The sequence below is a fragment of the Cupressus sempervirens genome, chromosome 3 (genome assembly GCF_028749045.1).
Source record: "Cupressus sempervirens isolate cs-2001-9-10 chromosome 3, ASM2874904v1, whole genome shotgun sequence".
Lineage (NCBI taxonomy): Eukaryota > Viridiplantae > Streptophyta > Pinopsida > Cupressales > Cupressaceae > Cupressus > Cupressus sempervirens.
Genome location: NC_143120.1, coordinates 45057421 through 45129509, shown reverse-complemented (window position 1 = coordinate 45129509; position 72089 = coordinate 45057421). Strand labels below are relative to the sequence as shown.

Below are 72089 nucleotides of genomic sequence, written 5' to 3'. Positions count from 1 at the left end.
AAGATCATCCTGCTGAATAGTAGAACTCATGTCTAAAGAAGTAGGAGGTGAAGGAGTAGGAAGTTCAACACTTGTCTCAAGAACAAAATAATTGTAGTGTCCAATATTCTCCTCACATACATAATTCAAGTTTGATAAAGGGTTAGGCACATCATAAATATCATCACCGTCAACTATAAAATGTGAAAAGGAATACAAGAATAATGCATGATCAACAACTCTCATAGCTATGACATTTCTAGTCTCCATGTCCCTAATGTAGACTTAATTAGGAGTGAACTCAACAATCTTATAGGTAGCACATGTGGTGGTACCTAAGGAGATGTTATAATGGTAGATATCATAAATCTATTGTGGAGGATAGTGCATATGATGGTATTGAAGGACATAATGGTAGATATTCTACCATTTTAAAACCCTTTAAAGTGGATAACACGTGTGGCAATATCCAAGTTGTGCCCTAAAGGTAATTATGTTAAAACCTTTAAGATGGATAACACATACAATGATATTTGTGCACTAAACGTAAATATGTTAAATCCTTTAAGTTGGATAGCGCATAGACAATATCATAGTTGTGTCCTAAAAGTAAAAATGTTAAATCCTTGAAGATAGCACATACAGTGATATTCAAGTTATGCCCCTAAGGTAAATATGTTAAATCCTTTAAGGTGGATAGCGCATATAGCAATATCCAAGTTGTACCCTAAAGGTAAAAATGTTAAATCCTTTTAGGTGGATAGTGTATAAATGGTATCCAAGTTGTGCCCTAAAGGTAAATATTTTAACTTAATTATGGAGGATAGCGCATCTCATAGTTTTAAAGGACATAATGGAAGGCATCTTAAAACCCCGACGATGAATACCACATATGGTGGTATTCAAGAAAATACCCTAAAGGTAACCTTTCCAATCAACAATGATGGATATTACAAGGAAATGTCTAAGGATGTGTCATGGAAAATATATCCAAAATGATTATATCACATGAGATGAGATTCAAAGATATGTCCTATGGAGATATCTAAAACTCATTGTGACATTTATAATTAAATCTTAATATAAACTTACCTAATATGGAAGCCTCTCACACTAAGAGGAAGCATTGAAGGTAGCTTCAAGAGGCTTAAACAATACAAAGTATAATTTGAGACATTAATAAAGTAACTAATAAATCTATAATTTTATGATTCATTCAATATCTCTCCACTATTAAAGAATCTATTTAATGTGTCTATTCAAGGATAGTCATTGTGACATAACCTAGATGGATTCCTCCCTATATTATATTAATTGAAAATATATTATTATATTAATAATTGTATTATACTATACTATACTATTATAATTATTATGCTATATTATATTACAATATATAGTTACTTAATTATATAATAATAAAAATAATATGATTATGAAAAAGTGTTGTCCCTGAGAAAAAGTGGTGTCCTAAGGGCACGGGGATATGTATTAAGGAAGAATAAGTCTTCCTCTTAAAAATGAATTTTTGAATAGAAATATACACGCTGAAAATTAACACAGCATTACGACAAAATGAAATATGGCTTTTACAGAAGATATGCATAACACCTATTACAAAAGTTTCAACTTATATTTCCGATTTCAAACTGATTTTGTCTAGACTAAATGGCATGAATTAAATGCTCTGTATTCCAACTATAAACCTCTTTCGTCGGAGCTCCTTGAAAAACAATTCAAAATCCATTTTTTTCCACATGTACAACAAGCTTTTACCTTAATATAATATGCCTCCCAGGCAAGTAAAAAATAAGTGTGACAATTTACAACCTGTAATTTCCTTCTTAGACACATGCAGCAGCATGAAATAACCCTATGACTGCTTCTCTATCTATGCTACAAAACCTGCTGCCTCTTAATATGTTAGCCAAACGAAAAAGGAACTTTTATTTGGACCATAACAGTGTCTCCAAACGACAGAAATTGTCCAAACAAATTAAGAAAGATCTCTATTTCAGGCCATAATGACTATATCAAATCAACATAACAAACATATTTCTGAAAATTTACTTCAATCTTAACTTACAAAAGAAACTGGACAGCACCAGATGATAGCAACCAAACACCATTCATAAGCCAAAAGAGAAGAAACGCACATTAGGAAAATACTGCTTAATACAATTGATGCTGTTTAAATGTAAGTCCTTAAAAATTATAACTGTAGAATTAGTATCACTTTAAACTGTTAGTTTCAACATCAATTGTGTTAAATGATCTTAGATAGGAGTCATCTTCTAGAAAAAAATGCAGATACCTAGGTTGCAATAGAGAGAACTGTTATAAAATCTAATGTGGCATTTGTGTGAGCAATAAATATTTGACCAAATTGGCTCTCACCTCGGAAAATTTAAAAGAACAACCGGCTAGAGTGACCGGTTAACTTATGCAGCAGAGAGTTATTATGCTCAAATTGCAAAGAAAAAGAAACAATGAAAATAATATTAAACACCAGTACGTGTACTTTTTCTCCACAGATAACGCCTGTTTCTGCAATACCATGGCTGATGGACATGTAATAGTGGTCAAAGTATACAATTACTAATTTTGGTGTTTATTCTTTCATATTTTTGAGCTACTTTGAGTATTTCAGACAATTGTTAGAAAATGATGGTCCACATGCCCAAAAACCATTCGTAGACATTATCTGTAATGACACTGTGATGGACAAGGACATACTTTCCATCTTTAATCCACACACAAATTTTTGCCAAAATGAAATCAACAAAAAGTGAAGTGGTGAAGGTACGTCACCAACACTCCATGTGGCAATGAAAAATAATTTTATTACACAATGTGAAAGTTTCAAGTCTGCCAAGTGCATCCAGACCAGAGTGCAGATTTAATAGTTTCAAAAAAAAATTCTGGGCACAGGAGAAGGGGAAGACAAGAGACTCATGAACTCCCTCAAAATATAAACTGTCCCCTTTCTGAATTGGTAGTGTAAATAGTAGCATCAAGCGAGTGGAATGGCAGCTTTGGAATGGCTCTGCTCAGTTCAGTCTTGGAAAAAGACGGATAAGTCAAATAAGGAAATAAGGTGGTTGAATCAGTAACAGTCGGTTAAATAGGATTATTTTGTTAGTTAATAACTTAATTCTTATAAATCAGTTTCTGGATTAGATTGTGTGGAGATTTTTACCATCAACATTTCAAATCACACTACGTGATCCATCATCAAGATGAGAGAGCAAGAGATGTCAAACAAAGTAAGTGATGGATCACGTAGTGTGATTTGAAACGTTGATGGTAAAAATCTCCACACGATCTAATCCAGAAACTGATTTACATAACTATGATGGATTGTGGAAATCTGATCGCATTAACTTAATTCTTATCAATTGAGGAAGGAACTTGTTTGTCAGACTGTCGCTGATTGAGGAACGGATTGCAAATGACTGAAAAAACATATAGCTCTAGGAGGAAAAGAAAAATGACTTCTAAAGATTGTAAACAAACAAAAAAATATTCTCAAGCTTGTTACTAACATGGTGGTTGATGGCCTTTGAAGACAGAACCCCTCAAGCATGCCAACGTGATTGCTTAGCAATAGAATCCCTCACGAAGCAGTGCATGGTCCTAACTGTTAGAAAAAGGAAACCCTTATGAAGCAATCATAGTCCAATTTCTTGGGGAGGGAAACCCTCAGGAAACAATTACATGATCCTGATTTCTTGGTGATGGAAACCCTTGGGAAGCAGTTCATGGTTCTGACTTCTTGGCAATGGAAACCCTAAGGAAGCAGTTCATGGTCCAGAATTTGAGGTATGGGAACCATTGAGAAGAGGTTTATGGTAGAGAGTATCCAGGATCATTAAGGCATCCAGATTTGAATACAAGTGTGCCCAATGAGGTGTATTGGTCTAATGTAGATCAATCATTCGTGTGTATTTGAATTAAATAAAGAAAAATAAAAAGTTTATCTTGTATACATTAGTTTGGGTGTATCAAAGCTCAGATCTGCCCAGCCCGTGGGAGCTTCTAGAAAGAAATACAACTATCAATACAGTATCACTATAAAAGACGGAGAAAACATATATCCATTTACAGAACAAAGGAAGTAAAAAATGCCAAACACAAGGATGGAGAGCAAGACCCTTGGGACCTGTTGTGTGGTTTACACACCATCACCCCATTGCAAAAGGGGACCCCTCTTTTTGCTCTGCCAACAGGGGTAGTCACTCTTAGTGGTCTTAGGGAGTCTTGATAGCAGCCGTTCAAGCCTTTGGCTCTTTGGCAGTGAGATTGATAGAGTCTAGGTGAGAAAACTGATCAGTCAATGAATGCCTTGAATCCAAGTTTTGTGCTTGAGCAATAAAATGGCTAGGTGTGGGAGTTAAAGGGGGTGCATGAAGGAATACCCTGGTCAGGGCAGAATCTGCCCTTCCCAGAGGATAAAATCCTCTCCTGTGCATGATTTCTGCCCCATGGGATTTTGGCCTTTCAACCTTTTCTGATTAAATGTTGTGAAGGTAGATCATGGTTAGCAGATTATTGAGTAGATAGGAAGTTGGTGAGGTCTGATTGAAATTAAACTTGTGGATTCCTCTGTGGAGAGTCGAATCCGCGCTCTCAGACAATTTAATCCTCCCCTTACTACGAATTCTGCCCCATCAGATAGAGGCAGCTTGCTGACTCTTTGAACGACTTAGTGAAGATTTAGTAATTGGGCAGAATCTCGGGGGGTTGGTTATGAATTGAAGAGCAAAATGAACTGAGTATGAAAAGTTCAAAATCCCATGAGTGGTTTGGATTTCTCTACCTGATGAGGATTTGTCCTCTAATCCCTACAATTTCTGCCTTACTAATATGGTTTGGAGGGTTCCATAATGTTTAAGTTAAACATAGCTGAAAGCACAAGTATGAGGAGGCATGAGTGAGAAATAAGACACAGGAAAAACTGACATGGAGAGGGCAATTGCTATAAAAGTTTAGCACGAAATTATCCCGTGGAGGGCAGATTCCACTGTCCGAGATTCCAACAATTAATTTTATTCTGAAATGGTATTAGTTCCACCCAAATGATGAAATGGCAAGGCGAATTGATGGTTTGAGGTGGTAAACGATGTTCTTAAGGCAATATGCAATGGAGAATGTAGTCAAGCGAGGATTTTACCCTCATAAGTTATAACATCCTAATCACCGCCCAGCTGAGGATGGAGTTAAGTAAAAGAGAAATATAGAATCACAAATCAGTTTTAGTGAAAACATAGTAGGGAGATGAGGCGAGTTTTAATGAAAGAGATGATTCCTCAAGAAAGGGTGGAATCCAGCCTCTCAAGAGGATAAAATCCTCCCAATATGTAGAGGCCTTAAAACATTTTAAAAAAATCATTTTCATCGGTCAAAGGCAGCCAAAGTTGGCCAGCATTGGATAAGCACCTCTTCAATACCCCAAATCACCTGTAAAAGAAGACTTCAGGTCCTCATTTTAATGTAATTTTACATCGAATGTGGCTCTGCAATCAAGACATGTTTATACTTGCAAGGCAGCACTTTGTCTTCATTAGAATGCTGGGATAAAATAGGAAACAGTGAATCGTCAACTGAAATAGAATATTGCCTTTGAAGATAACAATTCTGGAGGGACTTCTCTTAGAAATTCTGATTTGGAGGAGAGTACGAGGTTAAGATTTGAATATAGTCTAGCACAAAACACCTAACGTTCCCAGATCTGATTTCATTCAAATTCATAATGCAGATCTGAATTATGCTTCTACTCCATTCAAACTAATTTTGATCTCAAATTTGAAAGATTCATGATTGCAACTAAAGAAAAGTGGAATCTAGAAGAAATTTAATTTCATAAGAATTCTACGTTTTTCTTCATTTTGTTTTCTCTCATCATTTCACAATCTTAATGTATTTTCTTTCTTGGTTTTGCAAGAAAAATTGTTGAGGAGCCATGGAAGGCAAAACGACTATGGTGAGATGAAGCTCAAGGACTTCAAACTCATTCTTGAGGACTTCAAGTGAGAAGAAGGATTCAAGACAAGCTATCAACATGCAAAATTCAGATGAAAATCAAGATGAAATCCCAGAAAGCAAGAAAGATTCAACCTCATGAAGACATCATCGAGAAGCTCAAGTCGGATCGAGTCTAGAAGTAAGGTGCCAATTCAAGTCAAGGCCGTGAGATCTAAAAGAAGAAGCAATTAGGAAATATGAGCCATCACATACATTCTCAAGAGATTGATAGTTTTGGAAGAGTTAATCAAAGTTAGAAGGCTAGACAATGTTGAGTATCAAGAGATATTTTCTCTTTATCAAAAGATTAAATAGATCTTTGGGATAAGAATGATGAGGTGGCACCTAGTCCCCTCCAATCAAAAAATACCAATTTCAGCACGAGCAGTCACAACAGAATGATGAGGTAGCACCTAGTCCCCTCCAATCAAAAAATACCAATTTCAGCACAAGCAGTCACAACATGCTAAGTGTCCTATTTTCTCATTGGTTGAAAAAATCACTGAAATTTTCTCATTGGCCCATGATTTGGTGCCCTCATGTCATTGGATGTAAATTTTCCAACCCTATTTAGGGTTTGTGGGGATGAATCTTGGCCCTTGATCTCCAATCAATCTTGGTCCTTCATTGTAATGGAACTACTATAGAAGACCAAAGCCTTCTCATTTGTAAGGAATTAGATTCATTTGATAGGAAGTAGAAAGTTAGAGCTAGTAGAAGGCTAGAAGTAGACTAGACTAGGCTAGCTAAGGGAAAGACTTGATCACATTGTTACTTTGATGCTTATCAAAGTAATTGATAATTAATTGTTAGTTCTTCATAGTGGATTATTAAAATTTGCTTTAAAGTGTTGCATGGTTTATCAATCTTTCACTTGTAGTAGATTTATTTTCATGTTGAAGCAGTTAGGTTAAATAAAAGTGATTGTGGATGTTTGTTTGCTTGACTCCAACAATTCCATACCACAAGCATCTTGTTGATGGTAAGAGTGTCGTGTGTGGTAAGCTAAAAGACTTGATCAAATTGTTGCTATGATGCTTAACAAAGTAATTGATAATTTATTGTTAGTTCTCCATAGTGGATTACTAAATTTTGCTTTTAAGTGTTGCATGGTTTCCTCAATCCTTCACTTGGAGTAGATTTCTTTTCATGTTGAAGTAGTTAGTAAAATAAAAGTAATTGTGGATGTTTGTTTGCTTGACTCCAACAAATCCATACCACAAGCATCTTGTTGATGGTAAGCGTGTCATGTGTGGTAAGCCAATGATTGAAAGCACTTCACTGCAATTGATATCCAATCTTTAGTTTGCATCATTTGATTGGATTGCAGAGGAGGTATCGATTTTAAAACTGTTTTGAGTGTTCCTTAGAAGCTTGCACTAGGTGAGTGGAATCACTGATTAAGCTACATCTAGTAGAGTACAAGTCAGCCATGATTCCTTGCATTCATAGTTGAAGTAAAAGTAGGAGTTCAGTTGAAGTTGAAGTGGAGGTTGGAAAATCAAACTACATTTTCATTGCACATTGTGAAGCCAAAACTTTAGAAGTACAAACAGTTGATATCCATTGAATGAATAACGTAAGTCCCCTACGCGATTACCAGCAAATCACGTTATTTCAGTAAGTATCCACATATAGAAGGATCCTTTAAGTCATTTCATGATCTTACTTTGCAAGCTTAGCATGAGATATGACCTTATATCAAAAGAAGATTGAATAATTGGTGTTTCACTTTGAAACATTGAGTATTTGATTCTGCCTGTTGTACTGGAACAAAACCCACATCAATATGATCCAACATCAGTGCTTGGGAAAGGGCATGAACATCTAATTAAGGTATCCTCTGAAGGCAAGGAAAATGCCTAAGCCATGCACAAAAGTACGAAGTGTGATGAGGTATTACAACAGGTCTTCCATCACTAGAGAGAGTCAGCTAAAAGCTTATAGCTCAACCAACTTTGAGGACAAACAAATTCAGAAAGGGAGGATTTGAAATGTCCCTTTTCAAACTAGCAACATGGCAGAAGTATTACTATTCACTCAATGGACTGGCAGTGTAGGAATTATTAGGGTCAATTAAATCATGCCATTAGGTAAATAAGTAAGTCAGGATCAATTAAAAAAGGGAATAAAGTAGATGAGTTAGTCTGGGTCAATTAAGTAAAGATGGATTTTTCAATTAATTGCCATCGATTGAGGAAGGAACTTTATATATTAGCAAATACTCTTCTCTCAGACTAGGTCTCACTGAGCCCCAGGCATATCTTGCGTCCACCTGAGCCACACACAACCAGCTTAAAACACCAAAACGTCACATTTTTATTTTATTTTTCTGTTATTTTGCTCAAACTTGTCCACTTCAGATCTGAACAGTGAAATAGCAAGGGAAGGAGCAGAAAAGACAACCATTTGGGACTAAAATACTCGCAAGTAATTTTTATACTCTTTTCTTTAAATCTTGATTCGAAAATCAACAAACTTGAAAAACTAGGGGAAAAGCTGTCAGAAAATTTTCCAATCACCTTCAACTCTTATTTTCTAGCATTTTTAGCTTGATTTTGGATTCCAACTTTTTAAATAAATGCTTATTTCTATTCTTGTTGCTGACTAATTGCAAAACCCTACTGACTTTTTTTCATTTCAAAATAGCAATATCAAGTTCAAGGTAATCACAAATGAGAGGTAGAAAAGATCCTGCATGGAAGTACGGAATACCAAGAGATGTCAAGGGCCAGGTCACTGGTATTGAATGCAAGCAATTGATGCCAGGTGGGATTAATTGATCAATATACCACCAACCTAAAATTTCTAGACAAAATGTGGAGCTGTGCCTTGTGTCGACCCCAGAGATTGTAAGAGAGATGAATGCCCTACTTGCTGAGTATAAGTTGAAAAGGCAGAAAATCAAAAATTAAAGGAAGCACTGGAAGCAATAATGAGAATTTAATGATGACTTATTATGATAATGTCTTGGTAGGTGGGTCATGATATAGTCTTTTCAGGGAGGGGGCTGTTCGAAGATTGGGGGAGCTCATCATCATCTTGCATAGGAAAAGAATGGAACTGCTTAAGGACGAAGATTGCAAGGCTGCTTGTCCCATAGGCTGTTTAGCCTCCTAGACATTAAAAATTCTTCTTCTAATTTTATGCCTATGGATTCCTTTGGTGGCCCAAGTCCAGCTTTCATCATCCACATTTATCTATTAATGCAAGTCTTGAGAGCTCATTTTCTATTTCTAGCCAGATTTCTTCATCATCACTAAATTTCTTCAGTTTTCTACTTCTAGCCAGATTCCTTCATTACCACCAAATTTCTTTGTTCCGTGCAATGTTCCAGGAGCACAGCCTTCACTTGAAGCTACCAATTGGAATAAAGAAAAACACCATAAGGTTAGGATGCCAGCAACAAACTTTTGGTACTAAATAATTTACCCTTCAATGTGGCAAACAACCCATATTGGGAAGGTTTGGTGAATGCATTGACAATTGTGGGTAAAGGGTTTAAGACTCCAACAACTAGAGAATTGAGTGGGTTGTTGATATAGGAGACCATAAAAAATACATCACTTGTGATTGAGGATAAAGAAAATTGTGGTGGAGAAAAGGCTCTAGCAATTTATCATATGAATGAACAGATGGATGCAATAGGACTCTCCCTAACATTTTAGTGGCTTCTAATAGTGCACTAGTGCTCTCAATGTCTATGATGTCTTACATGAAATCAAGAATGTTGAGACTTTGTGCACTCTATTACATGGGGTGATTAAGAGTTTAGGGTTGAGATGGTTGTCCAAATTATGACAGACAACACAGCTGCATATATAGCCATACACGAACTACTTATGTACTATAACAACAAATCCAAACAATGGTGAAATGCCGAAGATAAATATTAAATGCCAATTGATAATTGAAAAATAATCAAATTAACCAAATTAATGATATTGCATATGTCTATGTTTACAATTCCAACGAAAAACATTGCGATTTTTAAAATACAAAATGTAGTTCATTAATCAAGATTCACAAATCATCAAATGGATTATAAAAAAAAAATCATCTTCTGTTGGAATTTCAGCGGCTACAAGTTCCAGATCATTATCATCACTTAAACCCAAAAGCAGTTCCACTCACACTAGATGCACTGTATGGCATGTCATCATCCATAGTGACTCTAGCAAGAACCCAAAAGGTTGCTTCTAGATTGGCAGACTCGGGTGCTACATCCCAAAGTTTCACTACCCCTTGCTTGTACCCGGGATCCTTACGTGACAAAAGATGCAAATTGGAATCAATATACACCAAATCTTCAACTCTTTTTGCAGCCAACCAGTTATGCTTCATTGAATGGATAGAGGAGTATGTACTCCAACTCCGTTCAGCAAAATGAGAACTTACAACCTAAAGAGACAACTAACAAAAAAAATTTTTAAATGCAAAATAAATTCAAGAATGTTGAGTGTTCAATTCTACAATACAAGTGGCCCCAAAAAACTTACTTGTGAGAGGATCTTGATTGCAAGAGGTTGGAGGTGCATACAATCTTGACCATGGAGGTACCGCCATATAGTAGCATTTAGATTGGTCTTTGACAGTGCAAGGATAATGATTTCTTCCTAAGACAAACAAGCCGAATTCTTGCTAACAGTTGTCTCCATTTCGAGATCTTTGAAGAGTTTACTAAATGCCTGCTTGTACCCATTAGCACCTTGAGAATCTCTACATGGTGGTACCCTCCTTGGGATCGAAAGTACATAATTGTTATAGTAACTTGGACATAGGGCATATGAAAGAATGTGCAATGGTGTGGTCATCTTGTTCCGATGATATAGAACGATTGCTTCCACCCTTTTGACATAAGTTTCTTCAGGATCATTCTCTCTTTGTATTAACACTTCTATTTATCCCAACATGGTGTCCATGCTTTAATAGAAATCCCCAAAGCATGGTGCATCTATATCAGCAGACCGAAACATAAACATGATAGGTTCGATGAATTCCAATACATATTCCACACAAACCCACCAATCATTATCTAAGATCAATAACTTGACCTTTGCACCCTCTCTAAATTTAATTGCTTCCATATACCCCATTCTTTAATAATAACCATTTGACCCAATGCCTCTTGCACCTTCACAAGTCATCTCATAACAAGTGTATGAGATGCAAATCGAGTCTCCGCAACCTAAGAACATGTTACTACATTAAAAAAATTAAATAACGTAAAAAAATATTTAATGTTAATAACACATTAAAATATGTAAATAACACAAAAAAAAAAAAAAATTCAATAATGTAATATATGACATAAATGAAACCAGATAAATTAAATTTGCCTTCAACAATTTAAATCTAGTGAAACTTCTAAACATTGTTTGTGACATGGTGGTTCGTCACAAACATCTGGATCCCCTCAACCTCTTGGTAGTTTCTTTCACCTGCTTTATTTGAATGCCAATTGCTTGCATCACCAAGTTCAAGGAGTGTATGGTGAGCAATGCAGCTCAAATCTTTGCCTGAACCAAAGCACCTATAGCCTTGCAAACCCTTGCATTGCCCGTGACTATTTGGACCACATTATCATTAAACATCATCTCTATGGAGTTAATGAAGATCTTGGAAATGAACTCTACATCTTTAATTTCCCCTTCACACACAACTACCCTCAAAAACATTGTTTCCTTGGGGGGCAACACAATAACATTTATCAATGGACAATTTTTGCAATCTTTCCATCCATCATAAACAATAAAAATCCTGATTCAAATCAAGAATCTCTAATTGATTTCAATTGAGCCTCTACAAATTTCTTCGCTATTTGCAATAAGATAATATGCACCTTTTTCATACCCAAGACCAAGATGTGCACTATTTATTGCTACCACCATGTCCCGCCAATATGGTGATCTCACCAATTCAATCGACAACCATTCGCATAGATGCAATGTACAATTTGTGCTTCAGCAATATCTCTTGCTTCCGTTTTAGACAAATTTTCCAATGGACCTCTCTTGCTGATGGGAATTTATTTCATCTTCCATAGAAGGAATAAGTAAGAAGAAATGTTTCGAGGCCGCTACTGTAAGAGAGGGTAATTTCATTGCTTTTTTTTCTTTTTGGAACTAAAAACACTTTGTTTTCTTTTTGTGTCATGTCCCCTTTTCAAATATTTAAAAATAATAATCTTTGCTAAGGCAGGCAGGCCCAAAAAAGGTCAAGTTTCGGCAAAAGGGGCTAATCTTTGGAAACCCATGGACCAATAAATAAAAATTATTATTAAAATATGTTTTATTAACCCCTCTTGGACGTGAGTTAGGGTTATGCCCTCTTTTAAGGGATTTGGAAGCATTTTGGGCTCATTCCAGAACTTGATTTTTGCTCATTTCTTTGTTGTTCTTCAGAGGCTGCCAAACCTGTGGAGAAGGAGACCCAAGAACGGGAGTTTGCAGGTTTCTAGAAAGGCTAAGGATGGGAGTTTAAAGCCATTCCATGTGCATGCTCATGCAGAGTTTGCCTTTGTGCTGAACAGTGCAGATTTGTGAGTTTTCAGGTGTGTTTTTTGTAAGAATTTGGTGTTTTCGGTTGAGTATTTCATATCAGTTTGGGTTGCTGCTGTATTTCAGATTTTAAGATGTTAAAATAGAGCTGAATATATGTATTGGGACGTGGTTAAACTTTTGAGATAAATTATTAGTGTTTTTGTGGTGTTTCTGGGCATTTTTGTGTTAATTTCGGAAGCCCGATGAGCATAGTTTTTGTTCTACATTTGTGAGCTATTGTGTAAATGCTATACAGATCTGGAAATGTCATTTTGTAGGCCGTTATGCTGCTGAAATTTCTGTAAAAATGTCCATTTTCAGATTTATTAATAATATGTGAAGTTGTGAAATTTTTGGCACTATTTCGAACATACCCGATTTGGGGTTTATTGAGAAATTGGTGGATCTTTGTAATATTGGTTGTTTGATCTTGAAAATCTGATTAGAGGCTTGAAATATCATAAAAAATCAGAAAAAGGGACATTGAAGTGGTATCAGAGCTATGATCTTGCGAGCCTGAGGGTTTGTAGAAGTTTGCATGCAACCAAGTGAAAGAGAAAAGAGATATTTGCAGCGAGAAAAGAATAAAGAAATTTTGATCAAACCTCCAGTTAAAAGTAAAAGTACAAAATCCAAGGAAGGAAAAAGTATGGCTGATCAAGATTAGATGGCAAAGAAATTTTTCCAAGACATCCAAGATACTCAGAAGCAAACAATGGATAGTTTGGCAGAAACTAGAGAGGGTTTGCAGATATTGACGGAAAAACTGCAAGAAGTTGCATCTATTAATGAGAGAGGGAGCACTTCAGAGGAGCCAAGAAATCTGAAACCCACCCCCTCTAAATCAACAAAAACTATTTTCCTACCTGCAGATGAGCCACCAGTACCAAATCCAGCCCTTAATCCTGTGGAAGAAGTTACAGGTAACTTGATTGCATTAAGAGCTACTTACAATGGCTTAGATGATGACTTTCGCAGTTCGGTACCTTTTAGAGAATATGTGGATATGATGAACACTTTGATGCCCAAGAAAGAGTATAGGAGGGAGCATGACACAAGTGGAAGAGAGCTCAAAAATAAAATAAGCAAGTTTACAGCACCTAGTTTTGATGGAACAAATAAAATTTCAGCTAGAGCATGGCTACAAAAATTACAGACCTTCTTCACACTTAACTCCATGAAGAAGAGTGATGCTGTTCAATTTGCAAGTCTACACTTGGAAGATGCAGCCTATGATTGGTGGTATCATAGAATGACTACTCAAGGTCATGATCAAGTAACTACATTTGATGATTTCAGTCAAAGAGTGATAGATAGATTTGACCTCAAGGATGATGAAGAGTACTTTAAAGCATTGTCAAAATTGAAGCAAATCAAATCAGTTAATAAGTATATAGAAGAGTTTCAAAAAGTGGCTGTTATGGTACCTGATATGAGTGAAAAGAGGATTGTTTATCTTTTTCTTGATGGTTTGGAAGATTCTGTTAAGGGTTTGGTTAAGGCTTTCTCACCCTCAACCTTACAGGAAGCTATCAAAAGAAGCTTGCAACTTGAAACTTGCGTGCCTATGAAATCAGTCACTACTCAAAAACCCCCAAATCTTGGGCAACATAAGGGGAATTTTCAGAAAAAGACTTTTCCAACACTACCACCAAAAGATGTGATAAATGTGGCAAAAAAGAAGGTAGATGAAGAGATTAGGAGTGAATTACGAAGGAAAAAGCTTTGTTTCACTTATAGAGAACCATGGGTTCCAGGACACAGATGTTTGGGGAAAGGTCAAGTGCACTGTATTGAAGTTGCTTCAGAATCTTATTCAAATGAGCATGAGGAATTTCATGACACTAAGGAGGAGGAAGAAGAAGAGAAAGGAAAAGAAATCAGCAAGGATGGCACTTTAGCAGCATTATTAGGAGTCCCAAGATACCATCTCTTTCGAATTCGAGGGGTACTAGCAGGGCAAAGGTTGACAGTTATTCTTGATAGTGGGGCAACTCACAATTTTATTGATGAGGGATTTGTCATGAAAAGAGGGCTTAAAGTAGAAGATTTTGAGGGATTCAATGTTACTGTAGCTGATGGATTCACTATGCCTTGCACACGGGTGGTGAAACAACTCAAGATGACCTTAGGAGATTATGAGTTATGTGATGACTTCTATGTTGTTGGCATTGGGGAGACAGATCTTGTATTGGGTGTTCAATGGTTGCACTCTATTGGAGGCTATTACATGAACCATCAAAGTATGGAGTTTAAATTTCATTCCAATGGGAAAGAAGTCATATTGAGAGGCTTATCAAATGGAGCACCTAAGGCGGTCTCTGCAAAGAGGATGGAGAGGACTTTTCGAAGAGGACAAGTAGCATGGGCAGCAGGAGTCATAATCCATCCAACAAGCTCTCCAAAGAATCAAGGTAATTTCCATTTTGAAATTCAAAATATTCTCGATAAGCATAGTATAGTTTTCAATGACTTGCCTCCAGGATTACCACCAGATAGAGGTCTTGAGCATGTTATAGAGTTAGAACAGGGTGCCAAACCAGTTATAACAACCCCATACCGCCATCTAAGAGGTTATAAGGAAGAAATTGAAAAAACTATTAGGGAACTCCTGGACATGGGATTCATAAGACCTAGCTCTAGTCCATTTGCATCATCTGTGGTACTTGTCAAGAAAAAGGATGGTACAATGAAAATGTGTATAGACTACAGGGCTCTAAACAAGAAGACCATAAAAAATAGGTATCCCATACCACGCATAAATGAACTCATTGATGAGTTACATGGTGTTGTATACTTCTCAAAAATTGACTTAAGATCAGGGTACCATCAAATCCGAATGCGGGGTGAAGATGTGGAAAAGACTGCTTTCAGATGTCACTATGGGCACTTTGAATTTCTTGTTATGCCATTTGGCCTCACTAATGCACCTGCAACATTTCAATTTTGTATGAATAAGGTATTCAGCCAGCATCTTCGAAAATTTACTTTGGTATTTTTTGATGATATCTTGATTTACAGTTAAACATGGGAAGAGCATCTAAAGCACATAAACACTATTTTGGGAATCTTGGAGCAACAATCTTTCTATGCTAAGCTATCTAAATGTGAGTTTGGTTTGACAGAGATCCTATATCTGGGACATATTATAAGTTCTAAAGGAGTACAGGTTGATCAACAAAAAATTCAGGCAATTTTGGATTGGCCTCCACCCACTAATCTTACACAGTTGAGAGGTTTCTTTGGGTTGTGTAGCTACTATAGGAGATTTGCCAAGGGATTTTCTCAGCTTGCTGCCCCCTTGACTGATTTGACAAAGAAAGGAGCTTTTGTTTGGACAGAAGAGGCACAAAAAACATTTGATACGCTTAAGAAGGTAATGAGTTCATGCCCTATGCTTGCAATTCTAGATTTCTCTTTACCTTTTGTTGTTGAATGTGATGCTTCTGGAGAAGGTATAAGGGCTGTCCTAACTCAAAGGGGACATCCAATAGCATTTGAGAGTAGAAAACTAAATCAATCAGAAAAAGGTTACTCCATCTATGATAAGGAAATGTTGGCAATCATGCATACACTTCATAAGTTTAGACAATATTTGGTATGTGGGAGATTCATTGTAAAAACAGACCATAATAGCCTTAGGTTCTTCTTGAACCAAAGGGATTTGAATGATCGTCAACAAAAATGGGTAAGCAAATTGCAAACTTATGATTTTGATATTGAATACATGAAAGGAAAGAATAATGTGGTTGCTGGTGCTCTCTCAAGAAAGCCCACTCTGTGTTCCTTAACATCTATCTCTGCTGATTGGAAAGTCTCCATAATTTTAGAGTATGCTAAAGATTCCTTTGCCACCAAGATTTTGGATAAGTTAGTGGATGATAACAGGTACAAGGTTGTTGATGAACTGATTTATTACAAGAACAGGATCTTCTTAGAGCCAGGATCAAAAACTAAGGAGAGGATATTGAGGGTCTTTCATGACACACCTTTTGGCTGGTCACCAAGGATACTTCAAGACATACAGGCAAATTCGAGAGCGGTTTTCATGGAAGGGTATGAAGGAGGATGTCCTTAAACACATTAAGGAATGTATGGTATGCCAACAAAGCAAGAGTGAGCAAAATTTTCTTGCAGGGTTGTTGCAGCCACTTCCTATTCCTAAACAAACATGGGAAAGCATTTCCATGGACTTCATCACCGGATTGCCCAAGGTTCAAGGTAAGGATTGCATATATGTGGTGGTAGATAGATTAACTAAGTATGCACATTTCTTTCCAATCACATCTGATTTCAAGGCATCACAAGTGGCCAAATTGTTCTTCAAGGAGATTTTTAGATTACATGGCTTGCCTAGAAACATTGTCAATGACCGGGACAGTAGATTCCTCAGCTTTTTTTGGAAGGAGCTCTTTCATTTGGCAGAAACTGTACTCACTCCCAGTACTAGCTATCACCCTCAAACAGATGGACAAACAGAGATAGTTAATAAATGGATAGAGGGATATTTGAGGAACTATGTTTCAAATCAACAACATGCTTGGGTGAAATGGTTGCACCTAGGGGAGTATTGTTACAATACATCTCATCACATGTCAATTGGTATGCCTCATTTTCGTGCTCTTTATGGTTATGATGCCCTTTCCTTTGTTGATTTAGTACTTTCAGATAGCAGAGTACCTGCAGCAAGTGATTTCATCAAGCAAAGCCAAGACATAATAAGGTCCCTCAAGGATAATCTACAACATGCACAGAACCAACAAAAGTTGTATGCTGATAGGAAAAGGACTGAAAGATCTTTTGAGGAGGGAGATTTGGTATTTGTTAGGTTGCAGCCATATAAGCAAAGCACCTTGAAGAGGAGTGGGGCAGAGAAACTCAAGCCAAGGTTCTATGGGCCTTATAAGATCACCAAGAAGGTAGGAGAGGTAGCTTATGAATTGGAGCTCCCACCAAACAGAAAAATACATAATGTTTTCCATGTATCTTGCCTGAAGAAGGTTTTAGGCCAGCAGACCATAGTATCTACAGAATTACCACCTCTTGATGATGAAGGGAAATTAGTTTTGATACCAGAAGAGATTTTGGATACAAGAGAGAAAAGATTGAGAAACAGGAGCATCATAGAGCATTTGGTCAAATGGAAAGGATTACCACTAGAGGATGCAACTTGGGAAGGAGCACATATTCTTGAACATTTCAATCTTCATTGCTTGAGGACAAGCAATATTTGGGAGGGGAGGACTTGTCATGTCCCCTTTTCAAATATTTAAAAATAGTAATCTTTGCTAAGGCAGGCAGGCCCAAAAAAGGTGAAGTTTCGACAAAAGGGGCTAATCTTTGGAAACTCATTGACTAATAAATAAAAATTATTATTAAAATATGTTTTATTAACCCCTCTTGGACGTGAGTTACGGTTATGCCCTCTTTTAAAGGATTTGGAGCCATTTTGGGCTCATTCCAGAACTTGATTTTTGATCATTTCTTTGTTGTTCTTCAGAGGCTGCCAAACCTGTGGAGAAGGAGACCCAAGAACGGGAGTTTGCAAGTTTCCAAAAAGGCTAAGGACGCGAGTTTAAAGCCATTCCATGTGCATGCTCATACAGAGTTTGCCTTTGTGCTGAACAGTGCAGATTTGTGAGTTTTCAGGCGTGTTTTTTGTAAGAGTTTGGTGTTTTCGGTTGAGTATTTCATATCAGTTTGGGTTGCTGTTGTATTTCAGACTTTAAGATGTTAAAATAGAGCTGAATATATGTATTGGGACGTGGTTAAACTTCTGAGATAGATTATTAATGTTTTTGTGGTGTTTTCGGGCATTTTTGTGTTAATTTTGAGAGCCCGATGAGCATAGTTTTTGTTCTACGTTTGTGAGCTATTGTGTAAATGCTATACAGATCTGAAAATGTTATTTTGTAAGCCGTTATGCTACTGAAATTTCTGTAAAAATGTTCATTTTCAGATTTATTAATAATATGTGAAGTTGTGAAGTTTTTGGCACTATTTCGGACATACCCGATTTGGGGTTTATTGAGAAATTGGTGGATCTTTGTAATATTGATTGTTTGATCTTGAAAATCTGATTAAAGGCTTGAAATATCATAAAAAATCAGAAAAAGGGACATTTCATTTTGCAACTAATTTGTCAACATCTTCTTGTTCTTGTATAAATCCTACTATTTCTACAGGAGATAACCCCTTTATATTTGGGCCCTCACACATATTATTCCCTTTACCACAAGGATCACTCGAGAATAAGAGTTGTTACATAGGACACTGCAAAAATTACATTTCCAAATACCCCACCTCCATGAACTTATGAAATCGTTGTAGTATGTCTCCATAGAGGCAATCTTTGTCATATCCCCATTTTAAAGCAGAATTTTATTAGTATTGATATGTTTCTAAAAAAATAGTTATAAAATATTATTGTAATATATTAAAAATAAATAATAATATAATATATTATCAAAAATAAGATCTAAAATAATAACAAAATTATAATGGATGAATAAATAAATACAATTGACTACAAGAGATAATATTGTAGAATGTAAATACGTAAATACATAAAATAATAAAAGTTACCTATATATAATGCAAAGTCAAGAGATGTGCAATAAAGAGAAGCAACTCCTTCAAAATAAGATATAAAAGAGAGGAGAGTTCATTTCAAAAAGAAATGAAGGAAAAGGAGGAAAAGATAGGAGTAAAAGAAAGAATAATGGAAGAGGAAAGTAATGTGAAGAAAATAAGGAAATGACTTTTTCAAAAGGTATCAATGATATTGAAAGGATGTGACTATTCGAAAGGGTCATGATTATAAATGGTAGTGACTCTTCCAAAATGTTGTATATAAAATATTGTGACTTTTTGAAAAGATTATGGTTATGAAGGGTTGTGGCTTTTTTGAAATGATTGAAATTGTGAAGGTTTGTGACTTTTCACGTGGATTGTAATTATTAAGGGGTGTGACTTTTTGAATGGATTATGATTATAAAGGAGAATATAAATACAATGAGATTTCTTCAAAAGGAGGAGGAAATAAACAATCGTACATGATATTAAGATATATTATATCTATATGATATACATATTTATATCAATATTGATCATATATTGACAACTATTGTAGTATCAATATCATTTTTGAATAATGAGATTGTAATATTAACTATAATAGTAAAACCAGAAATATATATTCACATTTCAATCCTACTACTGTTTGGCTAAGGGAGACTAAAGTGTTGCCAAGGATGGCCTTGTGTAAATTCCAAGCAATGGATTTTGTCCCAAATAAGGTACGGGTCAACGTTCGTAGGCCTTCATATTACGGACTTGGACCTATAAACTTTAAGGGAATCCATTGATAATGGTATCTAGGTAACTTGGTTAACACCCATTGTTTCCCACGTGTGTTAAAATAACTAATAAGATTAGACATGAGAGTTGAAGATAACTTTAGGAGCATGGTGTTACCAAGGAGAGGCTTGTAAATACAAGCTAATGGATCATATCCCAGCAGAGGGTAGGAGTCGGTGATTCGTAAGCCTTCGGGATGCGAACTTAGACTTGTAAACTTTGAGGGAGTCCATAGCTGGTGTCTAAGCAAATTGGATAACACCTAAACCATCCATCCATAAACCAAATAATAATATGATTGGGTAATTGGAATATTATTGTGGACATATTCTTAAGACTTATATATAGTTTGATTGATTAAATACATGTCAATCATGACTGACTCAAAAAAGGGGACATCACAATCTTTTATCATCTTTAAATTTTTAGCTTCCTTCTATACCCACTAAACTTCGACTGCTAGCTATTGTTGCAATCTAAACAATCTTGAAAAAGTCTTGACAAGCTTGGAAAAATCCATCAAAAACTTGAAAAACATCATTGAGAGACTAAAGAATAGGGTTTGATTGCTTATCTTAGACGCTTACATCTCCTTTGTGGAAGAAGCTATTTGGCACTCCACAAACGATCTCCTTTGGAAAAAAATCAGCTGTCATTTTAAATGTGTTGAGAGCAAAACAAGGAGCAAATGATATGTTTTTTTTTGGAAGACCTCACAAAGGGTTGTTTTAGGATTGAGGGAAAAAAAATTTAAAGAACAGTTTGTATTTTCTTTTTTACGTCACTTCTTCGCTTACTGTCCACAAATGCACCCAGGTGGGCTGGGTGTGCACAATATGTGCACCCAGCCCTGTGGACGCATCCAGATGCATGGGGCTGCTCATCCTGGCCCACCCAGTGCACAGCCACGGGCACATCCACACACGGTCGCACCTTGCAAAAAAGAAAATAAAACAAATGCAAGGCTCACCTACTTCCAAAATATGCATCTGACTAACATCAGTACACGAATCTTTCCTTTGCAGAGAATGTAAAGATATGGCTTGGGTTAGAATTAGAAGAAATTCTATGTACTGAGAGTTCTAGCTCCGAGAGGTCTTGTAACTGGTTTTCTCCCGAAATTAATGGGTGCGAGAAAGCCCTTGAGTGTTGCTAAAACAAAAATAAATTAAAAATTAAAAATGGAGGATTTCAAAGAGGCAACTATAAAGGATCACTTTTCCTCATTTCAGCATCAATTCAAGTTGCATTATTTTCATATTCGAGCAGTTTGTTTCTACCAGGACATCCACAGACAAATACCATTGGTTTGATCAACATCTGTATTATAAAAAACATCTTGGATTCCACTTTGGGATCAAGGATGGAAACCCTTGTTTCCAATTTTGGGCGATTCCATCTAAGGATTATAATTGCACTACTTTGTGAGTATTTGAACAGAATATTTTATTTGTTACAAAGCTGATAGTGTTGTTAATTTTTGGAGATTTCAAGCAAGACCCCAGCAATGGGTAATTGAAGTTGCATCACCAAAGAATATTTGAAGATTAATATATTGAGTTTCAGGCTTTTGGTGGATTTTGAACACCACATGGTGCTCGATCTGAGTTATTCTAGTTGAGCACCACATTGGAGAATTAACAAACAGATATTAAGGAAACCTTGCCAGTCAAACCAACAGCTGCCCACATCATTTTTGATATCACACTTAGTAAGGAAGTGGAGGCTAAAGCCAGTTTCTGAATTGTTGCAAATATTCCCAAGATAAAAGTAATTTTAGCAGCATATTTGATCAAGTCTCAAGGGTTAAATTCAGATCTGAATTTTCCATGCTAGCCATACATCTATTACAGTTTTGGGGATTTCAAGCAAGATCCCAACAATAGGTTATTTCAATTTGCATCAACAAAGAATACTTTTTAAGGTTCATATATTGAATTTCAGGTCTTTGGTGGATATCGAACAACACTTCGAGCCAAATCTGAGTTCTTCTAGTTGGACACCAGCTTGAGGAAGTAAAATGCGGATATTTAGGGCACCATGCCAGTCAAACCAACACCTGCTCTCAACATTTTTGTCATCACTTAGCATGCAAATGGATAGTAAAGCCATTGTCTGAATTGTTGCAAATGTTCCCAGGATAAAAGTAATTTTAGCAGAACATTTGACAAAGTCTAAAGGGTTTCAAGTCAGCCCTGAACTTTCAACACTAGTCATTCATCTACAGCCAGCCTTTCCAGTCAGGGATCCAAGGAAAACAAATCGGAAAATATTGTTTTGGCTGAATTCAAGGGAGACACAAGGAGTCAAACTCTAGATCAGGCCATATAAAATGTACAAGCATTCCTAGCAAAGCCATATGGTTGTACAAGGTTGTAGAGCATACTTGTGAATGCAAAAAGCATTGTAGAATTCTAATCAACATTTGGAACAACTAATGATGTTTATTATTTTCAATGAGGATTTTGTGGAGTTTTCCAGAATTCCAGGTTCTCATCAGCAAATTATTATTTTTATCTGCAAACTAGGGTTTGGAATTGGATATCAATTGACCATTTGGTTGTTTGGTTTCAATTTATAATATTTCATTAAAAACAGAAAGTTGCATAAAGTATTGCATATTTTAACTGGGGATATTTCAAGGAGCTTGCTAGTCAAACTACCATCAATAGAGGATTGGATTGCCTATGATTGAGGAAGCATTCAGCTTATAGGCAGCACTATGAGGAAAGAAAACTATACTTCTGAAAAACAAACCAAATCGACTTTACTCTTAGGCTTGTGAAACTGTCACAGTAGCTGTTGGTATTTGGAGAAGGTGCGTCAACCTAATTTCTCAAGGATAAAAACCCTCAAGAAGCAATTCAAGGCCGTTATTCTTTGGGGATGGAAACCCTCAAGAGACAGTTCATAATTGAGAGAGCCCAAGGTCATTTGGATTCAGATTTAATAAAGAATATGCACAGTTAGTTGCATCAGTTGTAGTTTAAAGGTTTGTGTGCATTTAAATTTCACAAAAATAACAATAATTTGTTGCTGGAGTATTTCTGGGTCTATCTTTTCTTGTCTGCGCTCAGATCTTTACACTACACACATTATATATCTTGATCATCACTTTCAAGAAATTATCTTATTTAGTATTAAATTTGTGAATCTAATTAGCCAGACCTAAGCACAAACCTGGTAATGTTATTAATGGCAACAAAATTTTGGAGCACAGAGGGGGGAAACAAGATACTTATGAATTTGTTTACAATGGACAATATATATGTCAATTCACTGGTTTCATGCATTATCTTATTTGGTATTAAATTTTGTGATTCTAATCATACACATGCATTTTAAATTTTACCATTTTCTGAAATTCATTTCACAATAAAACTCCAACTCCCAAACACCATCCTAAACAGATGGAGCATCCTGGGATAGTCAGCAATCCTACATGCAGGAGCTTTCAGCTCAGATTTGTGGAGTTATGGTTTGCACAGCTGGGAACATGTTCGAGGAACATTGGAGTACCTTGTCCTAAATGTGCATAGAGTTTGAAGTTATCATCTTGGCGTTAGAGCCATTTTGGTCTTAGTTACCCATTCGTGAAATGAATCCAATTCGGGCACGTGAATCGGATCCGTGGATTTGTGATTTTTTTTTCCCATTTATGATTCGTGTATATACACACACACACAAAAAAAAAATGAGAGAAATATACATAATTCTAAAACTAAATCATTTCAAAGTATGAACCTATGATTCTAAATCATTTCATAGTATGAATCTATGATTCTGGTATGAATCTATGGATCAAATCCATAATGATTATAAGAAAATAATCCAAAAAAAAAAACTCAATAAAAAAAATTCAAAAAAATCCGGACAAATCCAGCCATGGATCAAGTTCCGGATCGGATTCGAATCCGGATCTAGCCTCTAGGGCACAAATCCGGTAACTAAGGTTTTGGTGGCTGCTAATAACATGTTCCTGATTTACTGGCATGTGCGCTCTTGGATTTGGCATGTGCGCTCTTGGATTTAGATCATTGGATGGCACGTGAATCTATGCCTAAGGGTGCATCCTTCTATGCTATCATTTGAGTTAATTATGCATTGTAATCTTGGGGCTTGTCCTAAGTATTTAGTTATTTCATGTATTTAACGTTTACTATCAAGCCGACTTGTAGCTTGAGGGTGTATTTAATATGAGCGTGTTTATTTAATGTAACTTGCTAGGCTGACTTGTGGCTTGGTTTAGTATAAGTAGGGGATCTTGCCTTGTCTTGTGTTATTATTATTGTTTAGCATGGAGAAGAAGAGTAGCTGAGAGGAGCGAAGATGAGCAGAGCTAGTAGCTAAGTGTGGACTTGGGAAACTAGAAGGTTGCTTAGAGGCTTGCGAGCACAAGTTAAGATTCTTCTTGGAGTTTTCTACCAAATTGTGGATTTGTGCTAGCTAGAGTTTCAATCTTGCGAGGTCTTGCAGAACTGTTATTGTATTTGCTTACGTATTTGGCCGTAACCTAGAAGGCCTTACAGCCGAGCATGTTAGATGTAAGTCTTATGAATCTATTATAAGAATTGGCATTGTTGTGGCTCTAAATCTCTATGTTATTGTTAATATTTTGTTGTGTGGTTATTTGTTGGGGGCTAAGACATCTCCTTTGAGGATTCTCCTACCTTGCACTATGTCAAGTGGTATCAAACCGAAGGTTGGATCTGGTTGATATTGTGGATTTGTTGCTTTGGCTTTGCAAAGATCCTTGAAGATGCCTCCAAGAAGATTGGACCCTAGGGCTATTGATGATCTCTGTGATGTTGTGGAGAATAGGATTTCAAAGAAGGTTAGATCGGATTTCAGATTTGAGATCAAGTTGATGAAGAATGAGATCATGAGAGTTATTGATGGTGTTCCTAGGAATGTGGATACTGAAGATGGTTATGAGGAAGTCGTTAAAGACTCTGAGGCTGCAGGATCTAGTAGTGAAGACAGAATTGTTTGCATGGAGGCACCTGTGGAAGACAGAGCCAGTTAGTTAGATAGATCTTGATCTTAGTTGAAGCTGAAGCATAAGATGATTGCTTCTAATTTCTCAGGTACTTTGAATCATGAAGACCTGGTTGATTGGATTGATGAATTGGAAGACTCCTTTGAGTTAGAGGATATTGGAGATCTGCTTAGAGTGAGGTTGGCACAAACTAAGTTGAAAGAACGTGTTGCATTATGGTGTAAAGAATTGCGAAGAGAAAGAGAAGAGGAAGGTGAATTAAAGATCACTAGATGGAGATTGATGGTTACAAAATTGAAGTCTAAGTTCATCCCTGCTAATTATGAACCTGAGTTGTTTACAAGGTTGCAAAATCTCAAGCACAAGAATATGACTGTGAAGGAGTACATCGAGGAGTTCTATAAGTTGACTCTCAATCTGGCCATAGAGAACTTTCTATAGAAAAGGTGACTAGATATATTAATGGTTTAAGATTCAATATTCAAGATGAGATCGATATGTTCAATATTGCTTCGGTTGAGGATGCTTATTAGTATGCTCTAAGGGTAGAAGAGAAGTTAAAGAGAAGATGTCAAGGTAATTCCCGAGGAAAGGAAAAGAAGGAATACTCTGTGAAGGATAAACGCATTGCTAAAGATGAACAAAAACCTGTTGAACAAACGAAGAGAATAGATAGAGGTGCATTTAAGGGTACTTGCTACTGATGTGGTGAAGGACATAGATCCTTTGAATGTCCTAATACTGAGTGAAAGGTTGGTGATAAAAGAGTTGCTATGATGAATGAGAATGTGGATTCAATGAATGAACCTAAGGTAGATTGGGGATAATTTGCTGATTTGAAGAATGATGAATGAGAATGTGGATTCAATGAATGAACCTAAGGTAGATTGGGGATAATTTGCTGATTCGAAGAGTGTTGCTTGGTAAGAAGATGTTGGAACCTTGTCAAAGGAGGAATTTGTTCAAGACTCGTTGCAAGTCTGGACGTAAATGCTAGAATGTAATTGTTGATGGTGGTAGTACTGATAACCTAGTTGCTGCAAAGATGGTTCAGAAACTTGGTTTGAAGAGAATGAGACATCCTTGTTTGTATAAGATCAGTTGGTTGCAAGATGAAAATGCTTTGGAAGTAAAAGAGAAATGTCTTGTTAATTTTCAGATTGGACAGTATGTGGATTAAGTGTTGTGTGATATTATGGACATGAGTAGTTGTCACATATTACTTGGTGGACCTTAGCAATGTGATTGCAGGGCAGTGCATGATTGTGTCAAGAATGTGTTCACTGTTGAGAAGGGTGGCATGAAGCATTCCTTGATTCCTTTGCAAAATGAAGAACGTGGTAGGAGGAACCTAAGTTTTAGTAGCCAAGTTGAGTTGAAGGATTCTGAAAGGGTTAGAGATCAGCGTGGAAGGAAGACCTGTGGAACACCAAAGACAATTGTGAAGAAGACAGTTGCCAAAAAAAAGCTCTGCAAAAGTGGAACAAGGCAAAGAGTGCTCAAGTTGATGTGGTGGAGGACATGTATGTGGAGAACCAATTCAGGGTTTCTGTGCTCAACCCTCAAAGATGTTCTTCTAGCAACTGAGAACATCTTTTCTTCGTACCTTGGGTGTCTAATGCAGAAGCATCCAAGGATAATCAGCAATCCTGTATGCAGGAACTTTCAGCTCAGATTTGTGGAGTTATGGTTCGCACAACTAGGAATATGTTCGAGGCACAATGGAGTACCTTGTCCTAAATGGGCATAGAGTTTGAAGTTATCATCTTGGAGTTAGAGCCGTTTTGGTGGCTACTAGTAACGTGTTCCTAATTTACTGGCAAACTTTTGAGATTGTATTTGCGAGCTTCAAACCGAGGGAGTTGGCATGTGCACTCTTGGATTTGGATCATTGGATGGCACATGGATCTATGCCTAAGGGCACATCCTTCTACGTTGTCACTTGAGTTAGTTATGCACTGTAAACTTGGGGCTTGTCCTAGGTATTTAATTATTTCATGTATTTAATGTTTGCTGCCAAGCCGACTTGTGGTTTAAGGGTGTATTTAATATGAGAGTGTTTATTTAGTGTAACTTGTTAGGCTGAATTGTGACTTGGTTTAGTATAAGTAGGGGATCTTGTCTTGTTTTGAGTTATTATTATTGTTTAGCATGGAGAAGAAGAGTAGCTGAGAGGAGTGACGATGAGCAGAGCTAGTAGCTAAGTGTGGGCTTGGGAAACTAGAAGGTTGCTTGGAGGCTTGCGAGCACAAGTTATGATTCTTCTTAGATTTTCTACCAAATTGTGGATCTGGGCTAGCTAGAGTTTGGATCTTGCGAGGTCTTGCAAAACTATTATTGAATTTGCTTATGTATTTGGCCATAACCCGAATGGCCTTACAGCCGGGCATATTGGATGTAAATCTTATGATTCTATAATAAGAATTGGCATTGTTCTGGTTTTGGATCTAAATATTTGTATTATTGTTAATATTTCGTTGTGTGGTTATTTGGTGGGGGCTAGGACATCTCCTTTGGGGATTCTCTTACCTTGCACTACATCATAAACCCACCAAACATTTGAGCCTTCTATGTATGCTGAACGAAAAATAAAAAATCATTTACTGACACAATGCTATACAAACCATACGAAGTTCAGCAGTGCTTAAGTGAGTCCAAAAATTATTAAACTGGAAAAATACAATGAGTATCTCTAGTATTAAAAATAACAGTAATTAGTGATGTTGGCGAGTTGTGCCTTCTCTTAAGCCATTTCAAATTCAAACAAGAACTCAAAGAAATGCATTACAGGTCAACATTACAAATAAATGGGAAGATATAATACAACTTCTTGTGTCAGACATATTATCTCGATTGTATTCATCCAAGAGATAAATTTGAAACCTGCATATTTATATCTAGAGAGGGATCATATTTACAAAGCTTTTATTCCTTTTAAGCTATAAACCTTCTGAGATGAAGGCAATTCTTACAACATTTAAATAGGCGGCACTTTATGGTACTTGCATAATTGTGAGCAAGTACTACAAGAACATTTCACTGTTAGATTTTTACGTTAGAAAATATTTTGGCAACAAAATATGCAGTTACTGATTATCTTGCAAACCTTATTCAGCTTCCTAACAATAGACTATCCCAATCAACAAAGGCTTCCTTTACATAGACTATGCCAATCAACAAAGGTTTCCTTTAAAAAGACTATACCAATCAACATACTTACTCAAATCCATATGGGTCATCACTGTTTGGGATACACCTAGAATCTGAAGAGAGTCTCGATGCATTGTTTAAATTCATTTCCAATCTAGCATGTCCAAAAGCCATAGCACTTCACGGTCCGTATTTGCAGCATCACAAAAGTCGACTTCAATGCCAAACACATCCTTTTTGTCATCCATTATGTCATCCTGAGAATCCACCAGGAGCAATGCAATCCAAGCTCTGATCTCTGACACAAATGGATACCTGGGTGCAAACCGCAAGTAATCGTAGGTCAGTGCCCTACATGCTGGTCCGTCAACATAATCAAAACCGGACTTATCAATAATGGAAGCAACTTTGTCTTCATCTCTCCGGCCAACAAGCAGAGAAACACGAATATTCTCACTGAACAACTTAAACCTTGGGTTCACAGGAATGGTCATCTTGCAGGAAAGGCTCTTCAGATGGTCCTTCATCATATCACAGATTCCAGCTGGAGGGTTTATAATCCCTGATCGAAGCTGTGAGCCAGGGATTACATTAGAATACACTGACCGATCAGCCAACCATATGTCAACATAGAATTCAATATCATCAAAACTCAGTCCAGGAACTGGAAGGGTACCACGATCTCTTCTGCACAGAGTCATGTAAAGCTTGTGGTAACCCCTGGAGGCACCAATTGGAGGAGGCCTCTTGTCTTTGAACAGGGAAGGCCATCTTTGGGCACATAATTTTTTCCAAAAATAGTCTTCTTTGGCTACGTCTCTCCACTGCTTGCACACACGCATGCATGAAGCCAGGTCTTGTACACTCATGAGAGGGAAAATAACCTTCAGTATCTCTCCGGAAGACCAAATTTCTGCCATCTATAACTCAAACCAAACCAAAATATATATGTCAACACCCTGACACTATACCTTTAGGAGAATGGCCTTCAACACCTCTTGAAAACCTAAAATTTCTGCCTTTTCTGTAAAGATCCTGACAAAGCCAAAATTCCGGAAGCTTTCCTGAATAAATTGCATAGAATGTAATCAAGTTTTTATGATGAATAACCCAAATTAGTCAATTGCCTAACACAAAATCTTAACCGGGCTCATGCGCTCTTCAAGACAATGATCTTCATGAAATCTCTCGTTTCTGGCTCGACTCTAACTAACTAAAAGCAAATAATAACCTAAACATACACGTTGACTGGATTTAAGGACTCTTTGAAACCACCCATCTCGTCAAACGTAATTTTGGAATACTCGTTTCCTGTTAAATTCGTCAGACCAGGTGCAGGCAACTCAAAACCCTCAAAAGTCGTATTTTGGTGGGTGGTGACCTTCGGGTCAAAGAAAAGGGCAATCCAAAACCCTAAGAATCAGACATCGCCTGTATAGACCCTTTTTTTGGAGTAAGTCAGGATTAAATTAAAAAGAGATTGCATAAATTGAATACTTCAAGCATTTTTTGTATATAATAAAAGAGTTTCTAGATCATCTTGGAATGTGATCATTAAAAAAACCGTTAGAATAAAAATGAGTTGCAGAACATCTAGTAATTTGAAGATGGTGTAGGCGCAATTGGTTGTCTTAGATCTTACCTTTAGTGGAATTTGATAATGGCTGCTGCGAATCGAACGTCTGACCTTGTTTGTCCAGTATTAACGTAATCAGGTCGATGGAGACATTAAACTTCTGGTAAAAGCATCTAATCTTTAAATACAAGACAAGCTGTCTATAATTGACTCCCCATTTTTTGGCCCGTGGCTATACAGCCACGAAAATGCACTTCCTTTACATTGCTTTTTCTAACTTTTCAAAAAAAATTCTGTCCTCTCCTTTGTAAGGAAGTGCATTTTGGTGGCTGTATAGACTTGCCTATTTTTTGCGTGGGTCGATATATGCGTAATCAGATCCCTCTCTCGATGCTGTTTTCTCTCGCGGCAACTTTTTGCCGGTGGCTATACAGCCACGAAAATGCACTTCCTTTACATTGCTTTTTCTAACTTTTTAAAAAATTAACTAAATCCTCTCTTTCGTATAACTTTTTAAGTCCCGGCGATTTATAGGTGGAGACTTATGTTTTAGCGTCATTTTACATTAATTAATACTTGTTTCAAAATAGTATAAATTGTTCTTGCTACATTTCTTGATTTGTGATTGGCCATCCCTATTTTAGCTAGTAGTTTAATTATTTTTTAGTTTTGAAAATACAATTATTTACTTGTCTATTACATTAACTTTTTTCAATTTACACTAATAAAAATATTTTATAGAATTAATTTATAATCTTATCATCTTAAAACATTAAACATTAAATAATACTAATATTTTGTCTACTAAATTTTGAAAATAATTTAATATTATTTTTTTCTTATTTTAAACTTAATTAAATTTTTAATTATTAGTGTGTATGTTTAAGTCTTGTGTGTTAGTCAAGTACAAAATTATATATTATATTTTAAATCTAAGTTTATAATATACTATTAAATTGATATGGAAAAATTTAATCAATTATTTTTATTTGATAAATTATTAAATGACACATAATTAATTTTATTTAATTATTAAGTTTTTAAATTATTATTAAAACGAAAAAAAGCTATAAGATAAAAAAGTTAGAGAAACTCTCTTTTTTTAATTAGGGTATAAATAAAATTTTGCTTCATTTGTAGTTTTGATTATAGATAGGATATTACTAAAATATGATTTAATGTGTGTAATATGTTAATTACAACGTGATCATCTAAATTTATTAAATTGTAGAAATGGACAAGAAACTTTTTGAGAGAGATACTTAGAATTAAGAATAAAGACTAGTAAAAGATGAAGTGTAGGAGCTACTCAGAACTCTATTTTCACAACACTATGGACAACCTTGTTTTTGGCATTAGGTTGGACTTTATCTCTATAGAGCTCTTGTTTTTATTATTATTATTATTAGTTCTTATGTAATCATTTAATCCTCTCTTCACAATGCATGGTGAGTGAAACATTGTCTTTAGCATTCGAAGTATCGAAAGGGTTCTTATAGAGTGGATTGTGTCAAGTGTTAGATTCTTCTAGCTTTTTAGAGATGGGCCCCTCCTTGCAAAGTTGTTTATGAGGATGCCTAGTTGGAGTTTCCAATTGTTCTAAAGTGAATGAAGGACAACTTCCTTCATCGACTTGGAGCCTAGCCATAACTGACATGTAAGGATATGTCTTTGAGATGGGATAAAGCTTTTTGGATTTAGAGCTTATATGGTCAAGAACGATCAACTTGTCAAAGATAAAATAAGTGATTGGTATGTTAAGAGTGCTCAAGAACTTATAACACTAATGACTCGAGCCAAACAGTTGAGCAAGAAGCTTAATAGCAAATAACTAGAATTTCAAGGTAACCAAAGCTTGACAAGTGATCATTAGTGACGTTTTAGCTCGCATATGATAAATTAGATCCATCCTTTCAAATTGGAACAACACCAAACATTGAGATTTTGCACCAGACTCGAATAGAACGCAGTGAAGACACCCCTAAATTAGCTAAGACATAATTCTGACTCAATTTTGTGAGCAATAGAGGTTGGTGATACTTATCAGTAAGCCATGCAATATAGGATCATTAATAATTATCATACGATAAACCTTTCTACAGTCAAACAATACTTTTAGTTCATGCAATAGTTTCACAAAGTAGTGGGATAGAGCTTATATCTAGAGTGTGATATAGTTTTCAATTGTCATGCGATACTTTTGTTGATGTCAATTTTTGTACCACATAACATATTAGCAATTGAATATCTGATACAGAGTATCAAACACACAATTCCTCTCTTGAAAAGTTAATACTCGTGGGACATGAGAATAACTCCAATGTTCCTTACACCTGTGGATACTAACTCAGTATATCGATGTGATTTATTGGTAATCACGTAGGTGGCCTTATGCTGTTTGTTTGAGGATGACTTGGACTTTGATGGAATGATGGTGATGGTGATTCGATGAATGCTAGATGATGTTGGTGGAGAAAGTGATGGTGATGGAGGGTGAATGTTCTTATGACTAGTGTCTTTCTAACTCTTTTCTTCAAGATTCCAACTTCTAACTACTTGCTACTCTACTCCTACTTCTATGAATGGAAGATTAGCAAATGGATGGGGATCAAATCTAATGAAAGTTAACCGGTGGCTCCACCTTCATAGATACAATGATTCAAAGGAAAATAAACTAGTTTACCGCACAAGGCTTCTCAACAAGCCGCTAGAATGCTAGTGGCCTAGTATTGATCCCTATCAAACATCTACTAATGCTACCATGCAACTATTCATCTACTTTACTCTTTACCTAACAACTTGAAATGCAATCCACTTTAACAACTTGAAAAGAAATTTTACTCTAACTATTTGCAAGTAGAAACCATGCAACAAAACCAAAAGCTCCTAATCACCATGCAAGTCACTACAATGAGAAAGAAAAGCAAATTTTGGCATTATCTTTGCAACAATTTTCTTTGACCATTACAAATGAGAGCAAATGACCTTATATAGAGGCCAAAATGTACAATTGACGGTAGAGATAAAGAGGCAAAATCGACTATCCAAATTCAATCCTAGAAACCCTAATTAGGGTTGCCACCCCATCGGCTAATGAGAAGATGCCGCCTCGCCAATGGACCAATGAAAAAAGTGGAAAAGTAGCAACCAATGAGAAGGCACCAAAATGGTGGCCAATCAGAATTAGACACTTGTCTTACCCTAGAAGAAAGAGAAATTGCCACTTGGGCTTACATCAAATGATCTTCTAATATAAATCTCCCTTTTTCTTTCATTCTTTTAGCTAAGGCGATGAGCCTAGCTAGCCTTTTGTTGACTTCCTCCATGGGAAGGCAAAGTGTATGCTTTATCTTGAGCTCAACTAATTTCATCATGCCGCTTGCTGTCTGTAGTGTCTTCTCATGGTCCTTCTCATACTCTTTTACATATCCGATAAAGGCATTGAGGGAGGAAAGGGTGCTCGAATGTTTCTTCTTGATAGCAACCTTTCCTAACTCATCCAATCTTGATCCAAGTCTTGTCTCATCAATGTCCTCTTCTCTAATGTCTTCAAAATCAATTGCTACCCCAACGTTGCTCATCATGGTTGAAATGGAAGTGTCGACGCTTGGGTCATGCTGTGCAACTACCTTCTATATCTCCTCAAGTGTTATTAATTTGGTAGTCAAGGCAAGAAACCAAGACTCGACTGTACTCAATCCTCTTTCATCAATCAACTTGGCCCTTTCCAAATATGCCTCTGGTAGCCCAATGAATGCTTGTAACTAGGGCATAGCTAACTCCTTGACTAGAAGGAAATCCTTCCACTCCTCTCCACACATTATGAATTTGTTTTTAACAGTCACTAATGACTAGAATGTCAAGACAAAGAAAGGCAAGAAATTTCGACCATCTTGGATTGTATCATGGATCCAATCCTTGACTTCATGTAGCTGAGTTGATATTTCTTCTAGGTTGCTCCCGCTGTCTTGAGGAAGGGCTGCCTAGTGCAACTATTAGATAGGCTGACAATCTCTCCAATATTTGTTCTCAGCCTCCAACTTTATGATCCTTTCATTTTCCTTCCTCAACCTTTCTCTGATTGAAGCTATGCCTTCCTAGATCTCCTCACATTTCGTGTCATCTGTGTATCTTCCCAAATTATGCCCCACCATCTCATATTCTTGGGCTACAATCTCATCCAATGCCTTGTTGACTATCGGTATAGCAATCTGAACCTTTCAATGACCATCATTGTCACTCCTGATTACCTTTGCCACTGTTTTTGCCATTTATTTTTGGTTCTCGATATCACCCTTCTCTATTAATCCTTGGATGTCTTCAATTGTTCGGGCAGTTACTACCTCGCCCCTCAGCATAAGCATTTGCCTTGACCATAGTGGTGTGGTGCATCTCCCAAATCTAGATTTGGTTTGACTAATAGAGCATCACCAATGGCCTCAAGTGCCTGACTTATTGCCTCAATATCAATCAGCCCATCTCCTTCTTCACTAGTAACTGCCATGTCATCTCCACGTTGATTATCTAAGAGAGGAGAGTACATGGTGCTATTACTGTAACCACTTGACTCTGAATCAGAGCTCACTTCTACTGCAATCCTTTGCTCACTTGTGTTATCTTCTTAGCCTCTAGCCTCGATTATACTTTCCCTTGACGGTGTTATGCATTGTCTCTTTGCTAGAGGTTCCAAATGTTCTTTTCTTTTCTCAACCTCCAAAGCTCTCTTCTTGCTTCTAACCATTTCTTGTTGTTGGCTACTTCCTTCACCCTTCTGTCTGACCGATTTTGTTGGACCTTCTTTTGGCTTCATCTTCTCATAAGTAAGGGAAATCCTTTGACTTTGTAGCTTCATTAATCTTTCATTATACCACGACTTGGTATGCAAGTCAACTACTCTAGTAACTACCTCCAAGGAGGATCCTGATGATCATCCCAATCGACTAGATTCAACTCTGTTCCTTCTTTTGTATCATAATCTTCTCTCAACACATTTCCATCATCTTCCAGTTGATCAAGAATATCAAGGCCTCTCCATTTGATATATCTCATCATGTTCACCGACAATCTTGAGAAAGCTAGCTTTCTCACATGAAATTCATCCTTGGCATTGGCCCAAAAGTCTTCTATAGTGGGAACATGTTTAAATTTATTTCCATGAGATACCTTGATAAGATTATTAGGATCAAATCCTTGCCTTGCTCTGTACCATCCTAGATGACACCATTCCAATTCCTTCTCCACGACTGTAAAGGCAACGTGATTGGGGCAACTATCATTGCCAATTCCAAATGAGAAGGTGATCCCAGTCTTACCTTTGAGTCTCATTATTCTATCATAATGCTCAAATTGCCTAGCCAATTCCATCAAAACTACCTTATCGAGTGGGTATCTTTGAAGCCACTTGGGACAAACTATGCTTCTTACTACTCTAATGTAGGTGAATTGCAGAAATTGGATAAACCAACTCCCGTACTTCTTTATCTTTGCTTATGCTTTCGATGAGAGTCTCCTAGCAGGTGTCCCTTGTAATACCTTTACTATCTTCATGGCAAAGGCATCACAAAACATCTTGTAATCCTTGTTGTGCAAATGAAGCTATGGATAGCATTCATGCACCAAATATTACCTTGACCCATTGCCAATTTCTCATAAGGCCTTAAGTCCTAGATTTTTACACAATCTAGCAATTAGGTAAAACAAATAGGATCCCATGTAGAATTGCTTTTGGTTTTGTATGGTTCTAAGTTGCAACTCTAGATTCTTGCTTACGATCCTAGCCCAATCAAATCTTCTTTTTCCTTTTTCAATTTCATCAATAAAAAAGTACATCTAATTTCCAAATTGCATACCTTGAGCTAGGCCCATGATCCAACTAAGAAGCGTAATGAGATCACCATATTCTGATTTGGAATCTACCACTATGAATCTTGATGATCTGGTTACCCCTTTGTTTCCCTCGTGTAGCCAATCATATTTTAGATGTGTGAAATAAGCTTCTTGGTTATCCTAAAATGATTTGGTTGCCTGATCCATCATTACCACTATCATGCTTTTGTACTGGGGAATGTTAAATGCTTCTTCGATCACCTATTTGCCAATGTTGGCCAACACCCTCTTCCCTTCATAAAAAATGATGGATTGACTGATCAGATCAAACCTAGATGCGCACTTCATAACCAATTATGGACAAGGCAATGTAGGAGGAAAAGTTGTTGCGTGTACAATTCCACTTCTATATATCTTCTTTGCCATGGGGGATTGTCCTTCCTTTAGTTTGTCTTTTATTATATCATATTTACTGTACCGACATTGGTATCAATTCTTTGCCTCATTTTTGAGAAGAAAGTTGTTTTGGGCATCATATCCTCTTTGTGTTTCTTAGTATTTGTTCGCTTAGGGTTATTGCTTGCACTAACATCTACCATCATAGACACTTATTTTTTCCCCTTTGTTCTAAGTGATATAGACTACCCTTATCAATCTCCAATCTTCCTTCTATCGATGGATTCTATACTTATTTCTACCTCGCTAAGTCCTATCACTACACTTATCAATCTCCAATCTTCAACCTAGGGTGGGACTAACACTTATTTGTGCCTAACTGTTACCTTAGGATGGACTACACTTATATCTCCCAACTTCAACCTAGGGTGGTCTAGCTTATTTTTGCCTCTTCAAATGTCCTATCATGGATTCTACCCTTATCAATCTCCAATCTTCAACCTAGGATGGGATGATGAAGTGGTGGATGATGAATGCAAGAAGAACCAAGGGAAACAAAACTAGATAAGAATGAAAGAGAGAAATCCTCTTAAGGACCCCTTTTAACTCTAAATGATTTGAACTTACCTTTACCAATGGTTGGGTCTTCTTTTTGAATTTAAGATCAAACTTGAGAATTTCAAATCCTTTGCAAATCTTGATGCCCTAGCTGGAAAAATTAGAATTTGGCCCACTTGAAATTGTCCATGTACGTGGTACAAATCAAACTTTAATCACCTATTACCTTCTTCAACCAAAAATTGTCCAACCTTTGGAGAAATCGAAACCTCTAGAAGATGTAAGATCAAACCTCAAAAATTAGCTAGGGTAAGAAAAAAAATCGCAACCCTCTAGCAAATAGAAAATCAGACTTGAACAATAACAAATCTACCCTCCAACTTTGCAATTCTAAAAATGTTCCCCTTTGCCAAAACAAATTACCAAGAATGGGAAGTCTGATCTACTCTAGGGAAAATTGCCAATCATAGGAATATTGCCTTTAATCATGGAAAAATACCAATATAGAGTGTAGATCTACCCCACAAAGAAAATCGTCAAGCATGGGAGATCTCTACCATGAACAAAATTGCCAAAAATAATGCCAATCTATCCTTTCTAAAATTGCCCAAACATAAGGAAATCTTCTCCAAGTCAAAATTGCCAAACACAATTAAGAGGAGGAATAAGGAGTTAGGAGATAAGGGGAAAGGGCTTCCTCTTATACCCCATTTGCTTGTCCTCCTCAGCTGGCCAACTAGGACCCTAGGAGCAAAAAAAAATATTAATTAGAACACAAATCTGGCTCCCAATTAAATGCTTAGCCAAAATTAATCTTTCCAAGATGAAATTTACCTTTTTAAATTGTTGGTTAGATCAAGATTGCAAAAAATAAAGTAAATAAAGCCTTGGAGATGCTAAATGTTTCCATTTAATGATGATTTAGTAATTAATATATCATTACAAATTGGATTTTGGCTAGCCAAAATTGATTTTTTCAATTTTAAATTACTAATTTCTTTGAATATTTAAAATCTTCAAGGCAAATTTAATCCATTTAAAGCTAGTTTTTGCAATTTAATCTAAATTGATTTTGTTATGCCATTTTAAATTTTTTTGACAAAAATTAATCATTTCTCTAGAGTCTAAAATCGATTTTGCTATTTGATTTCATCATCACAAAATTAATTTTCTCACCCAAAAAAAATTGAGATTTTCCAAAAAACTTAAATCCAACAAAATTTCTTTTTTTTGAAAATTATTCAAATTTATACAATTATATCCAAATTTTCAAAAAAAAAATTCTAAATACAAAATTTACAATTTTATCCTGCCAAGTGTTGTTCTTTGAAATTTGTTCAACCTAAGGATGAAATTGGCCATTCTAGAAAATCAAGTTGAAACTGGGTAAAAATAAATATAACCCTCTCCCTTCTGGCCTGAAGGCATCCAAGACTTAAAGTTTTCATAAACCAAATAAAAATAAATAAAAATTGGACAACTCAAAAAAAATTTGCCAAGGTGACTGAAAAGGGGGTCCCCAAAATTTTGGGGCGATGGTGTGAGGACCTCACAACATCAGGTGACTCCACGAGTGAAATGTTCCCGAATGTTTCAAGAATAAAATAACTTAGAACAAAAATCTCAAGATGGCTTACCTAAAAACCTACTTAAGGATGACCACTCAACAAGGGAAAGAACTCTCAAGTTGAACTTAAGCATCCTGACCATAAGTTACTCACGTGTGTGCAAATGATTTATTTCCTGCTTGACAAGAACTTGGTAATCTCTCAGATCAATTAAACTTATTTATTATAATATCCTTTCTTCAAAAGCAACCTGAATAGAGCCCTGTTGCCAGTCAGGTGTCTATAGCCCCGACAGAGTTATCACTGTGGCACCACAATCATGGTTCTACCTTTAGTGATTTTTTTTTAGCACTGGTAGAGATGATTGCACACCCTTGAACCAAATTTTATCTTTATTTTCACTTTGATACTGCTTTTTCTCTTTTCTCATGATATTTTTCTCTTTTTCTTTTCTTTTCAATCTTTTGTTTGGCTTGCAGGCAACAAAGCAGGTGTATGATTTTTACTAAGTCCAAGTTCACTTCAAAACATCAAGAACTCAAAACAATTAAGTGTGACTAGAATGTTGTAACCATGCCAGAGATAACTCAAGAACCTCTATCGAGTCTAACCCAAATTTAGTACAAGTCCTATCATAAACTAATGACTAAACACATCCTTTAATCTCTAAACCTTGTTAAATGAATTCAAGAAATGAACAAGATAGACTCCATTTTGTCACCATAATGTAAAATCTACACACCCCACTCACAAGTAATAACATGGACCCCTTTTGCTCTTACAAAGGGACGGAACCAAAATGGCTCTCCAACTGAGGGAAGCCTAAAAATTTCAAGTCAAATGACTTGATGCAATCAAACTCGAGCTCCCTCACAAACCTAAACTAAACAACTAAAAGAAATATATTCTAACCTTTGGGCTAAACGATCCAAAACTAACTCTATTCTAAAGAATGGAAAACAAACTAACTACTAACCGAAAGCAAACCTATTTTAACTATGTACAAAAAGGCTCCAAATGGAATCCTAGGCTTGGAAATAATGCTTGAGGAATTGCCCATTGACAAGTAATGGGACATCCTCACTAATGAGTGTCTTAAGTCTAAATGCATTATCTCCGATGATCTTTGAAATCTGGAAAGGACCCTTCCATAGTTTGTCAAATTTATCATGTTGTCCTTTCTTTTCATGGGCTTTGTCCCAATATAAGACCAAGTTAGAGATCTTGAAGGCCTTACTTTGCGCTCTTCTATCGAACCAATGCTTAACTACCCCTTGATGTTTTGTAATTTTTTCTAGGGCTTCATCTCTTTTCTCATCTAGTTGCATCAGTTGAGCCAACCTAACTTGGACTCTATCTTTGTTCTCATCATAGTATTCCTATATGAACCTTAAAGTTAGAATTTTTAATTGAATTGGGAATATAGGATCTTTTCCATAAACCAAATGATAAGGAGTGATTCCTATAGACTCTTTAACTCTTGTTCTATCAGCCCTCAAAGCATATCTCAATTGTGTGTGCCAATCTCTTGGGTTTTTGTCTAAAAGTTTTCCAATTATAGTCAAAAGGTTCTTATTTGTGGATTCTGCTAGGCAATTTCCTTGGGGATAGTAACCTAATGAAAATTTTAATATGATCCTGTGGTCAAATGCCCAAGTATGAAATTTCAAAGAAGTGAAAGCAGAACCATTATCACATACAAAAGCAGAAGGACACCCAAACCCGGTAGTGATCTTTTTTCCTCTAAGAATTTAATAACAGTCTCAGCAGTGCAATTCTTGAAAGCTTGAGCTTCTAACCATTAAGTACAATAGTTAGTTGTGGTTAGAATATACCTGTGTTGTGTTGAGGAAGGTGGATTGATATGACCAATGAAGTCAAGTCCCCACATCGTGAAAGGTCTCACCTCAATAATTGGTTGCAAAGACATTGTTGGATTCCTTTCCCTCTTCACCACAATTTGGAAAACATGATAAGTCTTTACATTCTCGTGAGTGTCTTTGAACAAAGTTGGCCAGTAGTATCCAGCTCTTAGTATCCAATATGTTGTAGCCAAATCTGATCAATGTCTTGTTCCCCATTTATCGTGAAAATGTTCCAAAATGTTTTTGGCTTCTTCCTTTTCAACGCATCTCAAATATACCCCTTCATGATTTTTCTTATACAACACTGTTCCTTGTAGCATATATCTCCTACTCTTGAACCTCAATGCCCCTTTTGCATTGGGTTCAAATGTGAAGGGCATCGATGATTTAACAAATAGTTGATTATGTCCTGATACCATTTGTTAGGGTGTACATCCTCCAATTCATAAACTTGTTGCACAAGTCTAGGCCCCTCTAATGCCATGGTCTGTGCCAATTTTTTTCCTCTGACCAATTTCATTGGTTAGATCTCTATGTCATATTCTTGGATAGTGGCGACCCACTTGCCTCTTCTTTCTCCATGCTCGTTTTGCATCAAAAGAGTCTTCACTGCTATGTCAGGCACAATTGCATGCACTTTTCTTCTCAATATGTAATGCATAAACTTCTTTATCGCTTTCACCAAGGCATAAGCTTGTTTCTCCATATTTGGGTAGTTCAATTCGGCCTCCCTAAAAGGTGCACTCATGAATGTGATTGGATGCTCTTCACCTTCCTTATTCTTTTGAATTAAAATGGCCACACATGTGTGATCAGAGGCAAAAGAGTATATATTGAATGGCCTTTCATAATTTGGGCTTTCTAGAACTAGTGCATTGATGATAGCATGCTTTATCTCTTTAAATGCCCTCTTCATTGCTGGAGTCCAATCCATTTTTGCATCCTTCTTTAACATGTCATTCATTGGATTTACAATCTTAGCAAATGTAGATATGAACTTTCTCACAAAGTTGATCTTTCCAAAGAATGACTTGAGCCCTTTCTTGCTAGCTAGTATGCCAAGTTTGGAAATTGCTTCCACTCTCTGTAGATCTATCATGATACCCTTTTCTAAAATCACATGTCCTCAAAGTTTTCCTTTGGTAACCCCAAACATACATTTCTTTGGATTCAAAGAAACTTCGAACCTTCTACATCTCGTGAAAACTTTCCTCAAATCTAGGATGTGATCTTCTCTATTCTTTGAAAACACTATTGTGTCATCCATGTCAATGATAATGCATTTATATTTTAAGTCCTTGAAAGCATAATCCATGGCCCTTTGAAATGTTGCACCTACATTGATCAAGCTAAAAGGCATCCTCCTCTATGCAAATGTTCCCCACTTCGTGGTGAAGGTTGTTTTCAATTTATCTTCTTCTTCAACAATCACTTGATTGTACCTCGAATATCCATCCATAAATGACATCATTTGAGCTCCATTTACAATTTGCAAGACCTCATCTAGTGATGGCAATGGATAATTATCCTTTTGTGATGCTCTGTTCAAATTTTTGAAATCAACACATAGCCTTATTTCTCTATTTTTCTTCCTGAATGGGACAAGATTGGTGACCCACATTGAATGCCTTACTGGGAAGATGATCTGCGCATCTAGCAACTTGTTCACTTCTTGAAATGTCAATGGTTCTAACAAAGGGTTAATTGGCCTTTGTCACTGCCTAAATGGCTTACTCCCTTCCTTCAATGGAATTGTGTGTGTAATGATGGAAGGATCATATGTTTTCAAATCATCATATCCCCAAGCAATTACATCAAGAAATTCCTTCATCAAACTCAAAATATTTGCCTTCTCCTTAGGTGTGCAAACTTTCCCAATATGAACTATTTTGGGACATTCCTCTGTTCCCAAATTTACCTTTTCACATTCATCACCTCCTATGGGTTGACATTGCACTTTGTGGAATTGGTCCATGTCAAATATTCTTTCCAATTCACTCATTCCCTTTGGAATAGTAGTTGTCTTTAAGCTCATAACTCCTTCTACATCGATCTCTGCTTCTTCATCCACTTCGCCATCAATGATTTACGGTGTGAAGACATCTGAGTTAGTCTATCATCTTCAAACACCTATAAATTCTTGACATTTTCTGGTATTGATGGGACCGATGCCAACTTAACTCTAAACTTCTTCAAATCGTCTAGCTTAATTGGTGCTAGTGAGCTTGCAGTCTGTGTGACGGCATTTGCCACCTAATTGTTTGCTCTATAGATGAACTTGATATTGAAGGCATTGAAGTCCTCTATCAAATCCTCAACTCTATTTCTATATCTCTTCAATCTCTTTTTATGGCAGGTGAATTTCTGCTTTATCTGCTCAATTACTAAATATGAGTCTCCAAGTACATGTAGTATCTTAGCACCTTTCTTGATAGCACACAACAAAGCTTCATACTCTGTCATATTATTGGTGCATGGGAATTTCAACCTATGTACCTCCAAATATGTTGCCCTTGTTGGGCTGACTAACTCAAATCTAGCTCTAGCTCCTTGCTTAGTTTTGGAACCATCGAACCTTAGAGTCCATACTCCATTGCTTTCTTGATACTTCTCCTTTTGGGAATTCTTTGACTCATTTGTTTCATCATCTTCCTTCATTTCTGCATTGGGTGGTGTAATTTGGTTATTTGTTTCACCCATCATGCTACTTTTCGCTTCATCAACTTGTAGAGTCTCAACCCTCTGTTTGCCATGTTGATCATCTTGTTTTAGAGCCCCTAGGATTCTCTTTTCCACTTGTTCTAGAGCAACTATACACAAGTAACAAGATAACTCTAAATGGAATGCATTGTGAATTTTGCACCAGTTGGGTAATAATAAGTCTCTCACCAATGTTCGGTTACCCAACTTCATTCCTTGTTGTACAGTTCTAGTCACAAAGTTCTTAAAGTTCTCGAACATGCCTTCACCCTTGTTGGATGAAGTATTTGGGTCTGACTCAATCAAGATCTTAGTGGAATCCCTTCCTTCACTTATGATATTCATTGTCAACACTTCTACCTTCTTTGGTCTCTAGGTGCTCACAAACAATATTTCATTTGGTTCCCCATATTCTGTAACTATCAATCTCAACCTTGGGGTGCTATCAATTTTGATTTGGTTGACTAGTCCTTTCTATGGGACCCACATGTGAGAAAAGTCAGTTGCCATGTATTCATTCAACCTTCTAGCCCAATCCCTACCTAGGATCAATCCATAGGGATCGGTCACATCTACCACTAAAATATCTACCATGTGTTACATTCTCAGATCGGATGCCAACTGCATGTGTATGTTGTGTAGCTCACCTACTACTGACACTTCTATTTTATCCAATTGGGTAACCTTTCTATTTGACCCCAAAGGCATGATTCCTAAACTTCTGCGAATGTTCAAGGGCATGATGTTACTTGATGCTCCTGAATCTATCAAGCAATTGTGAAGCAACTTCCTGAATATCCTCACTGATAACAAGAATGGGGTTGGCTCATCTTTCCCTTGATAATACACCACGAGTGTATTATGTACTTGCTTTGGCTTCACTCCAAAATCTATTGGTTGAGCTACCTCTTCCTTCTTCATGGTTCCCTTATTGTTTACCAGGTCTTGACTCCTTTGAGTTTGTTGTTCTATCGGTATTGATCCCTTAGCCACATAAATTGGTTGAGGCCCTGGCTATCTATTGAATTCATTGATATCACCATATGCAATTTCTTGTGTAGAGCTTCCTATCTTTCCATATGAAACTTCTTGAGATGAATTTTTTATCTTTGCTCCTGGAATGTCTTGGATCACATTAACCGAGTTAGGAGGAGGCCTCCCTTGGGTATGTGTTGTTGCACTTTGAATGTGAGACCCTTGTGATTTGTTATCTTTCAAACTATCAAGGAATGCATCTCTAATCTCCGCTACCTTCAATAATTCGAACAAAGGGAGATTGATTCTGACCTTCTTCATCTCCTCTATCACACTTTTTCCTAGTATTTTTAACTCCTCATTATTCACGACATTATTTCTAGTTCTTCCTCTATTTGCTTCTTGTGTCGACTGGACATTTTGCACTCTTTGAGTACCTTGATTGTTCTATTGTATGCTTTGTTGAAAACTCTACTGTCTATTTCCATTGTTATGATTCCCATGTCTATATTTAGGTGCATCCCTTGAGGAATTTGGTACATTACTCATATTGGGGTGTGGAGGCATATTGAAATTATTTGGGGGTATGGAGGATGTGAAGGGTCCATCATTTCTCTTGTTGTTCCTCTGATAAAACCTTGCATTGCTGGCTAGTTGTTGAAATTTTTGGTTCCCACCTGTTCCTTGAACTAGAACAATGTCTCCCAAAGATGGGAAAGAAAAATTCAACCCATTTTTATACCCCTTTTGATCGATTACCTCATCGACTGGCATGTTTGCTAATTCGGGAGGAAATCTCACTTGGTGTTCTTCATATGCTTCAAATTATGGCAAAAATTAAAACTCCTCAAAAGTCAAACACCGATCGTATCTTGGGGATGAGACAATCTCATACCCGATAACCTTAGCGTCTTCCTAATTATTTGACTCATCAATTATGTTTTGAAACAGGTTAGATGCCCTCTTGAACTTTGCACATCCTAACTTTGAATGTTGATCAGTCTCATGGAATCTGCAATATTTGGACATGGCAGACTCAGCTAAGAATATCCTATCCACCAGCCTACTATCTGTTGAAGCTTGATTATCAAGTGGTGACACCACATTTCCATTGTTTGGGCTTGTGTTCCAAGTCCTCTTCTAGTTAGACTGATTGTTGTATCCTTGGTCTTGTGACTAGTTGTTACCTTGATAGTTATTGCTTTGATAGTTCCTTTGATAACCGTCACCTTGGTTATTTCTTTGGTAGTCTATGTCTCGATAGCTCCTCTAGTATCCACCTTCTTGATGATTTCTTTGATACCCTCCTTGATAACCTCCACCTTGATTCTGGTAATTATTTCCTTGATTATTTCTATGGGCACTCTAGAGTTAATTGTTCCAGTTTCTCAAATAGGTGACTTCTGTAGACAGCTTCTTGACTTGGTCAATCAATTCCTTCATTTCATCCTTTTCTTCTTGAGTTCTTGTGGATGAAGTTTCACTTTGTAGATAAACTAGCATTGACAATGGTACTTGAGACAATGGAGGCCCCAGATGTACCATCAACTAATTTGTAGGTGCCTGGTGTGCAAGCTGTGGAACTAGATTGTTTGGATACCTAGCACTTGGGGGTTCCATTCCTTATTGGCCCAATTTCTTCCCTATTTCAATTGCTTTGGTGTATGCCTCAGTCAACATTGTGGGAGCAGGGTTCACCATCCTTGTGAACATGGTTGTCTGGTTGTCTGAGGCACTTAATATGCTTCCAATGCACCTGCCTCTGTCATCGTGTAAGGGGCTTGCAATCTCATTTAAGCCTTATGGAAATGATTATTGAGGGAACTTATTGAATCCCTGTCATGTCTCCTAATGTCCAAAAACATTCTATGTAACTCCAACGGTGTGGTGGGCATGCCAAATTTTGCAATAAAGGCTTCTCTAAGCTGAACCCATCTTGTCATAGATGATGCTAGAAAATTGACAAACCAGTAATAAGGTTCTTCCCCCAATGAATAAGGGAAAAGCCTGCACACTACATCCTCATGTTGAATTCTTCTATTGCACAATGCATCTTCAAACACTTTGATATGCTCCTCCATTGTATGATTAGGGTCATTAACAAATAACTTGGAGCAAAATACCGTCAGATTCTTTGGTAGATCATGGTATTGTTGGAATGAAATGGGTGAGGCATTGTTTTGAATCCATGGTGGTTGAGCTATCATTGGTCAATTGATTTGAGCTTGAACTGGTTGGCTACTTGAGGGGCTAGATAAATTTGAGGTATGAGCTACCCAACGATTCCTTGATTTCTTGTAAAATTCTAACACAAGTAAATCCTCTTCCTGGTGCGGTGTGGATCTCAGTATCCTCTTCCTCCTATCATATTGCAATTTCTCGAACCTTTCAAGGAAAAAAGACCCAATCTTTCTATCCAACTTGAAAATACTCCCAACCTGATTGACTCTCTAATTTGGGTTTTCTTCAGTAGTAGCTTGAGCTTGTCTTCATGCTTTTCTTTCTCTTTCAAGCTTCCTTTCTAATTCTCTTTGATGTTCCAACCTCTTCTCAATTCTCCTTTCAAAAGCTTGTGCTTTACTTTCATCTTGATTCAATACATCAACAATGTCCAGATACTCTCTAGTGTTCTCACTTTCCTCCCAAGCGCTAAGGACAAACTGGCTACAATATGATCTTGAAGTGTTCTCCAAGTTGCTCTAGGTTGGTTTGATCTAGGAAGCACCATTCTTCCTCATAGTTGAATACCAACAAGTCCTCAAACAGGACACTTTCAGGCCCTCCTTCTAATGCCAGATAATGTTGATGTCAGTTTTTGTACCACATAACATATTAGCAATTGAATATCTGAAATAGAGTATCAAACACACAATTTCTCTCTTGAAAAGTTAATACTCATGGGACATGCGAATAACTCCAATATTCCTTACACCTATGGATACTAACACAGTATATCGATGTGATTTGATGGTAATCACGTATAATGGTGATGGTGATTTGGTGAATGCTAGATGATGTTGGTGGGGAAGGTGATGGTGATGGAGGGAAAATGTTCTTATGACTAGTGTCTTTATAACTCTCCTCTTCAAGATTCTAACTCTTAACTACTTGCTACTCTACTCCTACTCCTATGAATGGAAGATTAGTAAATGGATGGGGATTGAATCTAATGAAAGTTAACTGGAAATTCCACCTCCATAGTTGCAATGATTCAAAAGAAAATAAACTCGTTTACCACACAAGGCTTCCCAACAAGCCACTAGGATGCTAGTGGCCTAGTATTGATCCCTATCAAATATCTACTAATGCTACCATGCAACTATTCATCTACTTTACTCTTTACTTAACAACTTAAAATGCAATCCACTTTAGCAACTTGAAAAGAAATTTTACTCTAACTATTTGGAAGTAGAAATCATGCAACAGTACCAAAAGCTCTTAATCACCATGCAAGTCACAACAATGAGAAAGAAAAGTGAATTTTGGCATTATCTTTGCAACAATTTTCTTCGACTATTACAAATGAGAGCAAATGGCCTTATATAGAGGCCAAAATGTATTACTGATGGTAGAGATAAAGAGGAAAACTTGATGATGTAGATTGAATCCTAGAAACCCTAATTAGGGTTGCCACCCCATCAGCCAATGAGAAGATGCCACCTTGCCAATGGAGCAATGAAAAAAGTGGAAAATTAGCAACCAATGAGAAGGCACCAAAATGGTGGCCAATCAAAATTAGACACTTGTCCTACCCTAGAAGAAAGAGAAATTACCACTTGGGCTTACATCAAATGATCTTTTAATATAAATCTCACTTTTTCTTTCATTCTTTTAGCTAAGGCAATGAACCTAGCTAGCCTTTTGTTGACTTCCTCCATGGGAGGCCAAGGTGTATGCTTTATCTTGAGATCAGTTGATTTCATCATGCTGCTTGTTGCTTGTAGTGTCTTCTCATGGTCCTTCTCATACTCTTTTGCATATATGATAAAGGCATTAAGGGAGGAAAGGGTGCCCAAATGTTTCTTCTTGATAACAACCTTTCCTAACTCATCCAATCTTGATCCAAGTCTTGTCTCATCAATGTCCTCTTCTCTGATGTCTTCAAAATAAAGTGTTGCCCCAACATCACTCATCATGGTTGAAATGGAAGTGTCGATGCTTGGGTCATGTTGTGTAACTACCTTCTGTATCTCCTCAAGTGTTCTCAATTTGGTAGTCAAGGCAACAAACCAAGTCTCAACTGTACTCAATCCTCTTTCATCAACCAACTTAGCCCTTTCCAAATATGCCTCTGATAGCCCAATGAATGCTTGTAACTTGCAAATAGCTAACTCCTTGACTGGAAGGAAATATTTCCACTCCTCTTCACACATTCTAAATTTGTTTCTAATAGTCACTAATGACCAGAATGTTGAGACAAAGGAAGGCAAGAAATTTCACCCATCTTGGATTGTATCATGGATCCAATCCTTGACTTCATGTAGCTAAGCTGATATCTCTTCTAGGTTGCTCCCACTCTCTTGAGGAAGGGCTGCTTGGTGCAACTATTGGACAGGTTGGCAATCTCTCCAATATTTGTTCTTAGCTTCCAACTTTATGATCCTTTCATTTTCCTTCCTCAACCTTTCTCTGATTGAAACTATACCTTCCTGGATCTCCTCACATTCCATTTCATCTATGTTTCTTCCCAAATTATGCTCCACTATCTCATATTCTTGGGTAGCAATCTCATCCAATGCCTTGTTAACTGTTGGTATAACGATCTGAACCTTTCAATGACCATCATTGTCACTCCTGATTACCTTGGCCACTATTTTTGCTATTTGTTTTTGGTTCTTTCTATCACCCTTCTCTATTAATCCTTGGATGTCTTCAACCATTCGGGCAGTTACTACCTTGCCCCTCGGCATAGGCATTTGCCTTAACCATAGTGGTGTGATGCATCTCCCCAAATTTGGATTCGGTTTGACTAATAAAGCATCACCAATGGCCTTGGGTGCTTGACTTATTGCCTCAATATCAATTGGCCCATCTCCTTCTTCACTAGTAACTGCCATGTCATCTCCACATTGATTTTCTAAGAGAGAAGAGTACTTGGTGCTATTACTATAACCACTTGACTCTAAATTAGAGCTCACTTCTGTTGTAGTCCTTTGCTCACTTGTGTTATCTTCTTTGCCTCTAGCCTTGATTATACTTTCCCTTAACGATGCTGCATGTTGTCTCTTTGCTAGAGGTTCCAAATGTTCTTTGTTTTTCTCAACCTCCAAAGCTCTCTTCTTGCTTCTAACTATTTCTTGTTGCCAGCTACTTCCTTCACCCTTTTGTCTAACTGATTCTGCTAGACCTTCTTTTGGCTTCATCTTCTCATAAGTAAGGGAAATCCTTTGACTTTGCATCTTCCTTAATCTTTCATTATACCAGGACTCAGTATGCAAATCGACCGCTCTTGTAACTTCCTCCAAAGAAGGATGTTGATGATCATCCCAATCTATTAGATTCAATTCTATTCCTTCTACTATATCATAATCTTCTCTCAATACATTTCCGTCATCTTCTAGTTGATCGAGAATATCAAGGCCTCTCCATTTGATATCTCTCATCATGTTCACCAACAATCTTGAGAAAGATAGCTTTCTCACATGAAAGTCATCCTTGGCATTGGCCCAAAAGCCTTCTATAGTGGGAACATGTTTATATTCATTTCCATGAGATGCCTTGATAAGACCATTAGGATTGAATCCTTGCCTTACTCTGTACCATCCTTGATGATACCATTCCAATTCCTTCTCCACAGCTACAAAGGCAACTCGATTGGGGCAACTATCATTACCAATTCTGAATGAGAAGGTAATCCATGTCTTACCTTTGAGTCTCATTATTCTATCATAATGCTCAAGTTGCCTAGCCAATTCCATCAAAACTACCTTATCGGGTGGGTATCTTGGAAGCCTCTTGGGACAAACTGTGCTTCTTGCTACTCTAATGTAGGTGAGTTGCATAAATTGGATAAACCAACTCCCATACTTCTTTATCTTTACTTTTACTTTCGATGATAGTCTCCTAGTAGGTGTCCCTTGTAATACCCTTACTATCTTAATGGCGAAGGCATCACAAAACATCTTGTAATCCTTGTTGTTGTGAAAATGAAGCTATGGATAGAATTCATGCAACAATGCTTGGTTCTTCTTTTGGAATTTAGGATTAGACTTAAGAGTTTTGAATCCCTTGCAAATCTTGATGCCCTAGCTGGAAAAATTAAATTTTTGCCCACTTGAAATTGTCCATGCATATGCTACAAATTAGACTTTAGTCACCTATTTCCTTCTTCAACGAAAAATTGTCCAACCTTGGGAGAAATCACAGCCTCTAGAACATGTAGGATCATACCTCAAAAATCAACTAGGGCAAGAAAAAAATTGCAACCCTCTAGAAAATATAAAATCAAACTTGAACAATAACAAATCTACCCTCCAACTTTGTAATTCTGAAAATGTTCCCCTTTGCCAAAAGAAATTGCCAAGAATGGGAAGTCTAATCTGCTCTAGGAAAAATTGCCAATCATAGGAATCTTGCCTTTAATCATGGAAAAATGCCAATATAGAGTGCAGATCTGCCCCACAAAGAAAATTGCCAAGCATGGGAGATCTCTACCATGAAGAAAATTGCCAAAAATAATGCCAATCTATCCTTTCTAAAATTGCCCAAACACAAGGAAATATGCTCCAAGTCAAAATTGCCAAACACCATGAAGAGGAGGAATGAGGAGTGAGGAGATAAGGGGAAAGGGTTTCCTCTTATATCCCATTTGCTTGTCCTCCTTAGCTAGCCGACTGAGACCCTGGGAGCAATAAAAAATATTAATTAGAACATAAGCCTGGCCCCCAATTAAATGCTTAGCAAAAATTAATCTTGGCAAGATGAAACTTACTTTTTTAAATTGTTGGTTAAACCAAGATTGCAAAAAATAAAGTAAATAAAGCCTTGGAGATGCTAAATGTTTCCATTTAATGATGATTTAGTAATTAATATATCATTAAAAATCAAATTTTGACTAGCCAATATTGATTTTTTCAATGTTAAATTACTAATTTCTTTGAATATTTAAAATCTTCAAGGCAAATTTAATCCATTTAAAGCTATTTTTTGCAATTTAATCCAAATCTATTTTGCTATGCTATTAATTTTATTTTTTTGACAAAAATAAATCATTTCTCTAGAGTCTAAAATTGATTTCCCTATTTGATTTCATCATCACAAAATTAATTTTCTCACCCAAAAAATTTCAAGATTTTCCAAAAAACTTAAATCTAACAAAATTTCATTTTTTTGAAAATTATTCAAATTTATACAATTATATCCAAATTTTCAAAAAAATCATCTAAGTACAAAATTTACAATTTTATCCTGCCAAGTGTTGTTCTTTCAAATTTGTTCGACCTAAGGATGAAATTGGTCATTCTAGAAAATCAAGTTGAAACCAAGTGAAAATAAATCTAATCCTCTCCCTTTTGGCCTGAAGGCGTCTAAGACTTAAAGTTTTCAAAAATCAAATTAAAAAATGAAAAAAAATTGGACAACTCAAAAAAAATTTGCCAAGGCGATCAAAAAAGGGGGTCCCCAAAATTTTGGGGCGATGGTGTGAGAACCTCACAACAACTTTCTCTGGTGTGAAGTATCACACAATATTTCTTAGGAGATCGTGTGATAAAGTGTCAGTGAATTGTATAAAATGAAACATAAATCCTAAAAGACCTATTTTTTAGTTTGACTTCTTGAACGTCTCAAACCAAAATATAGTATTGACAACACAAAACTTTAGTTTGTGGCAGAAAACACCATGGTTTGAAAAAAGTAAGGGAAATGAACATGTCTCAAATAGTTGGACAAGGGACAAAGCAACCTTGCCAGCATAAGAAATTGGGATATCAAAAGAATCCTATGAATGTTAATGCCACGTTTGATGTTTGAAAATGTTTACACAAGTCTTGTCATATTCCAAGCAAAACTACCTAAGGTCACAGTTCATTAGTCAACACCTTGGCCCACGCTTGATGCCCCTTCACCTAACACAAAGTGGTTTCCCATAATATATGTTGGCTTTTTCATGGAGGTTCCATTAGCACAACCAAGGGGAAACAAAGGGTGAGTGCAAAATCTTGGGGTGATCTAGGTAGTCCACTAGGATTGCTCCTTACACCAAGATGTTGAGAGGATAAATAAGATAGCTTCTACCCCTATGGTATTTAGAAAGGGTCACATTCACAACACTCATCTTGCACCTATGAATAATACAACCTTCCTTGGGGTAGGTAAAGGACCTCGTGACCACAAGAGTACCTTAAGCATTCTTTCTTAGTATTTTCCTAATGGTCCCAATCCCATAAGTACTTCTACTAAATGAAGATGATTGCTACGTTCCCTAAGGCTTTGGCCTTTGTCAAGGGTTTTGTGATTATAGTGGGTTGACTTAGCTAGGTTTTTCTCATTCCCACTTTGGGTCATTCATATTAGTATCTTTCCACCAATAGCAAGCCCTGTAAAGGTAAATAAGAGATAGCAACACAATGGATCCACTCTTAGAGGTCAAGATTTCTAATTCACATATGATAGCACTGGGACTTCACCTCTGTGAGCATCACCCAAATTCAATGAGTGCTAAGTGTTCCATTTATTCTCATGAGAGATGGATTCATGTTTGAATCACTACTCATGATACATGGGTCAATGAGTTTGACTCAAAAACTACATAGTTAAATCCTGATAGCAATATCACAATTTGACTTGTTGTGGAAAATATGACCTAAAAATAATATATTTGTAGATGAGGAATATCGCACATGAAAAAGATCACTAATGCGATCTAGGGTTGATCTGATTGATCTACATGACATCATTATAAGTGATACTCCTTTGGTGAGATGTTGGATATGATGTACATTGAGATGCATTGTGACCCTAAATTATAAGGGGTTAGTATTTCTATCACCTTTTACACATTTAGTACGAGTAGTGGAGAGAGATCAAGAATTGTTTGCATGGGGTAGAAGTATGCTATCTATTCTATATGCGGATTTGACTAGACTTACCAGACACTAGAGAGACACCTTCATAATATGTACACTCTTATAAGCATGGTTATTCAAGCACTTTATATGCACGAGGCCACCAAAATTTCCTATAGCACTAGAGCAAAGCCTTTCAAGAGTGTTTGCATATCCTCTTCCCAAGATGTGGTAGTTTTGAGACACATTGTTTGGGAGGGTTAGATTCATTTGCATGCCAGAGGAGGACATAATATAGAGACCATATTGCGAGATGGTAGAGTGGCCTAAGACTACATACCAAATGAGACACTCACAAAGAAGGAGATTCCTAGAGGGATGACAAAGTCATGCGATCATTTCTTACTACTATGATCAAGTATTGAGGTAGTCTGGCTTACAGTAGGGTGTTTTGAGGGCAGTGCCATGGTATGCCCATGGTACTTGTTTGAAAATAGTATAAATTGCTCTTAACCTATAGCAAATTATTGTATTAATATATTTTCTTGCTACATTTCTTTATTTGTGATTGACCATCCCTATTTTAGCTAGTGGTTTAATTAATTTTTTTAGTTTTAAAAATATAATTATTTACTTGTCTATTGCATTAACTTTTTTTAATTTACACTAATGAAAATATTTTATAGGACCAATTTATAATCTTATCATCTTAAAACATTAAAAATTAAATAATACTAATATTTTGTCTACTAAACTTTGAAAATAATTTAATATTATATTTTTCTTATTTTGAACTTAATTAAAATTTTAATGATTACTTTGTATGTTTAAGCCTCGTGTGCTAGTCAAGTACAAAATTATGTACTATATTTTAAATCTAAATTTATAATATAATATTAAATTGATATTGAAAAATTTAATCAATTTTTAAAATTTGATAAATTATTAAATGACACATAATTAACTTTATTTAATTATTAAGTTTTTAAATTATTATTAAAATGAAAAAAGCTATAAGATAAAAAAGTTAGAGAAACTTTAAAAAAAAAAAAATTAGGGTATAAATAAAATTTTGCTTCATTTGTAGTTTTGACTATAGATAGGATATTACTAAAATATTATTTACTATGTGTACTATGTTAATCACAACATGATAATCATAATTTACTAAAATGTAGAGATGGACAAGAAACTCTCTTTTCACAACACTATGGACAACCTTGTTTTTGGCATTAGGTAGAGCTTTAGCTCTACAGAGCTCTTGTTTTTTTATTATTATTAGTTCTTATGTAATCATTTAATCCTCTCTTCACAATGCATGGTGAGTGAAATGTTGTCTTCATCATTCAGAGTATCGAAAGGGTTCTCAAAACTATAGAGTGGATTGTCTCAAGTTTTAGATTCTTCGAACTTTTTAGAGATGGGCCTTTCCTCACAAAGTTGTTTACGAGGATGCCTAGTTGGAGTTTCCAATTGTTTGAAAGTGAATGAAGGACAACTTCCTTCACCGACTTGGAGCCTAGTCATAACCAATATGTAAGGATATGTCTTTGTCTAATGAGATGAGATAAAGTTTTTTGGATTTAGAGTTTATATGATCAAGAACAATTGCTTGTCAACGATAAAATAAGTGAGTGGTTTGTTAAGAGTGCTCAAAAACTTGCAACACTAATTACTTGAGCCAAAAAGTTAAGCAAGAAGCTCAATAGAAAATAGCTAGAATATCAAGGTAACCAGAGCTTGACAAGTGATCATTAGTGACATTTTAGCTAGCATACGATAAACTAGATCCATGCTTTCGACTTGGAACAACACCAAACATGAAGATTTTGCACTAGACTCGAATAGGATGTAGTGAAGACACCCCTAAATTAGCTAAGACACAATTTTGACTCAATTTTGTGAGCAATAGAGGTTGGTGATACTTCTCAATAAGCCCGACAATATAGGATCAGTAATAATTATCGTACGATACCTTTCTATAGTCAAGCGATACTTTTAGTTTATGCGATAGTTTTCACAAAGTAGTGGGATAGACCTTATATCTAGAGTACGATATAGTTTTCAATTGTCACATGATACTTTCTCTAGTGTGACGTATCACATGATACTTCTCAAGAGGTCATGGGATAAAGTGCCAGTGAACTGTATAAAATGAAACTTAAAGCCTAAAAGATCTATTTTTCAGTTTGACTTCTTGAACGACTTAGTCCAAAATACAATATTGACAAGAGAAAACTTCAGTTTCTGGTAGAAAACACCATGGTTTGAAAATAGTAAGGGAAATGAACATGTCTCAAATAGTTGGACAAGGGACAGAGAAACCTTGTCAACATAAGAAATTGGGATATCAAAAGAATCCTATGAATGTTAATGCCATGTTTGATGTTTGAAAATGTTTACACAAGTCTTGTCACATTCCAAGCAATACTACCTAAGGTCATAGTTCATTACTCAACACCTTGGACCACACTTGATGCCCCTTCACCTCACACAAAGTGGTTTCCCACAATATATGTTGTCTTTGTCATGGAGCTTCCATTGGCACAACCAAGGGGACTTAAATGGTGAGTATAAAATCTTGGGGTGATCTGGGTAGTCCACTAGGATAGGTCCTTACACCAAGATGTTGAGAGGATAAATAAGGTAACTTCTATCCTTCTGGTATTTAGAAAGGGTCACATTCTCAACACTCCTCTTGCACTTATGAATAGGACACCCTTCCTTGTGGTAGGTAATGGACCTCATGACCACAAGAGTACCTTAAGCATTCTTTCTTAGTATTTTCCTCATGGTCTCAATCCCACAAATACTTCTACTAAATGAAAATGAGTGCTATGCTCCCCAAGGCTTTGACCTTTGTCAAGGGGTTTGTGATTATAATGGGTCGGCTAAGCTGGGTTTTTCTCATTCCCACATTAGGTCATTCATATTGGTATCTTTCCACCAATAGTAGGCCCTGTAAAGGTAATATTTGTTTAAGAGATAGCAACACAATGGATCCACTCTTAGAGATCAAGATTTCTAATTCACATCTGATAGCACTGGGACTTCACCTATATGAGCATCACCCAGATTCAATGAGTGCTAAGTGTTCCATTTATTCTCATGAGAGATGGATTAATGTGTGAATCACTACTCATGCTACGTGGATCAATGAGTTTGACTCAAAATTTACACAGTTAAATCTTGATAGCAATATCACAAATTGACTTGTTGTGGAAAATATCACCTATAGATAATATAGTTGTAGATGAGGAATATTGCACATGACAAAGATCACAAATGAGATCTAGGGATAATCTGATTGATCTACATGACATCATTATAAGTGATACTCCTTTGGTGAGATATTGGATATGATGTACATCGAGATGTATTGTGACCCTAAATTATAAGAGGGTAGTATTTCTATCACCTTTTACACATTTAGTATGAGTAGTGGAGAGAGATCAAGAATTGTTTGCATGGGGTAGAAGTATTCTATCTATTCTATATGCATATTTAAGTAGACTTACCAGACACTAGAGAGACACCTTGATAATATGTACACTCTTATAAGCATGGTTATTCGAGCACTTTACATGCATCAAGCCACCAAAAGTTCTTGTAGCACTAGAGCAGAGCCTTCCAAGAGTGTTTGCATATCCTCTTTCCAAGATGTGGTAATTTTGAGACACATTGTTTGGGAGGGTTAGATACAATTGCATGCCAGAGGAGGACATAATATAGAGAGCATATTGCGACATGGCAGAGTGGCCTAAGACTATGTACCAAATGAGACACTCACAAAAGAAGGAGATTCCTAGAGGGATGATGAAGTCATGTGATCATGTTGTACTACTATGATCAAGCACTGAGGTAGTCTGGCTTGCAGTAGGGTGTTTTGGGGGTAGTGCCATGGTATGCCCATCCTTAAAGATATATTTAGAGAGTCCCAACCATACATCAACCTATAGTAGTTGATATCATCTCTAGTGATATAGAGGGAGGAGAGGATGCCACAACAAAAATAGGCATATATGTTGATTGTATAGAGGAATATATCTACTATTGGATGAGACATTGAGTGAGACCCATCTTCCCACCAAACTAGCCTACATGAGACCTAGGTCCATTCTACAGAAGTCAAAGAGTAGCTAGTAGAGAGGAGGACAAAGAAGTAGATGAGGACATGGACAATGAGGATTATCCAACACGTGAGATGAGAGATGAGGATATCCCTAATCCAGAGGAGAGAGGAGAGGAGAGAGCATACAAGATGTCCCTACTAGATCATATGATGGATTAGGAGCCAATGTTTACTATGCATGTTATACCATTGCAATCATGACAAACACACTCCTAGAGTGATACACCACTCACATAAATGAAACAACAAGAGCATGAAGAGATTATTTGGTCTATGCCCCCACCTTTAGTATTGAGAGAGATACAAAGTGCTCTAAGGGAGTTCTAGGTAGGGTATAAATATGTTATAGATTAAGATCAATAGTAATAAAAAATATTATACTAATGAAATAATATATGCTTTGATTATAGTGACAGAGATTGAGTAGAGGAGCTTTGTAAGTGAGGTTTGGAAGGAACTTAATATAACTTTGAGGATATCATCCACCCATCATCATGAGGGCAATGGAAAAAGATATCTAGGCAGCCATGCAAATATCTTTGCATCTGTCACTTTAGTGCTGAGACTAAGATAGGAGAATGAGAAGAGACTCAAGTGATGCATAGTGGAGTTGGAGACTGAGTTATGAGGGATGTGAGAGTGCATCTATGAGCTTATATTATCTAGGAGTTACTAACAACATACACCCCAAAGGCCATCCTCCTCTCACCATAGATGAGAGAGATCAGAGAGTCATCACCCGAGGGAGCACTGAGATAGATAGACAAATGATACACACTAATAAAACATAATTAATGTTTTACTATCTAAAACATAAGTATAAGAGAAAAAATAACATAAACATAATAAACAAAAAAGGATGCATACTATTAATAGGTTCCTTGAGAGGAACACCATCCATATCAACAATATTATAGGCACCATAACCATAAACTTTAGTAACCACAAAAGGACTTAAATACTTGGGATTAAATTTTCCCTTTTTATCCAATAAAGCATTAATATTACTTTTACTTTTTTAAATAAGCATCACCCACATAAAAAAATCATTCAAGTAATCTATTATTATAAATCTTTTGAAGACATTTATGACAACCTCTTAAATATTCCAATTCATTGATACGTTGTTCATAGAACATTTCTAATTCTTGTAAATCTTGTTCTCTAAAAATATCCTTATCAAATCCCATGAAAAAATATTCAAACAAAAGGAATTTCTAATTCCAAAGGAATAATAGCATATGCACCATACACTAGGTTATAAGGAGAACTGATAAGGAGGTTGGATGAGTCACTCACTGACTCGTGCTCCTAGTCTTCTTACAGTACTTTTGGGGAGTCTCTTCCACACCACTTGCCACCCATAGGACCTTAACTTCCCTACGGATCCCTTGGTCTCACTGTCCAAACCATCTATCAAGAATGATCACTCTATCAAACCAACACTTGATGCATTCACACTTTGTTCACCTAGCCCTTAAACAAATAATAAGACTCACAACCTCCAAATCTTGAACTAGTACTTACAAAGGTATGAAAGTACTAAAAAACACTTCTAATCAATCAACTAGGTATTTTTGAAAACCCACCAAGTTCATCTTCCCATCTGATCTCTTACATCCTTCTCAAATAGGCCTAAATGGCTTAAGAACCCCAAAAGTCTCCTACAGTGAGAAAATGGGATTTTTCTCCTCTGCCTTCTAAAGTAGCCTTGCAATATTTTTTAGGTTTCTTGGTCCATTTGGAATTACCTTACATATTTTTGGGCTCTTGGGGTCATACTCTCCATCCATTACCCAAACCCAAATTAGGTGAAAATAGGGCTTTTTAGGCTTAATTGGTTGGTCCAGCAAGCAAGGTTGTCTTGGGATTGTTATGGGATAGGTATAAACCTTTATCCTTCATGGGATGATGGTAAGACCTTATCCTTTGATTTACAAAAGGAATTTGGACTCTAGCTTTGCTCCTCTGCAAGCATTGCAAACTTCAATGTGGGCTTCCCTAGCCGAACTCACCACAAGCTCACCTAGGGGAAGACCTTAAAAATGGTTGTTCTAAATTTAAGGGCTCTTGCTTCTGTACACATAATTTAAATGGAGTCTATTCACTATCCCCAATAGGTCATATAGTTTTAACAGTGGGAAAGTGAGTTAGAGCTCCATCTTCAAGAATTGCCTAGAAAAAACCAGTGATAATGTGGAATCAAAGTAATTTCACAAAAGATAATAAAACTATTAAAATCTTTGATCTACTAGCACACAGATTCAAGAAAACATGCAAGCTAAAAAAATTCAAGTGAAAGTACGAATCTTGCACACCTAACTAACCACTATCATCAAAACTAAGAAAATGGTCACAAAATGCTTTAGAATGTTGTTTGCAAAAACATACCATCAGTACAATGGACTTCCAACCCTTCTCATAGATCTTCTCCAGCCTTATATAGGGTGGTTTTAGACTCCTTATAACTTCTCTCCATTGATTTGCAACTATTTTAAAAAAATAATCTCAATAAACTTTTAAAAGTTGCCAAGTTGCACAATGCAACTTTTACATCTTTTTTTGCAACTTTTCACCAAGTTGATCAAATGTCCTTCCTAACTTCTCAAAATTAACCACAAACCCCAACCATGGTAAAAACCTTACCCTAACTCTTCCTAGATCCTAATGACCTCACGATAGCATCATCATCATACCTTGTGCCAATTAGAGGGCTTTGCGACTTCCTAGCCCCTAATTGTACCTAGTAAAAAGGCCTAAGAACCTATGAACAAAACTCTCCAATGTAATCTAACTTTGGTCAACATGGCCTTATCTTTCACATCCAAAATGCCCTAAGGCTTACACTTACATAACAAGATATGAAACTTAGATTGCCTAGGCAATCCTTAGGTGCTCCTGGACCATTCTCCCCCTCTCCACAACTTTTCAAGGCACATGAGGAGAAATCAAAGACATGTCAATGCCCAACTTCTTAAAATTTGCTTCCTCTATCCATGGAGCTTCAACATTTGGTTGCTCTTTCCATTGGATTGGGTGCTCCATGTAGATCTGTTGCCTTGTAGACTTATTGAAATTGGACTCTAAGATCTTGTCAGCTTGTTGGCTCACTTTGGGAGGCAAGGCTACAATAATGACATATGCTAGTATCCCCTTGCTATTCTGACCTACTTCTAATATTGGCCCCCTGTGTTTGACTAGATCGATCACATTGAACACTAGAGAAATATTCGAATCTATGGGAAACTCTACCTTGTGGGCATTATGTCCATATTTTGCTAACACTTGCATGGACCCACTTTCTTCATTAGCAACTTGTGTAATGCCCACCCGTAGTTTTCTTTTATGTTCTGATTGACAAATTCTTTTAGGTCAATTTTATGCATTGATTAGTTTTAGAGATACTAGATTTATAATATTATGATATTATTTCATGACTTGGATTAGCAATGATTACTTGGTTGACTATATTTCATGTGTTGTTTAATGATTGTGGTTACTAGTGCATTAATGATTCATAATTAACAAATGAGATTTATTTCATAGTAACGTGAGATGATGTTTTTAATGATGACTATTTCATATTCACAATGATACATTGTTATAACTAAGCATTTGATGTTTGACTCGTGATTTATTATGATACTCACCTCATACTTGCATGTGTATAATGTGCATGTCTATTTTATCTTTTGTCTCATGTATTTGATGTGGTTAAGGGAGGGAGTTGTAGTCACCTGCTAGTTAGGATCTACATGATGTACCACTCCCTGCCATCGCCTGTTTAGTTTAGATATATTTATACATATGCACATACTCATCTTTTAAGTAGGATGCAGGTAGCAGACATCGACTTCCCTGAATTGTTAGGATGAGCGTGCCCAATTACAAATACTCAAATGGTGAGAATGGGAAGATAATGATCAGGTCCAATCTCAAACATAGCCTAAATACTTGTCCTGTAAGGAGGACTTGTAACAGACTGTCTACTCTTTTTAAACCCATGAGTTTATCATTGTCCTTGTTGTTTGATTTTGAGCTTTGGTCTATTTTGGTAATGTTACTTTTATTGGATTTCGCTATGTGATTTATTTGGTAAATGATTTAAGTATAATATTTCGTTTAATCATATAATATTGAGAATTATTAAATATTATTTGATTAAAAAGAAAATATTAAAGCATGAGAATATTTAATTAATTGAAAAGCTAATTAAATATGTTCTTAAATTAAAAAGTCTTAATTCAGAAGTCTAAATTTAGAAAATTGGTTAAAGAGAGATTAGAATATGATGATATTAAATATTTATTTTAGCTTAAAAGATTTAATTAAAAAGTCTAATTTAAGAAGTTGGGCAAAAAAAGAATTAAAATATTAAAATATTAAAGATTTAATATTGCTTTATTATAATTATTTATTTAACAATAATTAAATTAGAGTTGTATTTAAACAATGAGCTTTGATTATTATTATTAATTTAAATAATAAACTATGCTTTAATTAGTGCTTGCACTAATTAATAAACTAAAGGAAAATAAAATATAGTAGAATGAAATTTAAAAATAAAGTTATAGTTATAATTGTGACGTAGTTATATTTATTTAATTTAATGATAAATTTTTTTATATGGGTAAACAACCGAAGCATAGATTAATTATTATTTGTTAGAATTAATTATTATTATATGTTAAGTGAAGGTAGATTCGAACCCAAGACCTCCCACATGAGAGACTCACAAGTCACCATTGCATTGTAGGCTTTTGCCTTTAATTTAACGATAATTATTTAGGAGTATTATTTTAATAATAAACTCTAAATAATGTTATTAATTAAATTAATAAATATATTATTGAAAACACTTTGAAAATTAATTAAAAAGAGAAAGCTAATTAATTTAATAAAGATATTTTAATTAAATATCTAAAAAGTTGTGCATGAAAAGGTAAAAGATAACAAGTAATAAATAGTAATTGATCAGTGAGTTCCCTCTCGTGATTGCACAATCAGAGCCCCAATTTAAGGGAGAACTCTTTATTAGAGATCTAGAGCTCATTTTGCAATTACATGAGTTTTGGGGAAGAAAATTCAGAATGGGATCAAAAGAATTGTTGAAAGTTTCAGAGGGTTTGGGTTTACATGCATTCATAGATTGTCTCAGATTTTAGTTGTGGTTTTGAGGTAGGGTTTGAAAACTCATTGTAGAATTTCATTGAAAGATCTGTCTACTTCATGTCTTCCTGGTGTTTGCATATTGCTTATTAATTTATTGTATTGATTATTGAATAAAGAATTATGTTGTAGATTTTGAAAAGAAGAAAATTTATTAATCAAGAAAAATTGACTAAGGAAAATTATAGAAAAATTGTAGAAAATTATTATGACTCTATTCTTATAAACCCTTTTCTAATATAACAAAAATTTGATTATTGAAAATTGGAAGAAAACGATAAATTGAACAATTAGGGTTTCAACTTTAAATTTGTCATCAGAACTATATGATTATCATGAATTTTCTAAATATAGATAAATATTCTTCTTACATCTAAAATAATTTAATTACAATATTTATTTGGAAAGCAAAAGATTAATTGAGAGAAAACACATTGTAACTAAATGTATACGTGCATGTGAAAAAAAAATACTAAAAATAGAAAGCTAAGTATAGTATGGTTACATAAATGTGAAAACAAATATGCTAAAAATAGAAAAACTAAGTATAGTATGATTGCATGATTTGAGAGATCAAAGACAAGCGAAAATACTAATTGCATGTGTAATTTTATTTTATATAATTTAATTTTCAGTTTTATTTATTTAAATAATAATAATAATTTATTAATTTCTAAAATTAAACAAACATTATCCATTAAATTATAAAGTGAATGCTAGTATTAGTGATTATTTAAGTCTATTAAACTCTTAGTTGCATATAAATAATTTTATATTTATTAATGCAAGAGGGAGGTTAATAAATAAATATTTAGAATTTTATTATATTTTAAGAGAGTTGTGGTAGAGTTAACTTTGTAATCATCTAGTTTAATATCTATTTGACTTTGAGAGAAATTATAAATAATTCAATTAAATTTATAATTTCATCTCTAGTTGCATTATGAATTAAAGGAAAAGTAAATATTACTATTGGACTTAAATATAAGTCAAATTAATATTTTAGAAATGAAATTGATATTTGTATTTAATCTAATAATATACATTTATGTTATTAATTAAATCATTTATGTTTTAAGAATATTTAAATTAATAACATGATAATATTGCATGATATTTTATATGCACAAAAAGATTGGATATAAATACTTATTGTTTTAAATAAGCTTATTACTATAACAATTTATATTAACATTATATTCTTACTTTATTTCTAAACACATCCTTATGACCTAAATTAAATAAGAGAAATTGGTGGAATTAAATCATGTGGCTGAAAACTATGTATTTTCTAATATTCTATTTATTGTTTTGTGATGTTTATTTTTCTTGATAAATTTTTCTTTGTGGGTTGTTTAGTTAGCCAAGTTAGGATGTGCACTAGAGGTTGTCTTTGTGATTTCTTTTATGACGTATATTTATTTTAAATATTATGATGAGCTTGTGTTTTTTTAAAAATCTAAAAGAGCATTTATGAGTTTTTCTATGTGGTGTATTTATGTCTACTTGGGTTGGGAGAACCAACTTATTTTCAGGTTGCTTGTTAAGAAACCGAGTTTGATCTTTATGGGTGTTATGGTATGGGACACAACTGTGTTTTATGTACTTAGGAAAGGTTGTCTACGTACATGTCATTGGGAGTGGCTTGCAGTGGGGGTTTAGGAACCAAAGCGGTCAGTGCCAGGGTAACCTATTGTAAATTATATAATAAGTGATAATCTAGTAATTAATATTTTGGGAAAACACGCTAAAAAGATAAGTTAGAGATATTTGCCCCACCCATGCCTTGAGTGCTTGTATAGACTAAGGATGGGAATGAGATGATAGTATGACTAGTTTGCCTCATATTCTTGAGTGGGCTCTCTAGTTCTGCATGTGCCACATTGAGGGTTTAGGATTTAAAGTAACCAGTCCAGGGTAAGTCAATGCTTGAAGGTCCGAGGTCTATTGAGAGACCAATCCAGGGTAACTCAGGTAGTTTGACCATGTGATGACACTCCCTAGAATGTAGCCTGATTCTCCTCTATAGATTTTACTTGTACCTCTGGTGGTGTACTTATTGTTGGATGCATTTAATGTGGTTATTTACTTTCATTGATGGTGATTGGTGGTTTATGGATATTGTACTTTTTTCATGTGGTCCTTGACTTGAGGTGAGTATCTTTCATTGACTTTATCTTGTGATTTGATATATTCTTCGTATATGTATGATGTTTGTTATGTGATGTTGGTATTGGATTGATTGTTCTTTCTTTTGGAGTATCTTATCTTCTTGAGTAGTATGTATTACCTTTGAGGTAGTTTTGGCTTTTAGGATTCCTATCCTAGGAATGATTTATGTTTGATTAGCTATTTGTGGATCATTCATTATCTTCCCTGCACGGTGGGAATGGAAGCCTAACTAGGTGACCACGTGATTGGGAGGTATTATCTTCTTACCATTTGGGTCCCCTTCACATTTCTAGTTGTTGGATATTCGGTGATGCAATTGTACCTTTATCATTCTTATTTCTTATCTTAGAGGCCTTTTTAATTAATTTATATATGTTATCATGTATTCTAATATATTGTATCTATTCTCACATACCCTGCGACATGTGCAATGGATGTTATTTATTGGATGTACTTTCATTGTATTAGTTATACTTATGCATTTTCTTATGTGATTATGTATCTATTATTTCTCTATGTTTGGGAGACATTGTACTTGAAACTCAAACTAATTAATTTAAACTTCTTAAATGTGACTCAATGTAAAGGAACCCTTGAGGAATTAAAACTATATCTATAATCACTTATGTGTATTTGATGTGTATGTTCATATTGCTTCCGCATTAATGTTATCTTGATGTTGTCAAACTTTATAAAAAAAAACTTCATTAAACATTGTAAAATAATAGGTTTATTTCTCTTGGGTTCCCAAGTAGGGCGTTACAACTTGGGCCAATAGTAGAACCTCTAAATCAACTCCAATGTTTTATTAACACCAAAATAGCCACTAAGACTTATTAAGAAACAAATGCTGATGATATTACTTGCAGAGTATCTAAGGTAGGAAGAGAAATTGTATGTCAACATAGTATTGACTTTGTGAAGACTGGTAGTGAGACAAATTGATTTTGAGCTAGCACAGATATTTGGTATCAATTGGAGAACTGCGTGGTTATAGTCATGTTACTATGAGTCTTGAGTACACAATTAAGTATGCAAGAAAATATGTGAAGACATGCTTAAGTTATGTGATGTTTGGTAAAGACTATTCCAGAATAGAGCATGTAAGAAGAAGTTTTTAATTATCATGTTATATATTTTAATAGGGATAAAATTATGATATGTGTAGTTAGGTACAAGAAGAAGAAAGTTTCTTGTTAACATGGTTAAGTGCACAAGATCTAGATTGCATGTGTGAAAGAATTGTTGGTTAATGAGAGCCAACTGGGTTAATTAAGTGTTTATCTTATTTAGGTCCTATTATATTGATTGGGAAAGGTACATAGCTAACTCAAGTAATTAATTTAAGGACATGGTATAAAGGAAGAATGCATTCCTTGTTTGTCATGAGGAATGTAATTAAGATCAAGAAAACAAGAGCAAGGGTATTTGATAAATGCAAGTAAGTGATCCAAGGGATTATTAGATGCCGAGTTGGTGATCTGGCATTGAAGATCAAAATAGAAGTTTGGTCTGGTTGATAGGATAGGGGAAGAGAAGAGTACAAGTATAGTTCATTCTATTATTCTACAAAGAATAATACAAAGATCAGTTGGAAAATGAGTTCTGTGATCTTGCCCTTAAAGCTATTTGGACAGTGGGTCCTCTTGCCTTCTAAAACCCCTAACAGAGTTGGCACAATTCATAATAGGGTTAGAATCTTATAACAGGGGGTCTATCCTCTTATAATGAATTTTTATATTAGAATATCATTTTGTGGGTATCATCCCCACTAGGGTTTTCCCTTTGATCAAGGGTTTCCCTAGTTATTATGTATGTGTATCTTCTTATGGTTGCTGATTACATTGTTCAAATGGTTAATGATTATTAAGGTTGATCAAATTTTCAATAATTGGATAACTAATTCATACCCCCCATCTCTCTCTATTATCTTGGCAGACTTATATTTCTAACAATTGGTATCAGAGCATTAGGTCCTCTAAAGAAAAGCTTAGCAACTTAAGATCTATGGCGAACTATAAAAAGGAAAGTCCAAGATTTGATGGGATTAACTATGATAGCTGGAAACAAAAGATGAAGACATATCTGTTGTGTATGGGTCCAAGATATTGGCTAATCACAAAGACAACAAAGATAATAGTTAAAGAAGAAGATTTTGAGAAATGCACTAAAGAATAAAGAGAAGCATTCATGTGTTACTTGAGAGAAAAAGAAGCAATTTTGACAGCTCTTCCAAAGAATGACTATAATCCAGTAAAGTCCTTAATCACAACCAATAAAGTTTGGGAAGATTTAGAATCTATTTGTGAAGGTGATAAGCATGCAAAAAGGATAATATTGTAGAATTGGAAATTTTTATTTCAAGAAGCCAAAATGATGGAAGATGAATCAATTAGAACATACATTGGTAGAGTATCAAAAATTGTTGTAGGAATTAAAGCTTATGGAGGTTCAAAAAATGAAGATGAGATCATATGGAAGATCTTGAAGACTTTGACACCACAATTTAAGTAGGCATCAATGATGATTGAACAAGTGATACCTTGCAACGAAATTTTTCCTAAAGAGACATTACTTGGAAGACTAGAATCAACAAAAGTAAGTTTGAAACAAAGTGGAGATCTACCTAAAATTGAGACAATATTTAGTGCATTAAGCATGAGGCTAAAGCTATCCAAAAGTGTAAGAACTACTAGAAACTTCACAAGAAGCAACATAAGAAAATTAGAAGAAGAACAAAAGATTGAGGAAGCTATTGCACTACTAGTGAAAAGAGAACCTAATAGTGAGAGAATCTTTAAATGTTGGACTTGTAAAGAATATGGTCATTTTACATCTAAATATCCTAAGAGAGTTAAGAAGTTTAGAAGAAATTTTCAGTCTAGGAAGCATAGAAATTGTTTATATGCCAATGATGAAGAAGATGAATCTAAAGAAAAGAGTGAAAGTGATGATGAACTAGGATTTGTTGATATCAAGGAAGAAATTCTTGAAAAAGAAGTTATGGCTTTAGTATCACAAGTTGTAAAGAAAGTAGATTAAGTTATAGACAGTGGTTGTTTGCATCATATGATAGGTGATATGAACAGGTTTGTTAAGTTTAACAACACTGATGGAGGAATAGTAAGAGTGGGAAACAATGCAACTTGCCACATTAAGGGAATGCAATCTATTACTCTTGATGGTAAAATTAATGCTAATGATGTTTACTTTGTTGATGGTTTGAAACATAATGTTTTGAGTGTTGGACAACTGGCAGACAAAGGATATTAGTTACAATTTATTGAGAAGACATGCACTATCAAAGACAAATATGGTAAGATGATTGGTATTGGTACAAGATCAAGAGGTAATGTATTTCAGTTGAATTCTATTGAGATGACATGTCTAGTTACATAAGTTAATAACAATTGGCTTTAGCATAAGAGATTTTGTCATATAAATTTTGATGATATTGTGAAAGCAAGTACTGCATTTGTAGTAAGAGATTTTCCTAAAATTGTGAAACTTACTAACATGGTTTGTAAGGAATATGTGATGGCTAAGTAGAAAAAAATTATTTTCCAAGTAAGAAGTTCTTTACTACAAAAAAGTTGGAGATTGTTCATACTGACATGAGTGGTCCTACAGAGACAAGAGGAATCTATGGTGAAAGGTATTTTATGATTCTTGTTGATGACTTTACTAGGATGGTGTGGGTAGCATTTTTTTAGAGAAAATTATAAGGTGTTTGAGAAGTTTAAAGTATTCAAGAATAGTGTTCAGGATAAATATAGTTTAAAGATAAAATATTGAAGATCTGATAGAGATGGAGAGTTTACATCAAATGATTTAACTTTTGTGAAGATCATGGTATTAAGAAATAGTTTACAACACCTAAAACACCTAAACAGAATGGAATATTAGAGAGAAGAAATAGATTAGTAGCTAAAGTAGCAAGAGCAATGATGCTTGATAACAATGAATCAGAGACATTTTGGAAAGAAGTAGTGCATACAATAGTATACACCATGAACATAGTGCATATCAGAAAAGGTACAAATAAAACACCTTATGAGCTATGGTTTGGACATGCACCATCCATTAGGTATTTCAAAAAAATTGGAAGTAAATGTTACATAAAGAGATATGATGACATTGGTAAGTTTGATGGAAGAAGTGATGAAGGTATGTTCCTTGGTTATTCATTGAAAAACAAATCTTCTAGATATTAGAATCATAGAAGTAAGACTATTGTTGAAAGCACAAATGTTAGAGTTTACAAAAAGTTTGGAATTCAGGAAAGGATGCTTGATTATGATTCCAATGAGGAAAAAAATCATAGAATTGAATAAAAAAGATCTGAACCTAGAGTAGAAGAAAGAGTTGAGTTGTCAACTCCTAGCAGAAGTATATCAAAGAATCACCCTCCTAACTAGATCATTGGGAGTAGAAACAGAGGAGTTCAGACAAGAAATCAGGTAAATGAGGAAGTACGTGAATTATGTCTATTTTCTCAAGTTGAACCAAACAATATAGAAGAGGCATGCAAAGATAAGCACTAGATTCAAGCAATGAAAGAAGAATTGGATCAGTTTATAAAGAATGAAACATGGTAATTGGTTCCAAGACCTAAAGACAAAAATGTGATTGGAACTAAGTGGGTATTCAGGAACAAGATGGATGAGTAAGGAGAAGTAGTAAGAAATAAAGCAAGGCTTGTATGCAAAGGATATTCACAATAAGAAGGAATAAACAATGAAGAAACATTTTCCCTTGTTGCTAGAATTGAAGCAGTAAGAATGTTGGCTTATGCAACAAACAATAAATTCAAAGTGTATTAGATAGATGTGAAATCAACATTTCTAAATGGAGAATTAGAAGAGGAAGTGTACATTGAATAACCTAAAGTTTTTCCTTTGACAAAAGAAAAGGATATCGTATGCAAATTGAAGAAGGCATTGTATGGATTGAAGAAAGCACCTAGAACTTGGTATGCAAGATTGAACAAGTATTTTGTACAATTGGGATTTAGCAAAGGTACTATAGATAACAATCTTTATCTCAAGGAAATAAAAGAAGGATTATTGATCATTGTAATATTTGTTGATGATATAATCTTTGGAGGTGAAGATGAAGCAAGTGATAAGTTTGTTGACGAAATGAAGAATGAATTTGAGATGCGTGTGATTGGTGAGATGATTTTTTTCTTGGGTTTGTAGATTGTGCAAAACAATGAAGGCATATTCATTTCTCAAAATAAGTATTTGAAAGACTTGTTGGAAAGATTTGGATTGGAGCATTGTAAACCTATTGGTACACCTATGATAACTAGTCACAAGTTATCCAACAAAGATGAGACACATACAATGGAGCAAACAAAGTATAGATCTATTATTGGTGGATTGCAATATTTGACTCACACAAGGCCTGATATAAAAAATGAAGTAGATCCTAGAGAGGCACATTATGTAGTAGCGAATTTTTTTTTTAGATATTTGAAGGGAAAACCTTATTTTGGCCTATGGTATGACAGATCAAATGACTTTACCCTATATGCATATAGTGATGCAGAATTGTCATACAATATGGATGACAAAAAAAGTACTAGTGGTTGAGCATTTTTCCTTAGAGGAAGGTTAGTTTCTTGGTTAAGCAAGAAACATAATTGTATCTTACAAAGTACAATAGAAGTACAATATATTGCAGTAACAAATAACTCTAATCAAGTTATTTGGATGAAACAAATGTTAAAGGGTATCAGGATTGAGTTTTCATAACTTGTTGTTATATATTGTGACAACACAAGAACAATTATTATGTCCAAGAATCTAATATTACAGTCTAATAATAAGCATGCATCTATTAAATATCATGTATTGAGAGAAAAGGTTGTAGAAAAATATATTAGATTGGAGTAAGTTAGCACAAAGGAGCATATTGCAGATATTTTCACTAAGCCTTTACCTAAGGACACATTTAAGTATTTGCATGGTATGCTTGGGGTTATGCCTCTGTCTACCTTTGAGTAGATGATGCAAAGAGTACATCAATCTAGTGGTGTAGAGTACTATTGGATTGAATGCTGATGTTTCCTGTATGGGGGAGTATTTGTGGTTGAGTAGAGTTAGCAAGAACTCTTGGTAGTTGGTAAAATATTATCTTTGGACACTCAAGCTAATTGGATAGATTGAGTTAGAGATTGACATAATGATATCTTTGTCATTTATTTCAATGGGGGAGAGATGCACATTAAAAACATCTTCTGACAGTATGGGGAAGATGAGTGAAAGATCAAAGAAAACACTTCTAACAGGGGATAGATGAGCATATCTCTATTAGGGAGATTTAGAAAGATTCATGTAAACAAGAAGAAGGAATATCTCTATGGGGGGTGATATACAACATGAAGAACTATTAATGACAAAGGGGAAGATAAGTATAGATGGACAGTTGTTTTGGTGAGTTTTGGATTTGATTGATAAAGAGGATTTGAAAAAGAAGAAAGACCACAATAGCAATGACTAGTTTGGTATTTATAGACTTAGATGTTTTTCATCTATGTTTCCATCAATGCCAAAGGGAGAGTTTGTTAGAAATTAATGTTGATGATATTCATTGGGGAGTATCTAAGGTAGTTGGATAATTTGTATGTTACATTCATGACTATGTTTTTCATTGATGTCAACATGGTATTGACTCTATGAAGACTGACAATGAGACAGACTGTGTTTGACCTAGGACATATGTTTGGTATTAATTGGAGAATTGCCCAATTACAACCATATTCTACTATGAGTCTTGAGTATGCAGTTAAGTGCACAAGAATAAATATGAATACATGCTTAAGTTATGTGATGTTTGGTAAAGATTGTTCCATAATAGAGCATGTAAGAAGCTATTTGCAATTATTATGTTATATCTTTTAACAGGGATAAAATCATGATATGTGTAGTTAGGTACAAGAAGAAGATAATTTCTTGGTAACATGGTTAAAAGTCCATGAGATGTATATCGCATGTGTGAAAGAATTATTGGTTACTGAGAGTCGACTGGGTTAATTAAGTGTTTATCTTATTTAGGTCATATTTAATTAATTGGGAAAGGTACGTATTTAACTCAAGTAATTATTTTAAGGACATGGTATAAAGGAATAATATTTTCCTTATTTGTCATAAGGAATGTAATTAAGATTAAGCAAATAATAGCAAGATTATTTAATAAATGCAAGTATGTGATCCAAGGGATTATTGGATGCAGAGTTGGTGATTTGACATTGAAGATCATAACATAGGTTTGGGCTAGTTGACATGACAAAGGAAGAGGAGAGTACAAGTATAGTTTATTATATTATTTTGCAAAGAATAATACAAGTATTAGTTGGATAGTGAGTTCATGATCTTTCCCTTGAAGCTATTTGGACAGTGGGTCCTTTTGCCTTCTACAACTCCTAACAGGGTTGGCACAACTCATAACAAGGTTGGAATCTCCTAATAGAGATTCAAAGTCTCCTAATAGGGACTGATATGTACTGAATGTATTTCATAAAATCCTAATAGGATTTATCATCATACAAGGAAATTTTATATTAGTACATCATTTGTGGGTACCATCCCCACTAGGGTTTTCCCTTTGATCAAGGGTTTCTATAGTCAACATATCTGGTTTTATTGTGTATGTGATATCTTCTTATGGTTATTGATTACATTGCTAACATGGTTCTAGATTATTAAGGTTGATAAATATTTTAATAATAATGATAATTGATTCACAACTCCATGCCCCTCCTTCCCCACTCCTGGTTATCTTGGTGGACTTATATTTTTGACAAGACTACCATTGTGATTCTCTTGAATAAGGTTCTCTCTCATTGAACCTTGAGGAACACATAGTTGATTCCCCTTGAACAAAAAGCCACTTTGTAGAGTGTATTTAGAGAATTGGAAATAGAAATGATTTGGGAAATCAACACATACCTTAAAAGCTTCAGAGAAATCTTCATCATTCTTGTAGATATCCTTGAAAATTTATATGCCAATGCTCTATAGTTGTACCTCTTGTACTATCAACATTCTCCTACTTAATGCATCTACCACCTTGTTCAGTTGTCTCTTC

The 72089-nt window shown here is 35.5% G+C and overlaps 1 protein-coding gene across 3 annotated transcripts; it reads right to left on the bottom strand.

The window, feature by feature from the left end:
* Nucleotides 1-27774: 27774 nt before the first annotated feature.
* On the bottom strand, nt 27775-29845 carry LOC149564720 (F-box family protein). 3 transcript variants are annotated; one of them, XM_089818271.1, is made up of 2 exons: nt 29696-29845; nt 27775-29495 (listed from the first exon to the last, which is right to left on the bottom strand). In XM_089818271.1, exon 2 carries the CDS (start codon nt 28971-28973, stop codon nt 28197-28199), a length of 777 nt encoding a protein of 258 aa, XP_089674397.1. In that variant the 5' UTR covers nt 28974-29495; nt 29696-29845; the 3' UTR covers nt 27775-28196. The 3 variants fall into 3 exon arrangements, with proteins under 3 accessions (XP_089674397.1, XP_089674396.1, XP_089674398.1); XM_089818270.1 differs by having other exon boundaries at nt 27775-29484; XM_089818272.1 differs by having other exon boundaries at nt 27775-29117.
* Nucleotides 29846-72089: the final 42244 nt, after the last annotated feature.

What these genes read in the sequence shown, in the direction of transcription:
- LOC149564720 (XM_089818271.1), bottom strand. Translation starts at nt 28,973, where the DNA reads ATGGCAGAAATTTGGTCTTCCGGAGAGATACTGAAGGTTATTTTCCCT.